This window comes from Carcharhinus amblyrhynchos, chromosome 16 (assembly GCF_965287045.1).
Source record: "Carcharhinus amblyrhynchos chromosome 16, sCarAmb.v2.hapA, whole genome shotgun sequence".
Taxonomy (NCBI): Eukaryota; Metazoa; Chordata; class Chondrichthyes; order Carcharhiniformes; family Carcharhinidae; genus Carcharhinus; species Carcharhinus amblyrhynchos.
Genome location: NC_137339.1, coordinates 3210281 through 3282369, shown reverse-complemented (window position 1 = coordinate 3282369; position 72089 = coordinate 3210281). Strand labels below are relative to the sequence as shown.

The following is a 72089-nucleotide window of genomic DNA, read 5'->3' as shown; positions in this document are numbered from 1 at the left end:
GTATCCTTTTGACCCGCTCTCATCACTGACAACCTGCAGACAGGAACATCATGGATTTTATAAATGAGAAAGCACGGTGTAGCTTTTGGTGACTCACCCCCGCCCCCCCCGGCTCCACATTTGTCCAGTACTGTCTGTGCCAACAACCTGCCCTCTGCCAACACCCAGACTCCAATGTGGCAGAATGTGGCAAACTTTTCAATCCCACCTACATCCCCAAAACCTGCAATACCACCCCCCAAAACACCAATCCCCCATTCTCTCCACAACCCCCCCCCCCCACCCCAACGAGAGTTTGGGCTCTTCTCTGGTGAGCGCTTTGCCCGGATTGGCTCAAATCAATTCCAGCGGAAGGTTTCCAATCACCAGTTCCAAGACTCGAGATTTACTGACCGTCAAAAGGTGAAAGGGTTAATCCCTCGGCCCCCATTTCCCCACCAGGTTAGTGACCGCACCCGGCTTCCCAGCTGAACCAGGTCGTACGTCCCAATCACTCTTCTCCTAATTGTCAGCTGATGAGGAAGTGACCAAGCAGCTAATTGCATGTCTGACCACAATGAAGTCATTCATTCACGAAAGCCTGTGATCGCAATACTCCGATTCAGAGGCTTTGTACTAGTATCGAAACAAGATTGAGCACAGAAAAAATTTACTAGGATGTTACCAGGACTTGATGGATTGAGTTATAAAAGGAGAGGCTGGAGAGATTGGGGCTTTTTCCTCTGGAGCGTAGGAGGCTGAGGGGTGATCTTATAGAGGTCTATAAAATAATGAGGGGCACAGATCAGCTAGATAGGTCATTACCTTTCCCAAAAGGAGGGGAGTCTAAAAATTAGACAGCATAGGTTTAAGATGAGGGGGAGAGATACGAAATGGCCCAGAGAGATAATTTTTCACCCAGGGTGGTGAGTGTCTGGAACAAGTTGCCAGAGGTAGTATTAGAGGTGAGTACAATTTTGTCTTTTAAAAATCATTTGCTCTGCCCAAGACCACAAAGAACTACAAAAGATTGTGAATGTAGCCCAATCCATCACACAAACCAGCCTCCCATCCATTGACTCTGTCTACACTTCCCACTGCCTCAGCAAAGCAACCAGCATAATTAAGGACCTCACACACCCCGGACATTCTCTCTTCCACCTTCTTCCTTTGGGAAAAAAATACAGAAGTCTGAGGTCACGTACCGACCGACTCAAGAACAGCTTCTTCCCTGCTGCTGTCAGACTTTTGAATGGACCTTCCTTGCATTAAGTTGATCTTTCTCTACACCCTAGCTATGACTGTAACACTACATTCTGCACTGTCTCCTTTTCTTCTCTATGAAGAGTATGCTTTGTCTGTATAGCACGCAAGAAACAATATTTTTCACTGTATGTTAACACGCAACAATAAATCAAAATTTAGACAGTTACATGGGTAAGAAGGGTACAGAGGGATATGGGCCAAATGTGGGCAATTGGTACTAGCTTAGTGTTAGATAAAGGGCAGCACGGACAAGCTGGGCTGAAGGGTCCGTTTCCATGCTGTAAACCTCTACAACTCTACTTAATGTTCGAGTGATCAGTGGGAAATGGCGAGCTGGTGTGTATGTGCGTGTGTTGATCATTGTAGTTGCTTTACCCTCCTTGTCACTGAACACTGTCACAAACAAATTACATTTACTTGTGTTAAACCGTTTTCTGCAAAATTTTGGATCACGTGTCACCATAGCTACATTTCTGGACAGTTTCTATTGACAAATGTGACCCTACGAGCTGTGACTCAGGAGGAGGGAGTGACCCCTCCCGAGTTAGCAGACTGCGGGCTTCAGTCCCTACTCCAGAGCCCTGAGCACACAATCCTGACAATGCCCCAGATTAACTGGGCATCGTAACGTTGACATCTGTGGGATCTTACTGTGCACAAACTGGTTACTGCATTTTCAAATTACAACTACACTCCAAATGTCCTTCACTGACTTGTAAAATACTGGGACATCCTAAGGGCACAAAAGGTGCTACAGAAATGCAAATCTCTATCATGGTGAAGAATCAATGTCCGAGGCTGGGAGGAACAGGGTAAACACCACCTGGGATTCCCGGAATACCGGCATTCTTACCTTACAGGACAGGATGTTTCCAAAAGCTGAGAATGTGTCGTACAAAGCTTTGTTATCAATAGATTCATCCAGGTTTTTGATGAAGATATTTCCCACTCCGGACTTGCGGAGAGACGGATCGCGCTGGGACCACATAATACGGACAGGACGTCCCTTAATCACCTCAAAATTCATCGTGTCCAAGGCACGCTCAGCTGCAGGAACAGGAGAGAATAGACCCTCACTACCGCCAAAACACCCTCTTCAGCCCCCCCGTGACTCAGCACCTTCACCAACCCCCCCCGCGACTCAGCACCCTTCCCTTATCTCCCCCGCCCCCTCATGTCCCCCCTCCACCTGGCGACTCAGCACCCCCATTCCCCTGCCCCCCCCACCCCATCCTTTCAGAGCGCTGCCCTCTCATCAGGTGAGTGGGAATTCTACTCACAAACATAAAGACACAAACTCAATTTACAAAATAATGGTTGGAATGCGAGTCTTTACAGGTAATCAAGTCTTAAAAGATACAGACAGAGTGAGTGGAGATAGCATTAAACACAGGTCAAAGAGATGTGTATTGTCTCCAGACAGAACAATTAGTGAGATTTTGCAAGTCCAGGCAAGTCATGGGAGTTACAGATAGTGTGACATGAACCCAAGGTCCTCACGTGTGCGGAACTTGGCTATCAGTCTCTGCTCAGCGACTCTGCGCTGTCGTGTGTCGTGAAGGCCGCCTTGGAGAACACTTACCCGAAGATCAGAGGCCGAATGCCCGTGATCGATGAGGTCACTCCCACTCAACTGATGGAGGAAGCACTCCGAATGCTAGTGGCTTTTGCAACCAAATCAACCTGTTGGACTTTAACCTGGTGTTTTGAGACTTCTTACTGTGTTTATCCCAGTCCAACGCCGGCATCTCCACATAGCATCTAAATCCACCAGCCAGAGGACACACCATTCCTGCTTCCAGTCCGTCCAACACTATCAGAATTTTACACGGTTTGAATGAAGTTCCCATTCTAAACCCACCAGTGAATGTAGGCCTGGTCAACCCAATCTCCCCTCATTGAACAATCCTGCCATCCCAGGAATCAAATCAGGTGAATCTTCACCACACTCCTTTTATGGCAAATATATCCTTAGATAAGTAGATCAAAACTACACACAGTACTCCAGGTGTGGTCTCACCAGGGCCTGTAGACATGCAGCAAGACATCCTTGGGCCTGAACACACATCCTCTTGCAGTGAATGCCAACATATCACTTATCTTCCTACCTGCTGGCTGTGCCTACAAGCTCACTTGCTTTCAGTGACTGGTGTACAAGGGCACCCAGATCCCTTTGTACATCAACATCTGCCAATCTATCATCATTTAAATAATACTTTGCTATTCTGTTTCAGTCCAATTTGGATAAATTCACACTCATCTACATTATATTGCATCTGTCATTTATTTGCCTACTCACTCAACTTGTCTAAATCACCCTGAAGCCTCTTGACATCTGCCTCACCATTTACAAATTTCATATTGTCAACAAACATGTAAACATTACGTTTAATTTATGCAGAAAGCCACTATCACTGCGTGCCATTTTATTCCTACCCTGTTTCAGATATGCTAAACGGTTCTCAATCCATGTAAACTGGCTGTTTATTAAAGCAAGTGAAAAAGAATCCTAAATCTCCCCCCACTGTACTCCCTACAGCCCCATATCTACTCAAAATGATGCTATAATCTTTAATTCAGATACTCCCCCAGACCAAAATATTCCACATGCCAAAAATCCTCTTCATAGGATGTTTTCTCTAACTTCACCACAGATTCATAACAATGTCCTTTGATTAATGAACTCTCTTCATTGAGCTTGTTAACCAGGACAAGATCTCTTCCCTTGTTTTCTCTCAATACTCTTTGTCCGTCATGTCAAAGCCTCTCTTTAAATCACCTCTTCACCACCATTCCTCGTCTCCAAAGGAGCTATTCAAAATCATCAGGGACCCAGGCAGAGCTGAAGAGAAACCGTTCCCATTGGCGGAAAGATTGAAAGTTAGAGCGCACTGCTTTAAGGTGATTGACAAATAAATAATGGTGACAGGAGGAAAACCCTTTCTTTAAACCCACACTGAGTGGTTAGGGTTGGAGTGCATTGTCTCATAGTCTTTCTTTGGTTATTAGTATACCTCAGATCCAATACCATTCCCACAGGAGGTTATATGTTGCAAGCTAAATGTGGAAGCATTGTTGCTAAATTCTCTCCAACAGAACTCCGGAAGTATCGTTCGCTCCTCTATAGGATAATAAAACAGTCCCAAGTGTTATATAAACGGCAAACCCGGAATCCCCCACTCACCATCAGCGGGCTGCTGGAAGTTGATGTAAGCGTAGCCCAGGGAGCGACGTGTAACCACATCCCGACACACTCGGATTGACATGATGGGACCAGCTGGGGAGAACTTCTCATAGAGCATTGCCTCAGTGACATCATGGTGCAGATCCCCAATGTACAGCGATGCAATCGGATAACCGGGGCCAGATGCATTCATTTTTGGTGCTTGCTCAAATCTACAAGATATTTTAAGAGTCATCTTTTGGAAGCTAAGCATTTGTAATCACTTAAAGTTGGAATCATCTTAAATTCCTTTTAACGTATTGCAGGCAGAGAGATTGGGCTGTTGGATATTATGCAACAAAGCAGCACAATCTTAAACTCCGATTTAGGTTCATATCCTACCTTGGAATGTTTTTCAGTGGAGGGACGGAGGGCGGAGTGGTGTGTGGTTAAAGAGGAGCCTCTCTCTCTCTCTCTCTCTAACTGCACATCAGCAAATTAATCTTAATGGAAGCTTCTGATTGCCAGCTGGTAATGGAGAACAAATCAATCGTAATGCCCCCCGCAGTTCAACAGCTACCAAAGACTCAACGATGACTGGATGGTTAAAAATGGTGCTCCTGCAACCCAGCAGGATAAAGAGAAGGGGGATTGGAATGTGGAAAATATTAATTTCTAATGGCCACAAAGACAATGGAGTGACACTGAAGGCTGAAAAATCCATGCTGTCCCTGTGGAAAAAATAACTACCATTCCAAATTAAAGAGCAAACACCTGTCAGCCATGGTTCAATGTACTGCACTCATCTCTGGAGGGCAAAATTCCAGGTTCAATTGTAGAAGAGGTCCTTTGGCCCATCAGGCTTGCACTGACATACTAGGAACACCTGAACTCCCACCTAATCCCACCCACCAGGCCCTTAGCCCTGAATGTTATGACATGCCTCATTCAGGTACTTTTTAAAGGATGAGGAGCAACTGGCCCTGAATTCCACATCATCTCCCTCATTCTCTTGGATAAAGACAGATGTGAAGTATTTGTTCAACACTCCAACATCCCCTAGGTCCCTACTCATTCCCTGGTTATCCTCTTCCCATTGATACACTTACAGAATAGCTTGGGATTTTCCCTATTTTTACCAGCCCAAGCTTTCTCTGTTTCCTGTTTGGATTCCTAATTGCTTTCTTAAAACTCCACCCTGCGCTTCCTATACTCCATTACTTTGCTCTCCTTTTACCTGCTGAAAGTCTCTCTTTTCATTTTCATTGTATCCCGAATATCTCTGGTTATTCATAGTTCTCTGGGCTTGTTACTCCTTCCCATCATCCCAGAGGGATCATGCTGAGCTTGCACCCTCCCCATTTCCTTTTTTGAATGCCCCACCCCCCCCGTGCTCTTCTGTAGCTTTTCCCCACTTGTTCCCAATCTACCTTGGTCAGATCCTGCCTAATTTTACTAAAATCCACTTCCCCAATATCACAACTTTTTTCAACTTGTTTATTTCCTTGTCCATAACAAGATTAAATTGCACAACGTTGTGATCGCTATCACTAAAATGCTCCCCCACCACCACCACCTGTCTGGTTTCATTCCCCAGAGTCAGGTCCAGCACGGTTCCCTCCCTTGTTGGATCCTCCACATATTGATTTAAAAAGTTCTCCTACATACACTCAAAAGAAACCTACTCCATTCAAGCCCTTAACACTGTGTATATCCCAATTAACGTTGGGAAAGTCGAAACCATATTGTTTTTACACACTTCTGCTCCTCGATATCTCACTGACTATCTGGGGCTCTGTAATAAACCCCTAACAACGTGGCTGCCTCTTTTCTATTCCTAAGCTCTACCCACAAAGCTTCAGTCAACACCCCCTCCGAGATATCATCTCTCCTTACTGCTGCAGCTGACTATCTAGTAATGCAACGCCTCCTCCTCTGTCTCGCCCAAAGATTCTATATCCTGGAAATGTTGAGTTGCCAATCTTGCCCCTTCCTCAACAAGTTCCTAGGCAGGGCACAAATCTCCAAACTGACGCTCATCCTGTGATATTCCGCAGTACTGCGCTATCACAGCTGCTGTCCCTCATTCTAAATGTTAAACTGAGGCCCTCTCAGGTGGATTTAAAGACTCCTCTACATGGTGTTCTGGTCAATATTCATCCCACACAGAAAAACAGGTGATCTGGTCACTCTCTCATCACTGATTCAAAAAAATACTTCACCGACTGGACGGTAGTTTGAGATGTGGTTGTGTAAAGTGCTATATTAATGCAAGTCCTTTTATTTGTAAGGGATTCTTCGGTATTCCCAATTGTCAGCACAGTAAAGGCAAACACATCCTTAACAATCTGTCCTCTACCAACATGAGACCTCCCCCTCTCCTCCCCACCCACACCAACACAAGACAGACCCTACATGCATCAATGTTGTCACTGGCAGGAGAGACAGGGCTGGTTTGACCTTATTCAGGTCCAAATGAATTACCCAGTTCATCCCCAGCCTCCCCATTCCCCTGATTTTCTGATAATTGGGATGGAAGCCTTGGGGTCAGATAACTCCAAATGAAGGAAGATGTTTGCAGATCTCCCATAACAGCATGAGCAGTCAAAGCATTAGTAGTCTTAAAACCATGGTTTTAAACAAAGAATGCATCAGTTAGTTAATCAAAGCCAGTTATCTCCAAAAACAAAAAGGAATCCTCATTCCTATTAAACCTCAAGATTGCAGTCCATCCTGCGGCCAACATTGAGCAGGTTATTCACATAACAAACCCCAAGCTGTTTCGTGATATCATCTGCTGGAATTAAATTTGAGCCGTTCCGGATGTCCAACGTGGACAGATTTCCAGGCAACAGCCTGTGCTGTCGACTAAGAAGCTGGTGGCAGCAGAAAGAACTCTGACCCTCATCAAACCTGCCAACCTCAGAACTCACCTTCAGACTGACTCAGACTTCTGCCACGTCAGCCTTGGAAAAAAAACAGGGGCATTTACAATCAGCCAACCTCCCCTCAGAAGGAACTTTGCCACGATTTCTGATTCCGGGTTTGTATGTTATTGCGGCTGAGCCACTATTCCTTTTCCCATTTATTGCGAGAGTGTAAAAGGTTTGGACATCGAGAATCCCCTCATGCCCATAAAAATAAACCAACCCTTTATTTTCAATTTACTTGCGAGTTTACTGTGCAAGTTAACAGTGGATCGAAACATTTCCAAATCTAAGGGTTGGGGAAAATACACCACCGTTACAAAGGGGGGGAAATCAGGATTTTATAGAGTGGGGAAATTGGGGTTTAATTTAACACCCCCCCCCCCCCACTTCCTGGAAGTGGTGGAGGCTGCCTCGCTAAATATTTTTAAGACACGGGTTGATGGGTTTTTGATAAGAGAGGGGATTAAGGGTTATGGGGAAAGGGTGGGAATGTGGAACTGAGCCACGACAGATCAGCCATGATCTTATTGAATGGCGGGGCAGGCTCGAAGGGCTAGATGGCCTACTCCTGCTCCTATTTCTCATGTTCTTATGTTGGTAGCAAACATAACCAAAATGAAACACTAAAATTAACCTGTTTGACAGAATGGCAAACTCAAACCCCGGGCAGATCAGTAGTAGCAGCATTTCTGAACTAATCCATCCTCCAAACTAGTATAACATACGGACCAACGGATAACTGCAGGTTACTGTAGCACACCAGGTACATTTCAAGTACATCGACTATTTGTTTTAAAAGTTTGTGTCACAAGTAGCCTTACATTGACACTGTGAAAATCCCCTAGTCAAAGAACATAGAAAACCACAGCACAAATAGGCCCTTCGGCCCACTAGTTGCACCAATCATATCCCTACCTACGAGGTCTACCTATAACCCTCAATCCCATTAAATCCCCTGTACTCATCCAGAAGTCTCTTAAAAGACCCCAGCGAGTTTGCCTCCACCACCACCGACAGCAACCGATTCCACTCACCCACCACCCTCAGTGTGCACCTGTTCGGGTACACAGAAAGTTTAACATGGTGAATCAACATGGACTGTGGGAGGAAACCCACATAGACACAGGGAGAATGTGCAGACTCTATATAGAGGGTGACCCAAAGCAGGAATTGAACCTGGGTCCCTAGTGCTGTGAGGCAGCAGTGCTAACCACTGTGCCTGGAATAAAACTGAAGAGATATTCCTGATTGATATCAAGATCAGTGTGTAACTCAGAGCCAGACTCACTCCAAACAGTAAATGATCACAAAACAGGACTGAATGAGTCAACAGTTAACACAACACGGGAATAACTCTGGGAATAACTGTTGGAACCTATTGCAGGGATGAAGAACGCTATTGTCAGACATTTGATCAACTCAAAACCTTGTGAGTTATTAAATAAAAGGCTAATCAAAGAGATATTGACTGAGTTTTGATGGCAGTCTTGTTAACGATTGTATTAAATTAGTGACGGTCTTAATGTGCAGTTAAACTGAATAGTGCTGTGGTGAGTATTAACTGCAAGGATTCACTGGACAGCAAACTCTACATTTTCAAAACCTACTGGAGTTGACGCAGTTAAACTTTGTCTCAATTTCCAGCCAGATTCTCAGCAGTGGCAAACCCAATGTGAGAGAAAGTTGATTAAAGTAACTGAGTCGGGAACTCATTCCAATTCCCAATCCTGGGATCCGTGGCCTCAAGACGTACAAACTTCCTGAACCAAGAGGGCTGCTGAAGGAAGAGATTCAGACAGACCGGGGAGAACGTTTGATGAAACTTTGACTCCAATTTCCCGGTCTAAGATTGGAGGAGATTCAGCTCCTTGTCACTTTGCTCCATGTTGAAGGAGAAGAGTCACTTGGACCCAGACAGAGGAACAGTCCCAGACCCAGACCCAGACCCAGACAGAGGAACAGTCCCAGATCCAGACCCAGACCCAGACAGAGGAACAGTCCCAACCCCAACCCCAGACCCAGACAAATCTTCCCCCCCAAAGCTTCTCACGGGCTCCCAGTTTGCCACAAACCCAAACTTGTACTTTCAATACTTCCTACAAACGTTACCAAAAAAAAAATTTCACTGACCGCGATTATCAAACGTTGGCTTGCTGCTGTTTCTCTTTAAAGACACTGTTTCTCTTTTTTAAAATGATTTTTATATTTTATATGGCCAATCCAACCAAGTCTTCACACCTCCGCCATGAAGACGGCTGCACTCCTTCCTGCGGTAATATAACGCCAGGTACAGAGTCTCAGCAAGTCAACCAGGGGGTGGGAAGGGGGAGATCAGCAGATATTTAAATAAACTGTCTAAATCAACCATCTACCGGGATTTCCCTGCCTTGATTAAGTTGTAGTTAATTATATAATTGCAATTAGAGGGAGTTGAAATGAGTTCGTCATCAATGGGAGCATTTGGAATTATTGTGTACATATGTAGGTACCAAGATATTTGAATGTAATCCTGAATTATTTCACAAGCTCAGGAAAGCTTCCTGGTACAGCCTCCATCTGGTTATCCTTCATTTATAAGCCCAGGTGTAGTGTTTGTTTGGGCTATGCAACTCGGAGAGCATCACAATTAGGGAGTGCTGTCCTGCATCTGTTATTTATTGCTTTTGGGGTATAATTTTCAATTTCAGCCATTTGTCTTCACTTCCTGTCAGGTGTCATCTCTGTTCTAAACTTCTATAAATGAGCATCAAGGTGTTTAAAAACCTCAACATCATTAATAGGGATCAATAACCACCCATCTCTTCAGTCCCCCCAGCCAATGAGATCATGGCTGCTCTGAATCTGAACTCCGTTCATATTCTTTCTTGTCCAAGTCAGTCGAAATTATCAATCTCATATCTTAAATTATTAATTGCAGTGACATTGACTGCTTTTGGAAATAAAAACAGAAAATGCCAGACAGATGTAAAAGATCTGGTAGTGTCTGCAGAGAGAGACAGAGAAACAGTTAATGTTTGAGATCAGTGATCTACATTGGGATGTGGGAGAGTTCTACACTTTTACCAAGTGAGCTGTGAAGCAATCGCTCCTAACTTCTGGAGTGAGTGACCTGATTCTGATTTTGAAGCTTAGGTCTCATTGTCCTGTACACTAGGAAGAAAAGGTTTCTCCTCAACTCCAGTTCAGTGGGTAGCCCTCTTACCTGAATGAGGTTGTTGGTTCAAGTTCAATTCCAGAGACCCAAACAGAAAAGTACTAAGCTGTTTATTTATTAATGTCACAGGTAAACTTACATTAACACTGCAATGAAGTTACTGCGAAAATCCCCCAGTCACCACATTCTGGTGCTTGTTCAGGTACACAAAGAGAATTTAGCACAGCCAATGCACCTAACCTGCACGTCATTCAGATTGGGAGCAAACCGGAGCATTCAGAGGAAGACTACGTAGACACAGGGAGAACATACAGACAGCAACCAAAGCCGGGAATCTACACCGAGAAGCCAGTCCAGAAACAGGGAACACACTGGCAGAGATGTTGCTTTTCAGATGTGTTAAACTCACTCAGATGGACATGTAAGACTCTGGACTAACATTCAGAAACCCAGAGGATTTATTCCCAGTGTCTTGGCCAATATTTCTTCCTCAATTAACATCTTTAAGAACAGATTATTTGTTTTAGCAGTTGCCTTTTTTTTTACAAATTTGCAGCGATATTTCCTACATAATAGTGGTTACATTTTGAAATGCATCATTGTTCTTGGGGTGTCCTGAGGTTATCAAAGAGGTCATAGAAATATAACTTTCTTATTCCTAGAATCATAGAACTCCTACACTGCAGAAGGAGGCCATTCAGCCCATCAGCTCTGCACCAATCCTCTTATGTGCTATTCCTGTAGCTCCATGCATTTACCCTGCTAATGTTCCTAACCTACACATCTTTGGACACTAAGGGGCAATTTAGCATAGCCAATCCACCTAACCTGCACATCTTTGGACTGTGGGTGGAAATCGGGAACACGAAGGAAATCCACACAGGCCGTGCAAATTCCAACATCATCCAAGGCTGGAATCAAACCCAGGTCCCTGGCGCTGAGAGGTAGCAGTGCTAACCACTGTGCCACCTAGATGGCACCTACTCTGTCAATTCCTAAAAAATCTCAATCAAATCACTGATCAATATCCAAAATGCCTGGGAATATAAGGCTACTTTACGTGAATGAAAGCAGAGATTGATGGGGCGAGCATTGCACTCAGTAAAGATGACATCGGCTGATACTCTCTGACTCAGTCTCTGCCCGTTGTCTCTGACATGGGCAGCTGAATTTAAATTGAATATAATCTGAAATTAAAAATGAGTCTCAGTATTGGTGCCAGGAAATTGTTGATTGTTGTAAAAGTCCATCTGGTTCACTGGCATCCTTTAGGGAAGGAAATCTGCTGTCCTTATTGGTCTGGCCTACATGTGACTCCAGATCCATAGCAACGTGGCTGACCACCCACTGAAATGACCTCACAGGCCACTCAATTCAAAGGCAATTAAGGATGGGCAATAAATGCTGTCCTGGCCAGGCCCAACATCCCATAATTGGCAGGATTTGACTAATGGCGTCCTGCAAGAAAGTGTTGGGTCCTCAGTGCATTTAGTGTATTTAATCAGTGACTTGGATCATAGGATATAAAGTCACATACCCAAATTCACTGATGACACTGCTGGTATTTTAGGCAATATGGATGGAATGCAAAATTAGAAGGACATTGATAGATTAAGTGAATGGGCAAAACGCTGGCAAATGCACTTTAATGGAGGCAAACGTGAGATCATCTACTCCAGATCTCAAAAGTCAAAACAGGAGACTTTACAAATTTTGAAAAAGACAGAAATAGCAGAAATGCAGAGAGGCTTGCAGGTCCTGGTGCAGAGATCATTAAAATAAGAACATAATAGGAGTAGGCCATCTCGCCCTTCGAGCCTGCCCCGCCATTCAATAAGATCATGGCTGATCTGAAGTGGATCAGTTCCACTTTCCCGCTTTCTCCCCATAACCCTCAATTCCCCTGTCTATCAAAAACCTATCTGTTGTGGTGGTTGGGTACAGAAACCAATCAAAAAGGTTAATGGAATGCTGATCTTTATAATCCAGAGGACCGCAATATGAGGGGATAGAGGTAGTATTTCAGCTCTGGTTAGACCACACCTTAGGAAGGATGCTTGATCTTGAAGGGACTGCAGGACAGATTTATTTAATGGTGTCACAAGTAGGTTTACATTCACACTGCAGTAAAATTAGTGAAAATCCCTTAGTCACCACACTCTGGCACCTGTTCAGGTACACTGAGGGACAAGTTAGCATGGTCGGGAAAGTGGAACTGAGCCACGACAGATCAGCCATGATCTTATTGAATGGCGGGACAGGCTCGAAGGGCCAGATGGCCTACTCCTGCTCCTATTTCTTATGTTCTTATGTAACCCGCACATCTTTGAACTGTGGGAGGAAACTGAAGCACCCAAGAGCAGCCCACACAGAGACAGGGAATCGAACCCAAGTCCCTGACACTGTGGGGCAGCAGTGTTATTAACCGCTGTCACCATGCCATTCAAGGCAACATGAACTACTAGAATGGTGCCTGAAGTCCAAGGGCTAAATTCCAAAGAGATGAAACAAATTAGAGTTTAGAAAGTTCAGGGGTGATTTGATCAAACTTAGAAGGGGGTACCATAGAATCCCTGCACACAGGAGACAGTTCGCCCATCGAGTCTGCATTAACTCTCCGAAACAGCATCTTACCTAGGCCCGCTCTATCCCATAACCCCATACATTTAGCATGGCTAATCCACCTAACCTACATACCTTGGGACATTAAGCAGCATTTTAGCATGACCAATCCACAAAACCTGCACATCTTTGGACTGTGGGAGGAAACCGGAGCACCCGGAGGAAACTCAAACAGACACAGGGAGAACGTGCAAACTCCACAGTCACCCAAGACTGGAATCCAACCAGAGTCCCTTGTGCTGTGAGGCAGCAGTGCTAACCACTGTGCTGCCCCTTGGTAGATTCAAAGCTATTTCCACTGGTGGGGAGTCTAGGATGAGTGGGCATAGTTTAAAAATTAGAGCCAAACTTTTGAGGAGTAATATTAGGAAACTTTGTTAAGAGTGTTACAAGTTTGGAACACTCTTCCACAGTGGAAATTGGTGCCAAATTGTTAATTTTAAATGAGGTTCTTATTTAGTTACCAAAAGTATTCTGGGACATTGGATAAAGCCAGGATATGGAGTTAGGTCACAGATCAGCCATGATCTCATTAGATGCCAAACAGGTTTGAGACACTAAAGGGCCTCCCCCATTCATAGAAAAGGCAACTTTACCCCAAAATATGTTTTTAAGTAGGATGAATAACAGGAATGTACAAGCAAAAAAAACCTTGGAAACATTAAAGAGATGGTCAACTCTGAGAAGATAAGTTTAGAAAAAATTCCATCTATGTTTAGGATGATAGAGCACAGAAACCCATTGGGTCTGTTTGAAAGAGCTGTCCAGTTAATCCCCATAGCCCTGCAAATCTGTAACTTGTTGAAATGTATACAATTTCCCTCTTGAACTCCTCCTTTCCCCACCCTTCACCACCGCCCCCCCCCCACAAACCTTTAAGTGGGACATCCCAGATCATAATAATTGCTGCATCAAGAAAATTCTCTGATTCTCTCCTGATTCCTATCAATTACCTCAAATATGTCTTGCCTAGTTACTGACTGACCCTATTGGTGTAAATAGTTTTTCCTCACCTATTCTTTAAAATCTTTCATAATTTTCACTACATAATTGTCAGTGCTTAAAGGAGGGCAGTCACTCCAGTCATAGAATCCCTACAGTGCAGGAGGCCATTGAATCTGCACCAACCACAATCCCACCCCCAAGGCGCTATTCCCCTAACCCCACACATTTACCCTGCTAATTCCCCAGCACTAGGGTCAATTTAGCATGGCCAATCAACCCAATCAGCGCCTCTTTCAGACTGTGGGAGGAAATTGGAGCACCTGGAGGAAATCTACGCACATAGGGGAGAACGTGCAAATTCCACACAGACAGTGACCCAAGTCTGGAATTGAACCCAGGTCCCTGGCGCTGTGGGGCAGCAGTGCTAACCACTGTGCCACCATGCCACCCCAGTCTTTCCAAATAACTGAAGTGCCCTATCCCTAGTAAATCTCCTCTGCACCATTAAGATTTATTTAGTGTTAAATGACACAACAGAATAATCCCCACCTAGGGAGCAACATTAAGTTCCCCAATGAGACATCAGATGACACAAGTTACTTGATAGAACCTTTATTTTCTGATTGCACTGTGGTGTACATGGTCTGAATTTATTTTCCCACAGTCCATTAAAAAGACTTACACAAATCTATTCGTACATCAAAAAAAGTTTCTTCTTAATATGTCGCACTACTGTTACACAATCACGTGCGTGCTACAACGGTCACAGAAGCGACTGGAGGCAGAATACTGGTCAGTAAAAAGAAAGCAGGAAGGCAGTGATGAGATATACAGACACGTGTTGAGAATCCACTCCACACTCACTATCAGAGGTCACCTAGAGTTCAATTGCATTTTTGTTCAGTCAAAAGTGATTTCAATTTATTATTTCAGTGCACAGTGAGTTCTCCAGTGGACAACAGACATCAAGGACAAACGGAGTTATATATCCGTGGAATGTAACTATAAAAGACAACAGGAAACTCATTAGGATACTGACCAATTTGTCCGTTTCCGCCCAGGACTTTTTCCCTCCCGCAGGATAGTGTCACCCTTTTCCCTACTGTGCACATCAGCAGCCATGTTAACCGAGAACTATCAGATCACTCAGTCCATGCACAGAACCTACTGTATTACATTGATAAACTGTGCAGTTTATCATTCAGAATACCAGTGGGAAAGATTAAGTCAATTGCAGTCTTTCTGTCAAAATTCACATTTGGACAGAGGTAGTATTTTAAACAGGCTGATTGGAGGTGAAATCAATTTGGACTGCACCAATAAAATCTGCGCACTTTTCCATGCCCATGGTTCTAATTTTAGGAAACCGTTAAAAGTAGCATTAGTCAGTGACTATGAATTGAAACGTGATCACCCAGCTTCCCCCACTTGCCCAGGATAGTCCATAGTATCGGGAACAGAAAGTTGAAAGGTAAGGTCTAAGTTTGTGAGATAAATCTGAAGAAACTTAAATAGTTTAGTATCAATATACCAAAAGCATTTATTCAAACAGTGATTAGAAAGCTGGACTGGAGGGGAGTGGGGGAGGGGGCTGTTGCTGAAGGTACCAGTTATTACACCACGTGATTGAGGTTTGTGCAAGTAAAAAAACAAGTCAAGATTCGAGGAAAAGCTGGCAGGGTGTGAATGAATAACAAGTGGCTGCAATGGTATATAAACTGTTACAGTCCGCATTCTGATCTGAGGATAGTGCAGGGTGGAGGAAAAGAGAGGAGGAGGGTGTAAGGGGAACCCAAAGCAGTGTGAACGGAGATAGCAGAGCTAATTGAGCACTGCAATCAATTTCCAGACGCTAGGAACAGAACATAAAACACAGTCAGAACTCGGAAAGTGATAAGTGTGCCCCAATGACTTGTGTGGAAGGAGAAAGTTTGGGGGGGGGGGGGGCATAGTGAGCCTGTTTTGACAGAACTTAACACCGGCAGGTCAAACACTGGCACGATTGGCAATCTGACGGTGTCAAAGACGGCTCTGATATCCAGGTTGCCTGAAATGAAGGAGGCCACCAGTATTTTCTTTGCTAGAGATTCCCATGATTACTGGAGAAGAACCCATGACTACAGCAAAACTGGGGCAGTCCCTCAGTCATCCCCAGATGCAACCCCAGAGAGCGCGTGCTCACTGAGTAGGGCAGGAGTGTGCCAGTCAGCACCTGGGAATAAAAACCTGGGAAACAAAGCAGGAACAATCACGGAAGCCCTCTGCCTTCCAGAATTGATTAATTTAACAAGCAGCGAGTCCCTCACCAAGCAGTGCTCATAGAATACAGTTCTAGCACATTCCACCCTCTTTCCTCCCCCTAATCTTCTCCCTGCTCCCCCCTTCCTCACACAATAGGATGAGGGGCCAGGCTCAGTGCCCAAAGCAATTCTGAGGCATTATTCAGTTGGTTTTACGCCATGACATCCAGCCAAATTAAGCCGACAATTGCAGGCAGGGCAGCTTAACACTACCCCTGGTGCCACATTCTTCCAGCCCAGTGTTGTGTCAGCACATCAGAATACAGCATGCTGGTGTGAAGCTCTGTGCAGGCAATCCTGGAGTCAAAGAAATGGTACGCATTGCTTTGAAAAAGAGGAATAAGGGGAGGAGAGGGGGAATGGTGGGGCAGTTTGGCCAGACAAGAGCAGGTGAAAATAAATCAATGGGTAAGTGTAACAGTTGGTTTAGTTCTGCCCATCACCAGCATCCCCTTCATCTCCCTGGCTGTCTGATGTCCATAACTGGAAAAGATACAAAGAGAAAAACTATATTAAAAACCGAGAAACAATCAAGCAGCAAGGAAAAGGTTTCCTATTTTAAAACAAGTGTTTGTAGCATCTCAATTAAATTAAGAAAGATTCAAATACAGATGGGTAGTTTCGGAGGGTAATACAGAAAATGAACATCACTGCACTGGAACACAGGAATAGGAATCAGTCATGGTTAACCATGACAGCTCGATCATCTTCATTCCGATTTACTGCCCTTGATGCTTTTATAAGTAAGCATCTCTGTCCCCACTAAAACACCACAAATTCATTTCCATCCTCAAAAGCTTTGAAGAATTCAATCCACATTTTCTTCATCGTGTACGGAGACTTTACCAATGTTGCTTAGGCTCCAAATTTGTAGCTTGTTCAGGAATCTCCTGCTAGTTCCATTCACCTCAATCAGAAATGCTCTTAAACCTGTTGGACTTTAACTTGGTGTTGTGAGACTTCTTACTGTGCCTACCCCAGTCCAACGCTGGAATCTCCACATCACAACTTTATTTCCAGGAGACGTAACCCATTACAAAGTGCATCATCATATTGTCCCTCTATCCCACTTACAGTCAGTAGATTACTAATCCAATGCCCTACAATACCACTGTAATATTTCATACAACATTCAAAATAAACTTTACCCAGCACTCAGTATATCTGCAATAGACGCTTGCTGTTTTTACATTTTAAACCTCCTAATCATTACTTACTGCCCATGACCAATGAACGTTTCTTTATCTGCTGCCTTTCTGCCTCCTCACTGAGTCTATCGTGAAGAGGAAATAGACAAGCAGGACAATGACAGCAGTTGAAGGTGAATGTAGCGTGATGTGAGGTATGTAGACCATCATGTCAACTAAAACGGGGAGGGTGATGTGTCGGTAAAATTGTGGCAGGTAGATAAGTTAAGAAAGTTGCGAGTGTAAAAGGTCCAAAGTCACTTTGTAATCTTCTGAATTCAATATTGAGTTCAACAACTTTAAACTGTGGGCAGCATCTATTGGTAACGATTCTATTGTTCTTTTGGTGCTGAATCTCTGATTTCTGGCTGGGCAGAATGACAGGCTCTGTAGGAAGCACCTGGGAAGTTTGGGCTTCTGGTGAGCAATTAGTTCCTCCATTCTCTGGCACCCTCAAAAAAAAAAGTTTCTGACTCTGAGCACCCCCCCCACCCCGCCCCCAAACACGTACACAAAAATGACTCCCTTGACTGCCCCTCAATCCGACAGCCTCTCAGCACCCACCTAGCCAGACTAGCCCCAACCACCTAATCCCCATTCAGCATCCCCAACATCCCTCGTCCTTACTACCATGACCTGAGCTCCCCACCCCAGCTAGCTGCTACCCTACCCACTTGCTTCCCATGTACACACTCACTCATACACTGTGCATTTAAACTTTCTGACCAGAGTACAGCAGCTTTGCCTTAAAGACAGGCATGGCTTCTGTGCAGATGCTCTGCACTACACTTTCTGAGATTTCCTGTGCTGAATGAGTTCTGCCTGATCCTCCATCCAGGATCAGAAGTAGGCATTTTGAGTCCAAAAGAAAGCCATTGTTTCTTTGTTTGCCCCATTACCATGCCCTCCTGGATTTTATCGTTTTTAAAAATCATTTGATCTTTCCCACCTTTAAGCCTGTCAGAAATCCTAGTAGGCCCTACCAGAACCTCTGTCAAAGAGTCATCGAGACTCGAAATGTTGGGTCTATTCTCGCTTCACAGATGCTGTCAGACTTGCTTGTGAGATTTTAGCATCTTCTGTCTTTGTTCCAGATTTTTTTTGGTTATTCATCCGTGGGACATGGATATCGCCGGCTGGCCAGCATTTATTGCCCATCCCTAGTTGTCCTCATTCAGAGGGCGGTTGAGAGTCAATCACATTGCTGTGGCTCTGAAGTCACCAGTAGGCCAGACCGGGTAAGGACGGCAGATTTCCTTCCCTAAAGTACATTAACGAACGAGATGGGTTTTTCCGACAATTGGCAGTGGTTTCAAGGTCGTCAGTAGATTCTTAATTCCACATTTTAAAAAAATTGAATTCAAACTCCACCATCTGCCGTGGCAGGATTTGAATCCGGTTCCCCAGAACATTAGCTGAGTTTCTGGATTAATAGTTTAGCGGTAATACCACTGAGCCATCGCCTCCCCGATAAGTTTCAGATTCCAGTATCAACAGTAACTTGCTTTTATCTGTCAGAAACGCTTCCTTTTGATGTTTCCTCCCCTCCTCCATGTGCTTTCCCTGCCTCTGGACTTGCTTAAAAATTGCTAAATCACTAACTTCTTCCAGTATTTCCAAAACTGCTTCAAAGCAGATTTTCTTTAAATATGCAGGGAAATGTTTGTGTGAAAGTGGTTAATGATTTAGTTCACTCTGTGTCAGTATGGTGAAAGGGAATTGATTTGAAACTTTCCTGTTCTCTCTAATATCCGCAGTGTTTGGCTCGGGGCATATTAAAGTAGGCTTTCTTTTAAAATAGGGAATCATTAGTAAGAAAGCAGGTAAAGATTCAGCATACTTTGCCAGTATTTTACACTAACCAAACTGAAACACAACTTGAATTGGACGTGCATTGAGATCATTTTAAAAAAAAAGTGACTTCAGTGTAATGATTGGGAGTTTTTTCCCTCTTGGTCATACTTACAGTTAAATTGTCCCGAAGTAACTGCATGATCAAGGTGCTGTCTTTGTATGAATCGTCAGCCAACTTGTCCAGCTCCGAAATTGCATCATCGAATGCCTGCAAACACAAGGTAAGAGTGAGATTCATTATCACTGCAAACAACTGGCTGCTCAGTACTCCTGCAGTCAGTTAAATGCTACAACCGTTGAACTGATGGTGCTTGGACCGTCAAATTGTGATCTAAACGAGTGGGGTGCTGAGCGACAGAGCGAAATTAGTGTACTGAGAGATACACAGTGCGGGAGATGGGCAGTAACGGCTCCGAGAAGTGGTGGAGAGGACAGCTCTAGCATGAGGCCAAGGCAGGGGGACTGGCACGTTGTGACTGACTCAGAGAGAGTGGTTATGTGAGTAAGGCAGAGTGTGAGGATCATTGACCGTGAGGAAGGGTCTGATGGTGTCACTACACACAGGCCCGGACCAGAATAGGCACCAGTGAATGGACTGACAGCCACAGACCAACAATGTTATGCGTGGGAGAAACTGTGTGTATGGGATGTGCGTGCAAAGGGATTGGCTTCAGGAATTAGTGTTCTCTTTGAAGTGTCGGCAAGCTGAATGATATTTTCATAGCTGATCAACCACTTTCCAGGGCTTTGAGGTGGAATATCCGGTCAGGATTCTCCGTGCCCGAGGGGGTCAGGATTTTCTGCTCTCGGTCGGGTTTGGGGCGGGAGCAGGAGCAGAAAATCTCACAGGAACAGCTGATCGTGTTTTACATGAACATGGGATGTGATTGACACCAGCCCTCCCCACTCCCCACCCTCACCCCCAGTGAGGGCACCTTTCTCAACGTTCGACGTCTATCATTATCAGGCCTACGTGCCCGAATCACACCCCCCCACCTCTGCCCCCCATCAGAAAAACCATCCAGCTTGGTGAGGACAGACTCAGAGACTTGTGACTGGCTGCCTGGGTAAATCAGAGGCCTCCCCTTCAGTGATACATCATGGGACGCAGCTCTTGTTGCTCTTCTTTCTAAGTGTGGGACCATACAGCTCCTACGTCACTTTCCCTGCCTGCTATCGGCCTTTGCCAATTTTTGGGGAAATCCAGCTCCCTTCTGTCCCCCTCTCAGCCCCTGCGTACAACAAGCCAGTATGAGTGAGAGCACTTGTCTACGTGCTTTCTCTTTGTCAGATACAGCCAGTCAGCACTACAGTTTTAGAATGTGACTCTAGGTTCCCGTGGGCAGAGATGAAACGACAAGTTTATCACAGCTGCCTTTGGCTCAGCCTTGCTCAGCTGTTCCGAACTTTGTAACCAATGTGGAAACAGAATCATAAACGTACAGCCTGCAATATTCCTTTAACTGAAACTGCACGCACCAGCTCGATTCAGTTGATAGCATATTTATCTCGCAGCCTTTGGGTTCAAAGCTGACTCCAGAATTGAGCAGAGTCTAGGCTGACACCAGTACTGCTGCAATTTCAGAACTCCCATGAATATACTACATGAGGGGCAGAGGACTTCTCTGGCGCTCTGTTATCATTCTCCCCAGATTCAGAACCTGCCTTAAAACAACTAAACTAGCCGCTTAACTTGATGCTGCTGTGGGATCCTGCTGTGTATAAACTGGCTGTGTTTACCTGCTAGATCATCTACCTGAGCACTAAACGGGAAAAGGGGACATAATGAGAGCGGGTTACGATCTTGGCACCACTACACATTCCCAGCCACACCGAGTACCTCCTTTGTTTTTACTTACGGACTTTGCCAGCTGGCAAGCCTGTTCGGGAGAGTTCAGGATCTCGTAGAAAAACACGGAGAAGTTGAGAGCCAGGCCAAGTCGGATGGGATGTGTTGGCTCCATTTCCTCCTTACTCATGTCAAAAGCCTCCTGATAGGCCTTCTGTGAGCTTTCCACCGTGGCTTTGAAAAGAAGGAGAGAGGTTGTTGCTGGGAGTTGGCACTTGTGCACACAAATCAGGAGTGACAATACGTGGGCTGGAATTACTGCCCACAAACAGGAATCCATCATTACAACATTGAGCTTACCAAAACAGGCCATTCACCTATGCTGCTGTTCATGATTCACATGCTACTTGCTCATACTATCAACCTTTCTCCTTTGTGTGTTAATCCAACTCCCCTGGCTAGAATCTCCAGCCCTCAAAGGACGCAGGTTAGCCAGAAAATTGGATGGGTTGGCATCAGGGCTGATACCACTGGAAGGAGGCCGTGGGCAGGAAGGCCTTCCTACCCCACATCCATTTAGAGTCCCTTAAGTGGCCAATTAACAACTACTCTGCCTGCCTCCACTGTAATCCTCCCAGCTTCAGGTGAGGACATGCAGCCCACACAACTGGTAAACCTCTACAGGCTGCATATCAGCTGAGGAAGTGGGTTGGTGGGGGGGTGGAATCCTCAATCTGCATAGATCTAAACATCACTGAACTCATGGCTTTGCTGCCAACCCCCATCAGCCCCCCCTTTCCCAAACCCTGTGAGACCCCCACTCCCTCAACCCCTGAGACCGTCCTTGAATGCACGGTATGGTGGCACAGTGGTTGGCACTGCTGCCTCACAGCAGCAGGGACCCAGGTTCAATTCCCAGCTTGGGTCACTGTCTGCGGCAGAGTCTGCACGTTCTCCCCGTGTCTGCGTGTTTTTCCTCCGGGTGCTCCAGTTTCCTCCCACAGTCCAAAAGACGCGCTGGTTAGGTGCATTGGCTATGCTGCCTCAGTGTACCCAAACAGGCACTGGATTGTGGTGACGAGGGGATTTTCACAGTAACTTCTTTGCAGTGTTAATGTCAGTCTACTTGCTGACACTAATAAATAAACTTCAAACCCGAATCAGCTGGCTGGCAGCTCTTGGCGAGTGGGATGTTTTCTGGGCTCCACAGGGAGGGCCACCAATGCCCACTTAACTGCCGAACAGAGTCAACACAGGCATCTCACCACTTTTCAGCCAGTGAGCAAGACACCATCTCAGAACAAAAGATTCTCCTCTTCTACACTAATCACCTTCAGCTACTCTTCTGCAGCAGCGATTTCGTTCTTGATAATACAATGATCAAGCAATTTGGGATTTCTAACTACACTGAAGACACACTATAAATATAGGCTGTTGTTATTCAAATAATGAGTAGAATTTCATACTTCCAAGAACTGGTGGGAGCTGCAAACATACTTAAGAACATAAGAAATAGGAGCAGGAGTAGGCCATCTAGCCCTTCGAGCCTGCCCCGCCATTCAATAAGATCATGGCTGATCTGTCGTGGCTCAGTTCCACTTTCCCGCCCTCTCCCCATAACCCTTAATCCCCTCTCTTATCAAGAACCCATCAACCCGCTTCTTAAAAATATTTAGTGAGGCAGCCTCCACCACTTCAACGGGCAGAGAATTCCAGAGATTCACCACCCTTTGAGTGAAGAAGTTCCTCCTCAACTCCGTTCTAAACCGCCTCCCCTTTATCTTGAGGCTGTGCCCCCTAGTCCTACTGTCTTTTTTGAGCGGGAAGAGTCTCTCCACCTCTACTTGATTGTCAACAAAAGACATCTTTCAGAAAATAATTTATCTGGGCCCTGCCAATGTTGCCCCAGTTCAATTTGAAGGTGGACAAGCCCCCATTGTGTCTGTGACTGTGTTTGTTGCAAGTACTGTAGAAAAACTGGATTTTAAAAATCATAAACAAATGCTTACAGGAAATAACAACAGCTTCTTCAGCTACAGCAAGTAATTCATATGTACATTTACAAAATATGCAAAGTAAGGGAGAATTGACAATAACAAAATGGAACATAAAAGATAGGAGGCCATTCGGCCCTGCACGCCTGCTCCACCATTCATCACGATCATGGCTAATCATCCAACTCAAGAGCCAAACCCTGCTTTTTCCCCATGATCCCATTCGCCCCAACTGTGATATCCAGCTGCCTCTTGAATGCATTCAATGTTTTGGCATCAACTATTTCAGGTTCACCAATCTGGGTGAAGAAATGTCTCCTCACCAGCACATAAACCCCTAACATTACCAGTGACAACTATAATTCTTCCCAAAAACACAAACATCAAGTTTTTCACGCATCCTTTGAGTTATTCTATCAGTTCCATTAGAAATAGTTGTAATCTTGTGGGTGATCCACAGATGGGTGACTCAGTGAAATTATTTGTTTGATTTAGAGGGGTGGGTAGGTGAGGATTTTGTTGGAGAAATCAAACTTCAATGATGTTTTTGGTTACAGTTGACACAGGGATCAGATCTCCAAACATACCTTTCTTTTTGTCCCCATTTGCAACCTCAGAGAGGTACCTGTAGTAATCTCCCTTCATTTTCAGATAGAAGACTTTGCTAGTAGCCTGGGTTGTTGTGGCAATTAGGTACTTATCCAGAAGATTCTGAGTGAGAAGGCAGTGAACAAAGACATAAGATACTGTATAAAATATCACACATTCACAGTGTTACTTAGACTAAAAGTAACAGAGCATTACTGCAATAAAAATTAAACAATTTTGATAAAAATTTAATGTTTAATAATTGTTTCTTGTTCATTTCTTGCATTACCAAAACTACTATACAATATACATATACAAGGGGTGGCATGGTGGCACAGTGATTAGCACTGCTGCCCCACAGCGCCAGGGACCCAGGTTCAATTCCGGCCTTGGATTACTGTCTATAGAGAGTTTGGACGTTCTCCCTATGTCTGCGTGGGTTTCCTCCTGGTGCTCTGCTTTCCTCCCACAGTCCAAAGATGTGCAGGTCAAGGGATCAGGCCATGCTGATTTGCCCCTAATGTCAGGGGCACTAGCTAGGGTAAATGCATGGGGTATGGGGATAGAACATGGGTGGGATTGTGGTCAGTACACATTCAATGGGCCAAATGGTCTCCTCCTGCATTGGAGAGATTCTATGATTCTAACAACTGCTCGAAGATATGGATAACGCTGCATTAATTGTCTGGCACCAGGATGATACTGGGATCAAAAAGGTTAAATTGAAGACAAGTTGCATAGACTGGACTTGTATTCTTGAGCAAGGGCTGATCTAATTGAGATGTTTAAGATGGTAAAGAAACTGACTGGCGGCATAGAATCCCTACAGTGCAGGAGGCCATTCATGCACCAACTCTCTGACAGGGCATTCCCACCTAGACCCGATCTCCATAACCCCACGTACTTACTCTGCTAATCCCCGTAATCTGCACATCTTGGGACACTTAGGGGCAATTTAGCCTGGCCAATCCACCTAACCATCTTTGGTCAGAGGGAAACCTTTTCCTCTGATTGGTTTGGTTTGGGGGTGAGGGAGGGGGTGGAGAGAAGGTGGTGAGGGTTACTGATTGAATTCATAGGAGATTTTAGATAGACAAAAAATATTTATTAAAATTAACTTTATTACGCCGGCAAAAAGATTAGTAAGATTTCAATACTTACACAAGGAAGTGATCCAACTCACACTATCCCTTCACCCCAGCTATATTTTTAACAGATACATACAAATTCAGAAAGATAAATCAATGCACAATATTTTTCTTCTATACCAACATTCAGGGTAAGCATGAGGTCCATGTGAACAAAGAGGCAGACTGTAGTCAGACACACCACATTTCAAAATAAATGAAAGAATCAGACTGCGTGGATTTCCGAACAACCCACTCAGACATTTGTGACATTGTAAGCCAACCAGCCTCATGGAAACATTGTCTTTCTCGTGAACATTACCGAACTCCACATCTGAATAGCTTGCTCTGGAACTTTCTCCAAATGTTGCTCATATTCAGACAGCCCCAGCAAGGATCCATCTCCAGGGTTTCAATCTTGCCTTTGGAGATTCCTTTCTCCACGTGAGCTTCACCTCGTAAGTGCAATTTCAGATCTTTCATCCTTATGGCGCACAGCACAGTCATCAACATTCAGCTATCTTCTTGAATCTTCTAGCCTTCTCCAAAGGTTGTTTCAAGTCTAAAGCTCTTTTGCTTTAGAACAAAGAAAATTACAGCACAGGAACAGGCCCTTTAGCCCTCAAAGCCTGCACCGACCATGCTGCCTGACTTAACTAAAACCCCTGCCCTTCTGGGGACCGTATTCCTCTATTCCCATCCTATTCATGTATTTGTCAAAATGCCCCTTAAAAGTCACTACAGTATCCACTTCCACTACCTCCCCCAGCAACGAGTTCCAGGCACCCACCACCCTGTGTAAAAAAACCTGCCTCATACATTTCCTTTCAACCTTGCCCCTCGCACCTGAAACCTCTGCTCCCTAGTAATTGACTTTTGAACCCTGGGAAAAAGCTTCTGACTATCCATTCTGTCCACGCCTCTCAATTCTGTAGACGTCTATCAGGCCTCTCAACCTCTGTTGCTCCAGTGAGAACAAACCAAGTTTCTCCAATCTCTCCTCATAGCTAATGCCCTCCATACCAGGCAACAACCTGGTAAATCTTTTCTGTATCCTCTCCAGAGCCTCCACATCCTTTTAGTAATGTGGCAACCAGAATTGAACACTATACCCAAGTGTGGCCTAACTAAGGTTCTATAAAGCTGCAACATGACTTGCCAGTTTTCAAACTCAATGCCCCGGCCAATGAAGGCAAACATGCCGTATGCCTTCTTGACTACCTTCTCCACCTGCATTGCCACTTTCAGTGACCTGTGTACCTGTACACCCAGATCCCTTTACCTATCAATATTCTTAAGAGTTCTGCCATTTACTGTATATTTCCTATCTGTATTAGACCTTCAAATGGGATCATATTTCTCTGCTTCTTTATTTTAACTTTATTTCTTTGTCTATGCCTGGGAATTTCTTTTCAGACCTCTCCCTGTCCTCTGCCACATATCCTGATTCCTGGGACTTCTCCTCTGGAATGGCGCTCCAGTTCCAGGTAACCTGACCTGCTTTGCATGCTGTTTGACTCCTGTCTTCTGCGCAGGCACGAGTTCCGCACACATGAGGACGGTCTCAACAGGGATCTTGGGTTCATGTCGCACTATCTGTAACCCCTGTGACTTGCCTGGGTTTGCAAAACCTCACTTACTGTACTGTCTGGAGACAATACACATCTCTTTAAACTGCGATCAGTGCTCCTTCCACTCACATTATCAGCCACTTCAGGTCTTGAACAGCAGGCTAGGTGTAAGGATTCGCATTCTAATCAGTAATCTCTAAACTGTCTGTGCTTTATATGCTCTGTCTGAGGCCAGAACTCTCCATTCACCTGACGAAGGGACTAACCCCGAAAGCTTGTGAGTATATTATCAAATAAATAGGTTGGACTAAAACCTGGTGTTGTCAGACTTTTTACAGGCACAAAGGGCCAGCTCTCGGGCTGAAGAATGGATGAAACACCTCACGTGTGTGGGCACTTCTTGGTCAACACATGCTCAGAGACCCAGAGGCCCACTGGGAAATGGAGCTTCCAACCTCTGAGGCAAGAATTCCCGTTTAGTAGTTCAGAAAAATATACGCCAGTATTATTGTGTTACATTTTAAAGCGGGTAATCAAATTAGGCAATCTTTCAATCACTGATTTTACATTCAAATGAATTAAACTCAATGTTAATTTATTCCCTTAGCTGTGCAGGGAGATAATGCCATTTTTGAGGATATCTAACTGCCATTTCAGGCTTTAGGGCAACAATGATCACAATCCAGTGATTTCTCCCTTGCTATTCCCTCTTCCAATCTGTAAATTGCATTGCGAATGAAATTGAATAGAATGAATGTACGATCAGCAAGACATTGCAACTTTATCTGATACACATTTACAATAGGGATCAGTAAAGTTTGAATAAAAAAGACATACAAATCATCAAAATTCTTTTTAACTATACTCCTTTAATAAAAGCAATCCTACATAACCACCACTGTGGAAAAAATGTCGTCAGACAAACGCAAGGACACAACACGTTTGCCTGGGTGAGTGCAGCTCTATCAACACTCAAGAAACTTGACATTATCCAGATCGGTACCTCATCCAGCACCTTAAATATTCACTCCCTCCACTACAAATGCAGCTGTGTGCACTAGCTACACGGTACGCTGCAGCAACTCAAGGCTCCTTCAAACAGCACATTGCAAACTCGGAAACTCTATCACCTCGAAGGACAAGGGCAGCAGATTTAGGGAAACTCCACCACCTGCAGTTTCCACTCCAAGCCACATGTCACCCTGGCCTGGAACTATAATCACCGTTGCTTCACTGTCGCTGATCAAATACCTGGAATTAGCTCCCTAACAGCAGTGTGTGTGTACCTACAACATATGGACAGCAGTGGTTCAAGAAGGTGGCTTACCACCACCACCTCCTCAAGGGCAATTCGGCAAGAGATGCCCACATTCCATAAATAAAAAATAGGTAGCAGGCCTTTATTGATCCCTGAATGTCGGCATTTGGAAATCAAGCTCTGGGGCTAGGAGTTCAAACTGCACCATGGCAGCTAATGGAATTTAACTTTGACTATTGGAACTGGAACTGAGAGCTAGTCTTAGTAATAGCGACCATAAAATTATCGATTGTTGTAAAAGCCCATCTGGTTCAGTAATGCCTTTTAGAACATAGAACATAACAGCGCAGTACAGGCCCTTCGGCTCTCAATGTTACGCTGACCAGTGGAACCAATCTAATGGCCCACTAACCTAAACTATTCCAATATTATCCAATGGATGGAAAACAATCCATCATCTTTACTCAATCTGACCTCTAGACCCACAGCAATATGGTTGGCTCTTAACTGCCCTCTGAAGTGGCTGAGCAAGCCACTCAATTCACGGGTAATTAGGGTTGGGCAACAAATGCTGACCCAGCCAGTGATGTCCATATCCCATGGGAGAATTAAAATCTTAAGGTAGTTTCTGTTTGTAACCTTTTTCCATTGCCACCCGTGGGATCTTGCTGTGTGCAAGTTGGCTGCTGTGCATTCTACAGTACTTTAATGGCTATCAACTGCTTTGGGACCTTGGGAGACTGTAAAGATGATGGCAGAAATGCAACCTCTGTTACTTGGAGTTTTTTTTTGCAATATAGACATCTTGTATTCATCTGATAAAGTAGCACCAACTGAGGAGGAAGATTCAAACCCGCTGCCAAAGAGATCTACTGGAAAAACAATCTCAGATGCAGAAGCATAGAAGGTCATTTGGCCCATTATGCTTGAACCAACTCTTCAAATAAGCATTATGACTAAGTGCCTTCATTATTGTCTTAAGGTCCCCATTCTGACTTTCCCACAATCACTTACACATAGATAAAATCATCATGTGCCCTCTTGAATGCCTTGTTTGAACCACCTCCACCACATCTCCAGGCTGTGCATTCCAGACTCAGACACTCGCTGTATGCAAATGTTTGTCTTCACATTACATTTGCTTCCTTTGCGAATCACTCTGAACTTATGTCCTCTCATTTTTGATCCTTTTACCAATAGGAACAGTTTCTCCCTATCTACTCTGTCCAGCCCCCTCATGATTTTGAGCATCTCTACCTAATCTCCTCTTAGCTTTCTTCTCTCCAAGGAGAACAGTCCCAACCTCTCCAATCTATCCTCAAGGCTGAAGTTTCTCATCCTTGGAATCATTCTTGTAAACCTCTTCTGCACTCTCTCCAATGCTTTCACATCCTTCCTATAGTGTGGCACCCAGAGCCAAATACAATACTCCAGCTGAGGTCTAACTAGTGTCTTGACTAAGTTCAGCATAACCTCCTTGCTCTTTCACCTCTGTGCCCCTATTAATAAAGACCAGGATACCATATATTTACTGCTCTTTCCACTTGTCCTGTCACCAATGGTCAATGCACCATTGGTGCATTTGACAAAGTAGGTTGGCTGGTAGAAAAGGTTAAGGCACATGGGATACAAGGACAGGTAGCTAGGTGGGTCGAAAACTGGCTGGGAAATAGGAGACAGAGAGTAGTTGTCGAGAGGACCTTTTCTGGCTGGAGGCCAGTCACCAGTGGTGTGCCGCTGGGCTCAGTACTGGGACCTCTCCTCTTTGTAGTATATATAAACGACTTGGAAGAGGGTGTACGCGGTGTGATCAGCAAATTTGCTGATGACACCAAGATGGTAGGATTGGCAGATACTGAGGACGACTGTCAGGTGACACAGCAGGATATAGATAGGTTGGTATATTGGGCAGATAGATGGCAGATGGAATTTAATCCTGACAAATGCGAGGTGATGCATTTTGGAAGGAATAATGCAGGGAGGAGTTATGTGATAAAAGGTAGACCGATTAAGAGTACAGAGATACAGAGGGACCTGGGAGTGCAGGTGCACAACTCTCTGAAGGTGTCGACACAGGTAGAGAAGGTTGTGAAGAAAGCTTATGGAATGCTAGCCTTTATAGGAAGGGGTATAGAGTATAAGAGCTGCCGTCTAATGCTTCAGTTGTACAGAACGTTGGTTAGACCGCATTTGGAGTACTGCGTCCAGTTCTGGTCACCTTACTACCGGAAGGACGTGGAGACCCTGGAGAGGGTGCAGAGGAGGTTTACCAGGATGTTGCCTGGCATGGAAGGACTGAGTTACGAGGGAAGGTTGGAGAAACTGGGACTCTTCTCCTTAGAAAGACGGAGATTAAGGGGGGGGATATGATAGAGGTACATAAAATACTGAAGGGAATAGATAGAGTAAACAGTGGTAGGCTTTTCCCTAGATTGGGGACAATTACGAGAGGTCACGATCTAAGGGTGAGGGGGGAGAAGTATAATTTGGATATGAGAGGAAGGTTTTTCACGCAGAGGGTCGTGGGGGTATGGAACGCGCTACCGAGTAGGGTGGTGGAGGCAGGCACGTTGGACTTGTTTAAGGTTTACTTAGACAGACACATGAGCGAAGCAAGGATGGAGGGTTATAGTAGAGGGTATTAAATAGGGTCAGAGCCTCAGGACGACACCGGAAATGTAGTTTTATATGTTAACGTATTGTCTTTTTATTCCACAGGGTCGGTCCACCTGCTTGTCAAACGAGGGGCGTGCACACGGTGGGTCGTGCGTGGGCTGCTCTTGGAGGTTCCGGGAGTGGCCTAGTACTTCGTGTCGTTGTGTGTGCTTAATCCTGGACCAGCAGATGGGCACCGCAACAGCTCAGTGACTATCACTGCTAGCTGTGCAGATACATGGATTTGGGCCTGTGTCTGTGGGAGTCTGCACATTCTCCCTGTGGTTGCGTGGGTTTCCTCCGGGCGCTCCGGTTTCCTCCCACACCCCAAAGATGTGCTCTTAGGCTGATTGGTGTACCAAATTGACACTATTCTCCCCTGAATCTGGCTACATTAGGGGTTCCACTCACATGCACACAAGGCGGGGGAGGTGTGGGAAGATGCGGCGGTGCGGGCTCGTTGGGCTGAAGGGCCTGTTTCCCGTGCTGGGATGTTCTTTGTTCACCTATACACCCAGCTCCCTCTGCTCCTGCACCCCTTAAGAATTGCACTCCTTATTTTAATTGTCTCTCCATTTTCTATCACGTCTTCATACTTCTGTGCACTGAACTTTATCTGCCACCTATCTGCCCATTCCTCCAACTTTTCCATGTCCCTCTGAAGTTCTACACTGTCCCTCTCACAGCTTACAAGTTTCATATCATCTACAAGCTTAAATTGTCCCCTGCGAACCAAAGTGTCCCAGTTCTTTAAACAACTACAAAAACTTGTAGTGTGTCCTTAACATAATAAAAATATTGCTTCATAGGAGCACATGACACCAGCCTACATTAGAGCTATTAGGATGGGTGACAAAAGTCTTGATCAAAGAGGTATGTTTTAAGAAGCACCTTAAAGGGAGGAATGGGGTGGAGAAACAGAGGTTTGGGAGAAACGTCTAGTGATTGGGACTTAGTTATTGAAGGCACAGTTGCTAATGATAGAAACTGAGGACTTACAGGGACCAGAGATCTTGGTGGTGTAAGGATGAATGAGTTGGAGATAGGGTGGGATTGAGAGATTGATGGAGAGGCGATGGGCAATCAAGACTTGTAGAAAATACGGAAAGTTCTCCTTGTAACTGCTCTGCACACAGTGCCAATGGAAAGCCAAGGAGACTAGGCAGTTACCAGTGAATGGGTAGACCAACCCCTAACAGGAATTCTTAGATGCTAAGTGCAGACTACTCTTCCTCAGTAGTTTCACTATACCCTATTCTGTTAATGAGATCCCCAAGGTCGTTTTCCTACGCGAACCAACCAACTGTAGGACTTCCTGCAACTTCCACTTTCATGACGAATGCAGAGTACTTTATTTGTGCCCATAAAGATGATGCATCTTCATGAGCACATAAATAAAATACTCTGCATTCAACGTGAAAACCGATCTGATCTGTATGAACATGGATAAAAAGGAGGGCACATTAATATCCTGACTGAAATAAAATTGCAAAAACAAAGAACTACTTTCTCTTCATATCTACAAATAGTGACAACAACCAAGGCTTGAGCTCATCAGCACACAGGACTGCTGATAATGCTAATTGTAATATCTCTCAATTAATGTATATATTCAGAGATTTAAACAGACGGTATATCATTTTACTTTGGATAATGTCCAGTTACGACCCAAGTAGGATATCTGTGGATGCAATCTACTTCACATAACTCACATGGGGAAATGCGCAGTGATGAGAATCTTGTGAGGTCTGAAGTGAAAGATTGTTGTAAGGGCATAACAACTGTTGGATGCACTCGAACCTCTGGCATTTTCTTAAATACTGTAACTACTCCAGATAGGGGTGGCACAGTGGTTAGCATTGCTGCCTCACAGCACTAGGGTTCAATTCCTGGCTTGGGTCACTGTTTGTGCAGAGTCTGCACCAGTTCTCCCCGTGCCTGCGTGGGTTTCTTCTGGGTGCTCCAGTTTCCTCTCACATTTCGAAAGATGTGCTGGTTAGGTGCATTGGCCATGCTAAATTCTCCCTCAGTGTATTTGAACAGGGACCAGAGTGTGGTGACTTGGGGATTTTCACAGTAACTTCACTGTAATCTAAGCCTACTTGAGACACTAATAAATAAACTTTAACTTGACTTCAGAATGACAGACTGAGCTACACACTATTGCAATTTGGCAGATGAGAGTACATTTACCAGAACTCACTGGTCTCCCATTCTTACTGTTCAGTGTAATGGGGTTGGATCATCATCTAGCAACTGAAAAAATATAGAACGAAAATAATATAATTGTTCCAATTCTACCTTACACTAACAGAAAAGCCAGGTTCCAACACAAAACCAGAGGGCTAAAGATGAAATTTTACACATTACAATTGGGTCCAAAAGGCTGAATCAAATCCCAAACTACCCCAACTGGAAGGCTAATTCCAAACCAGCAAGGCGAAATAGCTGAATAACACGTAACTAGTTAATAACTCTCATAGTTTACTACAACTGAGAGTGCATCAATTTGATTTGATTTTCAGCGAAATTGGAAAATGAGCAGATCCACACCTGGAATATAATTTATTACAAGAATTCTGATCACAACCGTTCCACTTCCAAAGAGCAGTCAATAGAATACCAAACAAGAGGTAAGCTATCTCACCGTAATAATTATTTACAGACCACAACAACATTTAAGGGAGTCAGTGAACCCATCATGCCCGAAATAACTCTTTGAAAGAGCTGATAAATCCCAATGCTCCCTCGAAACTGCATTGGTATGCACCAAAGCAACAATCAGGAATGGGTCAGGCAGGCAACAAAGATTGCCTCAGCAACACACACACAATGGTTCCTTTAAGAAGTGTGGCCGTGTATCAATCACTGGTGGTAATTTACCAAAATTCGCTGGAATCTAGCATGGTTCCTGCAGATTGGAAAACAGCAAATGTGACGTCACTGTTTAAAAAAGGACGTAGAAAAAAGGCGATAACTATAGGCCAGTTAGCTTAACTTCTGTAGTAGGGAAAACTCTTGAATCTATCATTAAGGAAGAAATAGCGAGATACCTGGATATAAACTGTCCCATTGGTAAGACGCAGAATGAGTTCATGAAGGGCCGGTCATGTCTGACTAATTTGGTGAAATTCTTTGAGAACATTACATGCGCAGTGGAAATGGTGAACCTGTGGATGTGGTGTATTTGGATTTCCAGAAGACATTTGACGAGGTGTTGCACCAAAGACTGCTGCATAAGATAAAGGTGCACGGTGTTACTGGTAATGTATTGGCATGGATAGAGGATTCGTTAACTAATAGAAAGCAAAGAGTGGGGGCAAATGGGTGTTTTTCTGGTTGGCCATCAGTGACTAGTGGTGTGCCTCAAGGATCAGTGTTGGGACTACAATTGTTTCCGATTTACATAGATGATTTGGAGTTGGGGACCAAATGTAGTGTGTCAAAATTTGCAGATGACACTAAGATGAATGGCAGAGTAAAGTGCGCAGAGGATGCTGAAAGTCTGCAAAGGGCTATCGATAGTCTAGCTGAATGGGCAAGGGTCTGGTAGATGGAGTGCAATGTTGATAAATGTGAGGTCATCCATTTTGGTAGGAATAACAGCAAAATGGACTATTATTTAAATGGTAAAAAATTGCAGCATGCTGCTGTGCATAGGCATCTGGATGTCCTTGTGTAAGAATTACAAGGAGTTGGTTTGCAGATGTAGCAGGTAACTAAAAAGGCAAATGGAACTTTGTCCTTCATTGTTTGAGGGATGGAGTTTAAAAACAGCAAGGTTATGTTGCAGCTGTATAAGGTGCTAGAGTAGTGTGTATACTGGCACTGGAGTGGGTGCAGAAGCGATTCACTAGGTTGATCCCAGAGTTGAGAGGGTTGGCTTATGAGGAAAGACTGAGGCTATACTCACTGGAATTCAGAAGAATGAGGGAGATCTTATAGAAACATAAGACTATGAAGGGAAGTTGTTTCCACTGGAAGGTGAAACTTGAACTAGGGGGCATAGCCTCAAAATAAGGGGAAGCAGATTTAGGAGTGAGCTGAGGAGGAACTTCTTCACACAAAGGGTTGTGAATCTGTGGAATTCCCTGCCCAGTGAAGCAGTTGAGGCTACCTCACTGAATGTTTTTAAGGCAAGGATAGATAAATTTTTAAACAGTAAAGGAATTAAGGGTTATGGTGAGCAGGCAGGTCAGTGGAGCTGAGTCCATGGAAAGGTCAGCCATGATCTTATTGAATGGCAGAGCAGGCTCGAGGGGCCAGATGGCCTACTCCTGCTCCTAGTTCTTAATGTTAAAGGGACTGCAAAAAAAAAGGCTGTGCATAAAAAAGTAAAATTAAAGGGTTCGTCAGTCCCACTCTCCTACTCTTACTCCTTGCCCTACAAATTTCCCCACCCTGAAGTGATTACCCAACTCCCCATTGAATTCCCATCAATTCCACAAGCAGTGCATGACCTTACCAACACATCATTGCAGATATCCTGCAACTCTTTCTCGATCTTCTCTCGATATGATTTTGCCATTTCCAGCTTTTTATCGTTGCTCTCGCTTTTCTGCTCTATGCTGGAGATAACCCGCCAGGATGACCGGCGGGCTCCAACTACGTTCTTGTAGGCGACGGACAGCAGGTTCCGTTCCTCGTTTGAGAGTTCATTGCCTTTCTCCGTGACAGCTTTCATTGCAGCTGCCATGTCGTCATAGCGTTCTGACTGCTCAGCGAGCTTCGCTCTCTCAACCAGGTCAGTGGTTTCCATCTTCAGGACTGCATGAATGCAAGAGATTATCTTTAATTTATGGTTAGGAGCACTGTGCATAGTTTTGGTCTCACATTACAATAAAGCTTTAGCGGGATTGGACAAGGTGTAAAGAAACAAATTTATATGGAGGATATTTGAACTGAGAGACCATAACAAATAGAAATGTTGAATATGTTGGGGCTTTTGTCAGTAAAATCAGTGCCAAGTCATTCAGGTGAGAAATTGGCAAACATCTCTGTACAAAAAAATCCTGGAGACATAAACTCAATTAATAATTTTATATCTGAGAGCAATAAGACTTTTGCTAGCCAAGGGTATAAGGGACACAGATTCAAGGCAAGTGGATGGAGTAAGGATACAGATCAGACCTGATGTCACTAAGTGGCAGAAGCGGCTCAAAGTGCTGAATGGCCAATCCCTATTCTCCACTTGTCAAAAACAGAAGGTTGAGAAGTGACCTAATATAGGACTTCAACATTCTGAAGGGGTTTGATAGGGAAGATGTTTCCACTTGTGGTGGAGATAGAACTAAGGAACATAAATATGTAGTGGAAGTGAATAAATCCAATAAGGTGTCAGGAGAAGCACTGTTACCCACAGTGTGGTGAGAATGTGGAACTTACTACAAAGGAGTGCAGTTGAAGTGAAAAGGGAGAGCTAGGTTAAAGCACGAGGAGGAATGGAATAGGAGGATATTTTGAGAAGATGAAATGAAGAGAAGTTGTGAAAGGCTCATATGAAACATTATGACCAGCTTAGAGCTGCTTCTGCGGAGCAAATTGTCTCTCTCTAAAATTATATGGGGACAGGCAGCTGAACTTGTCTGTGAAATAAATCCTATCAGTGAATTGGCCGCGATAAATTGTCCCTCAGTTTATTTGAGTGCGAGTGCAAGTGTGAGAGCCCTGTGACAGACTGGAGTGGAGTCCCTTTCTGGGTGTATTCTGCCTAGCACCTAATGTTTGTTAGGATAGGCTCCAACTCCCTATGACCCTGTGACTGTGTACAATCACTAAAGAAAGTACTAAATCAATGAAAGCATTGGATTTAAATACAAGGCTGATGAAAAATGTCAAAACTATTTTGAAGGTCAATTATCACACAACAGTAAAAAATTCCAGAAAACAGACAAATGTACAGTCGGGGCGCCGGCTCCCAATGGCTAGTGATTCAGGTTTGGGATCCTGTGTTAATTCTGTAAACGAAGAGAGAGTCCGGAAGACTATCAAATGGCTTCTGGCTAATGATGAGCAACATGAGTTTCATAATTCCATTATTCCCCCTCACCTTCTCAGACTGAAATATTATCTTGCCCAATTCCACCTGCCAATTTAAAACAATAGGACTGTTTTGAGAGTTTGGTATGCATATATGCTTACAGTTGCTCAGTAAATGGGATGAACTGTAACGTGTACCTGAAGGCAGTGCAAGGTCTGGAAGAAAGTTTTAAAAAAGCAAAAATTAATAGATGAAGGAGCTGCAAGTATTTAATCTGCCACGATGAAAGTTCTGTTGAGTCATATGAAGAGAAAGGAGAAATACGTGTGAAACAGGAAGTTTAGATGATCCCATGACTCTCCTTGAGGGCAATCCTCCTGGGCTACCAGCCAACTGTTTGCCCTTGATCAACTCCACCAGAAAACTGGTGATTCCTCTTAATGCTAGACAAGGATCTTACTTTGTACAAGTTGGCTATCCCATTTGCAAAAGCAGTAACCATAACTCTCAAATGTAGCTTGTCTGTTGTAAAGTACTATGGGACAGAGATGATATGTTCAATATAAAAATGCCAGCTCTTTCATTCTTTCTTTAAGGAATGTGGCAGGTTTGTGACTGCTCCAGTATTCATGCAGTATGCACATCTCCAAAGATGTGTGGGTTAGGTCAACTGGCCATGCTAAATTGCTTAGAGACTAGCAGAGTAAATACTTGGTGTTTTGGGGCCTGGATGGGATTGTTGTTGGTGCAGGCTTGAAGGGCTGAATGGCCTTATTCTGCACTTAAGGGATTCTATGATTGAGCTGGTGGATATCGTTCAGAGTTATTTTCTGATTGAGCTTGTAGTGAGTGCTGAAGGAAGGTAGAACCAAATCGTTAACTTGAAATGAAGGTACTAGCATACCTTAGATAGCACTGAATCCCACACCATTCAGCCACTGCAGGAAATAATCACACATACAACTTTGAAATAGACCAATTTCAACATTACACAGGAAGAGCTTGAGGAAGTAGATTGGGGTGATGTTTGTGCTCAATGAAACCTCAACACCTGCAGCACATGTAGGTTAAGTGCAGAGCAAGGACTTGGAGGTGCAGTTTAAAAGAAACAAGCTTAGGTGGTTAAAGCAGTAAAATTAGAAACCAAATCCTGCAACGTGATGAATTGAAAGTAACAGAGAATGCTGTAATGAATAAAGAAACCTCCTAGTAAGTATTTGTAAAATTATTTGTGGGGTAAAGAATCAAAGCAGCCAGGAGCTCACGCACTAAATGATTTAGTACATCCTGCAAATATTCACGAGTAGTAAACACTGGTAACACTGCCATCCATTGTCAGAGGTGCCATAACTAAACATAGGCCTGAATTCTGTCCCTGTTGGGTGCATGCACTTGGAAGTGGGCACAAAATGCAGTTCTGGCCACAATCAGCCCCAATTACCAGCCAGTCAGCAAGAAAGACAGGCTCTGAAAAGCTGAGTGCTGTCGGGCAGGGCGGGTGCTGAGAGAAGTGACAGTGCAGGTGGGCGTTTCCAACCAGCTCCCTGAAAGCTGACAGCTGCCTCAGGGAACTGCACTACTGCTCCAATGAGATCAAAAAGACTGAAGAATTTTCTCTATCACACAGAGTCAAGTCAGTGGCTGCACAGCACTGCAAGCCTTAAACACTTCACTTCATCCAGGGCATTTCATCCCGCCCCGAATCAGGAATAGTGAAAAGACATGAATGTGTGCCAAGAGCAAGAGCATACGGGCCACGTAGAATTCAGGCCAATCATACGTTTAATGGACTTAACTGCTTTAATTGTTGCCAGGTATATATCTGACTCTTGCGCCCACCGACTGACCAAAATATTGCACAAGACCGCGATTTCACACGAGTTCGGGTTGAGTGTATTCCCACTCAAAGTCCCTCTAAATTCTGGTTATAATGATTTTGAATCAACTATGCAGATACTAAACCAATAGATTCCCAGGTCAGTTTATATTTGAATAAGCAGCCAACTAATTAAAGTTCCACCATTTGGAGGGTGGGGGGGTTACATTCCTGAGAAAGCAAAGTTTATTTATTAGTCACAAGTAGGCTTACATTAACATTACAATGAAGTTACTGTGAAAATCTTCACGTCGCTACACTCCAGCGCATGTTCTGGTACAGAGATAATTTAGCATGGCCAATGCATCTAACCAGTACGTTTTGCGGACTGTGGGAAGTAACCCACGCAGACACGGGGAAAAAGTGCAACTCCATTCAGATAGAGACTCAAGCCGGGAATCAAACACGGGTCCTTGGTGCTGTGAGGCAGCAGTGCTAACCACTGTGCCATCGTGCTGCCTCAGCCAAACTGTGAATGACAAATGTACTTTACACTGGGGGTCAATTTGACATAAAGTGCTATGAATACAAAGGAACAAAGGAAATAGAAACTGCATTTTTAATAAATCTCAAGATAAATTTACTGGAGAAATTATTACATAAAACATGAATGGGAAGTTGCTCCATAAAACAATTTAAAATTTGTAGCATTTACAGTGCTTTACTTAAGCCTAGAGGTGGGCTATGGCCAGAAGTTAAATCACAGCAACAAGGAACACCCAACTGTTACAACAGCAGGTGATGCACACAGAGCACATATTTTCTATTATTGCAGCAAACATGTCACAGACATCGTCTTTATCACTTTACTTAGGTGGCTTTTTTGGCATTTTCTAAAGATGGCTTCTATTTTTTGTTTTTAGAACCATAGCTAAGTGGGCTTGCAATGGGTGAACTGGTGTACAAAGACTTTGTGCTAATAAGCAAATTCACAAAAGAGGAAGTCATGACGGGTGGGACTTTACTGTATCAAAAAAGCTGAACAATTTATACACACGGATAAAACTCTGGCAGATAAAACTCAATACAGATAAGGAACAGTGCATTTGAGAGAAAATTCAGAATATAGTTACTTCAACACTGAACTTTAGAAGACAATACTAGAAAGGGGAACACTGCAGATTTGCCAGAATGATATAAGGGTTTAAAGTTCGAAATTATTAGGGTAGATTGCATAAACCCAGCTTGTATTCCTTTCAGTTTAGAACACTGAGGCGTGATCTAATTGACGTATTTAAAATGTTAATAAGATAATTACTTCCTCTGGTGGGAATCAGAGGGTGAAATCTTGAAACTCAAATGAGACCAATCAGGAGTGATGTCAGGAGGTGTGACCAGGGCGGGCAAAGTATTGAACTTGTTGGCCGCAAGGGGCGGGGTGGCCCAGTTGCAATTTGTTGAGATTGATAGAATACTTTGTTAAAGGTTATCAGTGAAATAGGTGTTCAGTCAGATAACAGCTGATGTGAATATTAGCTCAATTTACTTGCTTCTGTTCCATATTCCCGGGTATCCCTTACCCTCTATCATTCTCGATCTTGGAAGTGCAGCCACAATTTTTTGGGAGTATATTCCAGGTATTTTGTGAAAACCTACTTCCTCATAACCCAGCAAACCTCTTTCTAACTACCACATTAAATTCATATTTACATTACTTTAGCAGTTTGTGGCCAAAATGATTTTCTATACGTAGCTATGGTGCAGCCACACATTTCTGTTTAAGAGGCACATGAACTTATTATGCTTCTGGCCAGTTTGTGGCATGGTACAGGGAAGTGAAGGTTAAGCTTGTAAGAAGTTACTGGACAACTGGGCTAAGGCAAGCATAAATAATTAAGTTCCCAGTTTGAAACTGGACATTCTGTCCTCACTTTTATTTTTCCTTTTTAGATTCTGATGATCACATTTATATTGGAAACTGCCATGTAAACCTGCCATGTTTTCCCGTTAATCTGGTTTCCAATGGGGGTACCATAAGCATAGACATGGGTCAAGGGTGGAGGAGGAAAAGCACATTGTTAAGATGGCGGTGCGGGCTCGTTGGGCCGAAGGGCCTGTTTCCCGTGCTGTGTTGTTCTTTGTGCACCAAGTCTAGCCTGGCACTCTGGTACAGTACTGAAGGAATGCTGCAGTCAGCAATACTGTCATTCAGGTGAAACAATTGCGCAATTTTACTGCCTCACCCGCCCTGATTCTGGGGCGGGCGAGGTTTGCAGAATGCATCCTCCGTTGGCTGGGTGAGCCAGTAAAATTCTGGCAAATAACCCAATGCACCCTCCCATCTCATTCTCTCAGGAGGATGTGAACAATCTGTTACACTACTTGAAGAGGAGCAGGGGAATTCTCCCCAGTGCTCTGACAAATAATTTATCCCTCAAACAGCTTCACCAAAGAATACAGATGATCTGTTGGTCTCTATCCTGTCGCTGCTTGTGTGAGCTTGCTACCCGCAATTTGGGGTCACATTTCCACAGTAGCTGCAATGACTACATTTCCAAAATACTTTGTTGGCTGCAATCTGCTCTAGGACGTCTTGCGGTTATGAAAGGCTCTGTAAAAATACAAGTCTGTTTTTTCCTCAGTCCTCATTTCCTGTTGATTTGCAAATTTGTTTTGTTTTGCCTCAGTTGAATAGTTTTTAAATTACATTCTTTCATAACTTAATGGCTAGGTTGACTGATCTCGAGTCTTTAACAGACCATTTCTGTTTGGGTGGGACAACTTATTCCGAAGGTGCTGTTGCACCGAGAGAGACTCATCGCTGTGATTCACCATCCGGAATGTGGCAGATGTTTGGGAGGTGTTGAAAGAAAGTGGAGTGTGCAGCAGAGAAAATCCAAGTTCAAATTCAGATTAAGGGGGAGAAGTGGTGAGGAAGCTACAAGATGGTGCAGTTAGTAGGCGATTGCTTTCATCTCTAGAACTTGGGTTTGACTCCTGATCAGATAGTTAGAAAACATAGAAATAGAAGAGTGGGCCATTCGGCTCTTCGAGCCTGCTCCACCAGTCAGTATGATTGTGGCTGATCCTCTATACAACACCATACTCCCATGGATGCCCCACATTCCTTGAAGCCTTCAAAGTCCAGAAATCTATCTATTTCTTAAATATATTCAGTGACTTGACCTCTATAGTCTTCTGTGGTAGAGAATTCCACAGTTCACCATCCTCAGTGCAGACTTTTCTCCTCATTTCAGTCCTAAATGGTCTACCCCATATCCTGAGCCTGTGACTCCTGGTATCTAAACCCACCAGCTAGAAGACAGATCATTTCTGCTTCCAGTCTGTCCAACACTGGCAGAATTTTGCACGTTTCAAATGAGTGTCCCTCTCTAAACTCTCCATAAATACAGGCCAAGTCAACCCAATCTTCCCTTGTACAACAATCCTGCCATCCCAGGAATCAGTCTGGTGAGCCTTCACTACATTTCCTTTACGGTAAGTACATCTTTTAGGTAAGGAGAGCAAAACACACAATATTTCAGGTATGGCCCACCAAGTTACAGTAAGACATCTAATGCCTCTGCGCTAGACTCCTCTTGCAATGTAGGCTAACATACCATTTGCCTTCTTAACCACTTTCTGTACCTTTTTATATCAACATTTCCCAATATATTACCATGTAAATAATACTCTGCCATTCTGTTTTTCCTTCTGAAGTGGATAACTTCACACTTACCAACAGTATTCTGCATCTGCCATGCGCTGATCCACTTATTCAACTTGTCTACATTGCCCTGAAGCTTCTTTACTTCCTCGTCACCACTCAATTCCACATAGTTTTGTGTCGTCAGCAAATATGGAAATATAATTTTGATTTCCTCATCCAAATCACTGAAACAAGTTTCTCTTCATAGAATCATAAAGCAGAAAAGGCCATTCAGCCCATCGTATCTGTGTTAGCGCTTTGAAAAAGCTATCTAATTTCCCATTCTTTTCCATTGCAAGAATTGATCCAATTCTCCACTGATGCACAAATTCACAAAGAACAAGTTTGTAAAGTAAACAAAACTGACAATCACTCTGAAGTGTTCAAACACCACTCCCTAGAACAGAATAAGAGCAGTGTGATAATACTGTACAATCTCATTGGAGTCACATAGCTGCTCACAGTATTGTGACTAGTATAGCAGCAGCATAGCCTGGCTCTCAAGATCAGAAGAATTAGGAATATTGGGCCATTTGGCCCCCTATGCCTGTTCCATCATTTAATAAGATCATGGCTGATCAAATCTTGGCCCCAATTCCCCTTTCCTGCCTGTTCCTCCCCGCCTGCAACAATCACACCCCAATTGCTTTAAAATCTGTGCCACAGCCATGAACTTATGCAATGATTCAAATTCCATGGTTCTCTGTGGTAAAGAATTCTCAAGTGTAATGACTCTCTGATAGAAGAAATCTCTCAATGGGTGACTCTATATTCTGAAACAGTTTGGTTCCTCAAGAGAGAAAGACCCTCTCAGGATTCACCCTGGGTACAGGCCTTGCGGCACAGTGATACCACCCTCCATCACTGGACCAGAAATTCTTGGGTTCAAGTCCAACGCTAGAACTTGTTGGCCGTGGAAGAAGCATTCAATGTGGTTCAACAGGCTGATAATCAGTTCAGAAATCCTTCCAACTACTCTCCAAAGGGTAAAAAAATCCTTCCCACTACTCTCCAAAGGGTAAAAAAACAGATACGCAAGAGAAAATGCATCTATCCTGTCAAGCCCCCTCAGAATCTTAGTCAGTTCACTTCCTATTCTTCTCAATTCTAAAGACTACAGCTACAACCTGTTCAAGCTTTCCTTATTTGCCAACCATTCATTCCAGGAATCAATCCAGTGAATCTTCTCTGAACTCTCTCCGATGTAAGTATATCTGTCTTTAAATAAGATATGTACAAAAATTATGTTTGGTTGTATCAATTCCCTGCACAGCTGTAGCAAGATTTTACCATTGCACTCCATCCTCATTGCAATAATGCTCAATCTTCCATTTGCCTTCGTAATTAATTGCTGTACTCCATGCAAACGTGTCTCATATGGCAACACCTTGTATGTACAATCACTAATGCACAATTTCGTTGTCTCTCCATTTAAATAATGCTCTGCTTTACTATTCTTCCACATTTTCCCACATTGCATCCATCTGCTATTTTTTCCCCAGTTCTGATCCCTGCGGCAGTCCATTGGTTTTTAAAATTTTCCCAATCTTCTGGCCTACCACTGCTCTTTGCGGCATTATTTGATGTCATTTTCTGATAATTTGATACCATCTTTAATTTCCTTGGTTTAGCACAGATGGTACATCTTTCTTGATGGAATACAACTTTGAGAATGATTAAATATCTCCTTAAATGTCAACCATTGCTTTTCTAGAGTCTTGCCTTTGAATTCATTTTCCCAGTTCACTTTAGCCAACTCTGCATTCATACTTCTGTAATTGCCTTTATTTAAGTTTAAAACACTAGTTTCAGATCCAAAATTCTCACCCTTGAACTAACTGTGAAATTCTATCTTATGGTCACTCTTCCTTAGAGGATTCTTTACTAAGAGATCACTAATTAATCCTCTCTCAATGCATATTATAACTGTCTATGAAACAGCCTGTTCTCAGGTTGGTTCCGCAGCATTTTCTTCTAAAAAACTTGCTCAAATACACGATGAATTTGTGCCCTACGATACCTTTGCCAATTTGACTTGTCCAATCTAAATAAGATTGAATTCACCCATGATTATTTTGGTGTCTTCCTTACAAGTCTCTATAATTCATGATTATTCCATCCTACAGTGAAGCTGGTAGGGCATCAAAAAACTACTCACACAGTCCACTGCTATGTCCAAGTTCCCTTGCCATTCCCTATCTTGACCAAATTGATTCTACACCTTGACCTTATATGGATCTATATGAATCATCTATGGCTTGTTCTTGGTTACCCTCAACTTAAGAACATAAGAAATAGGAGCAGGAGTAGGCCATCTAGCCCTTCGAGCCTGCCCCGCCATTCAGTAAGATCATGGCTGATCTGTCGTGGCTCAGTTCCACATTCCTGCCCTCTCCCCATAACCTTTAATCCCCTCTCTTATCAAAAACCTATCAACCCGCATCTTAAAAATATTTAGCGAGGTAGCCTCCACCACTTCAACGGGCAGAGAATTCCAGAGATTCACCACCCTTTGAGTGAAGAAGTTCTTCCTCAACTCCGTTCTAAACCGCCCCCCCCTTTATCTTGAGGCTGTGCCCCCTAGTCCTACTGTCCTTTCTGAGCGGGAAGAGTCTCTCCACCTCTATCCTATCCATCCCATTCATCATCTTATACGTCTCAATGAGATCTCCCCTCATTCTTCTAAACTCTAACGAGTACAAGCCTAGTTTATTCAGCCTCTCCTCATATATTCAGCCTTTCCCAAGGTCATTTCTCATCACTACTGATCTAATTCTTTTATCAACTGAGCATTTATTTCCTGTGTGTCATCAATTCTTCTGTAAGGTTACAAATTCTGTGTTTCTTTTTACCACCTTTCCTTTCTCATCCTATTCGTTTGTGTGCTTTTATGTTTGCGCACTTTGCCACTTCCTGTCACTGGTTGTTATCTATATTACTATCCTGTGCTACTGTTTTCCCCTTTCTCTTCAGCTTTTTAAGTTTCCCCTGATATGAACTCTCCCCCCCAACTATTTGATTTAAAGTCCTATTGGTAGATCTGGGGCAGAATCTAGTGAAACAAGATAGATGGGGTACTTAATAGTGCAGGAGGTGAAAGTTTCCTGACAAGTTGGTGGTGGATAAAAGGCAGATCCTGATGGCAGGAAGTAGAAACCCATTTTAAATGAGTGCTACACACACTCAGAGACATTGTCACAAGATTAAATCATACTTTTGCAATTAAGTTGGCAGCAAACAAGAAACATGTACCTTTAGATTCATGACTTGTTAAAAGGAGGCTTGCAGCAGGCAAGGTAGTTTTTCTGGTAGATTTGCAGTAGGAGCTGACTGGAGAACTTTACTGGACCAGGGCACAGCAGGCTGAGTTTGCATGGAGCTCAGGTGGTGGCTGTCCAGGGAGACTGAGGGATTGTTGGCCAAGGGAGGGAGGTCAGGTCATGGGGGACAGAGGGAGAGAGCTGGACAATAGAGACACGGTCAAACATGTTGGAGGAGAAATCAAAGGTGATTGGGGACAGGTGAACAGCGAGGCTGGGAGAGTTGAGGGTAACTGAGAACAAGCCATAGATGATTCATATAGATCCACATGGGACGTTAGTTAGGAAGGTTCAGTCGCTAGGTAAAGATGGGGAGGTTGTAAATTGGATTAGACACTGGCTCAACAGAAGAAGCCAGAGAGTCGTTGTGGAGGATTGCTTCTCTGAGTGGAGGCCTGTGACTAGTGGAGTGCCGCAGGGATCGGTGTTGGGTCCATTGTTGTTTGTCATCTATATCAATGATCTGGATGATAATGTGGTAAATTGGATCAGCAAATTTGCTGATGATACAAAGATTGGAGGTGTAGTGGACAGCGAGGAAGGTTTTCAAAGCTTGCAGAGGGACTTGGACCAACTAGAAAAATGGGCTGAAAAATGGCAAATGGAGTTTAATGCAGACAAGTGTGAGGTAGTGCACTTTGGAAGGACAAACCAAAGAATGTACAGGCTAAATGGTAGATCTCTGAAGAATGCAGTTGAACAGAAGGATCTGGGAATACAGGTACAGAATTCCCTAAAAGTGACGTCACAGGTGGATAGGGTTGTAAAGAGTGCTTTTGGTACATTGGCCTTTATAATCGGAGCATCGAGTATAAAAGTTGGAGTGTTACGGTAAAGTTATATAAGGCATTGGTGAGGCCGAATTTAGACTATTGTGTACAGTTTTGGTCACCTAGTTACAGGAAGGATGTAAATAAGGTTGAAAGAGTGCAGAGAAGGCTCACAAAGATGTTGCCGGGACTTGAGAAGCTGAGCTACAGAGAGAGATTGAATAGGTTAGGACTTTATTCCCTGGAGCATGGAAGAATGAGGGGAGATCTGACAGAGGTGTATAAGATTTTGATGGGTATACATAGAGTGAATGCAAGCAGGCTTTTTCCACTGAGGCTAGGGGAGAAAAAAACCAAAGGGTATGGGTTAAGGGTGAAAGGAGAAAAGTTTAAAGGGAATATTAGAGGGAGCTCTTCACACAGTGGTGGGAGTGTGGAATGAGCTGCCAATAAAGTGGTAAATGCGGGGTCACTTTTAACATTTAAGAAAAACTTGGACGGGTTCATGGATGAGAGGGGTGTGGAGGGATACGGTCCAAGTGCAGGTCAGTGAGACTAGGCAAAAAAATGGTTCGGCACAGACAAGAAGGGCCAAAGGGACTGTTTCTGAGCTGTAATTTTCTATGGTTCTATGATGGAGAGTTAAAGATGACAGTTGGCAGATCCAGGGTGCCCAGGGGTTTGGCTCAATGGTGACAATAGGGCATGATGTGGGTGCCAATTAAATATGACATGTGGAATTTTGACCAGAGATGGATAATGGTGAGGCCCTTAACTTCCTGTCTGATCCCATTTTGCAACTGACCAGGTCCCTCCATTGTGCGTAGCTAATCGGCTGGTTGCTGCGTGATTCCACATGGCCAGCCATCCTACCGCAGACTTCTGGTGACTTAGGACTTTATTCCCTGGAGCATGGAAGAATGAGGGGAGATCTGACAGAGGTGTATAAGATTTTGATGGGTATACATAGTGTGAATGCAAGCAGGCTTTTTCCACTGAGGCTAGGGGAGAAAAAAACCAAAGGGTATGGGTTAAGGGTGAAAGGAGAAAAGTTTAAAGGGAATATTAGAGGGAGCTCTTCACACAGTGGTGGGAGTGTGGAATGAGCTGCCAATAAAGTGGTAAATGCGGGGTCACTTTTAACATTTAAGAAAAACTTGGACGGGTTCATGGATGAGAAGCCCTCACCGCTGCAACAAGATTCCGCCCGACATATTCAACTCATCAGGATAGTGGGTCACGCGAAGCCCATCCCAAAGGAATAGCTCCCTCTTTCCCCCTATAGTGCTGCCATTGGCCAGTGAACAGGAAAGGTTTGTCCCACGTCAACCTTTTAGTCACCACTTCCAGCACTCTGCAGCAAAGAGACGGAGCATCAACACCTCTTCCCCAAACACAACACATTTTCAATCTTAGTGAAGGGGAAGTGGTGAAGAAAAACCTCAGGAGACACAGCAACTTGCATTCATATTGTGCTTTTAAACTGAAAATATCCCAATGTGTTTCCCATGGGTGTGTCATGACTCACAATTTAACACTGAGCCATAAGAGCTGTTAGTACAGGTAACTAAAATGCCTGGTCAAAGAAGCAGGTTTTATCAAGTGTTTTACAAGAAGTGAGCTGAAAGCTACAGACCAAAGCTTCAAGAGGAACTTGGATGTTTTGCCCCTAGACATGCAGTATGCAGACCCACCAGCATGTGGGCATATACTGGCACTCAATGAGCCAAATTCCCAGTCTTGGGCAAACTCTGCCTTCTGGAGACTGTAAGAGAACTGAAGGCTAAATCCTGACAACAAATCTGGACTGGAGACCAAAGTCAGACTGATGTTAAAAACATCAACTCCCACAACCAAGCTGGTGCCAGAGTGTGCTCTTCTGCATCTCTTTAGACTCAACTGGACGAGTCAAGAGGGAGGTTTGGGAAGCCCCAGGGTCTGTGTGTGTCTTGGAGAGGACACTCCAGTTGTGCTGAATGTAAGGGTTGAGCACAAGGCGCAAACCATCATCTCATGGGTTAGATTGCTGCCAGAGAAAGGAGAGGTTTTGGGAGGAAATTCCAGAGTTTAGCACCAAGGTAGCTGAAGGCACTTCCACCAACGATGAAGAAATGAGAAAAAACAGGGGTGCACAAGAATCCAGAACTGGAGAAACACATGGACCTCAGAGGATCACAAAGCTGGAGGTGGTTACAGAGGTGCAGGGTGGGGCTGAGACCATGGGCGGATGTGAAAACATGAAAGAGAATTTTAAAACTGAGATGCAGCCAATTTTCTTCAGAAAGCGTAAGGGCAATGGATGAAAGGAACTGGAAAATAGAATATGAATAGCAGAATTTTGGATGAGATCAAAACGTTTATGACAAGATAGCACCTGAGGTACTGAGGAGGAAGTTTCTCATTAAAAGAAAGACACATGACTGTGAGAAATATACAAACTAAGGTCTTATTACAAAACTCAAAATAGTTAATAACATTGATCAATTCAAATTCTGCCAATTTACCAGATTCTAACACCACTCAGTAACTGCTTCTTACAATTATATTCTCTCCATAAACTAGAAACTTAGACAGAAGGGAAAAAAAAAACAAACTTGCTGATGTTGAAGAGCTTCCAAAAGTTGAAGATCCAACACTGTACCTCCAAATATCACTTGAAGATCACTAACACCACATTACCAAGCCATTTCGACCCACCAACAAATCTCTCACCTACTCATTAACTTACAATGATGTCTATGCAGGTAAAACTTCAGCTCTCACTCGATCAGCAACCTGTTCATTGGGCGAATTGAAACTGGAGATACTACTCCCACAAGCAGAAACCCAAAAGGACGTGGCTTATGATGCAACTTGTTTCGTTAAACTGGTTTAACCAGTACTCCTCCCACTGGGACCAAACAAGCTGCTACATATGTTCGGTTTAGAATTGCAAAATGAGCAGCCCAGAACCAAAAGCACCCAAAGTGCAGTTAAAATTTTATAGACTCAAAAGCAAAGCTTCTGCTTGGTCACTGCTGCACTGTGCAATCAGGGGCTCCACTTAGTTGGACTTCTGCCCACCGACGTCAACTTAACAACTGAACAAACAAACTGCTGCTGGTTATGCAACGTCTCAATTTTAGAAATCTCATTGTTGTTTTCAAATCCCTCCATGGCTTTGCCCGTCCTATCTCTGTAAACTCCTCCCACTCCACAACCCTCTGAGATATCAGTGCTTCTCTGTCTGGCCTGCCGAGCATCCCAGATGTTAGTCACTCCCTCAGCAATGGAGTGCCTTCCACCACCAGGATACTAAGCTCTGAAATTCCCTCCCTCATGACTCACTTTCCTTTTTTAAAGATGCTCCAGAACACCTTCTACTTTGACCAAGTTTCAGGTTGTCTGTCTTAAGATCTCTTTGTGGTCAGTCAAATTTTGCCGCACAATGCTCCTGTGAAGCTCCTTGGGGTTTTATTTACGTTAAAGATGCCATATAAATGCAAGTTGGTTGTTGATTAAAAAGTTCAAACTAATCTGTTCTGTCATTGGTGTGGGTAATGGTATGAATCAGAGGCAGTTTTAATTGGACTCGAAGCATGAAGTCTTTCTCCCTCCACAGATGCTGCCAGATCGGCTGAGATTTTCCAGCATTTTCTGTTCGTATTTCAGATTTCTAGGGCCAGTGGTATTTTCTTTTTGGTTTTAGAGATAATTTTATACTGCTGGACTAGTCACTTGGTCCTGAAGCACTGGAGAACATGCAAAGATTTACAAGAAGCTTACCAAAATTGAGAATTCACTTAACACAAGTATTTGATCAATGAGGGGCTCTTTGATAAAAGCAAACTACTGCTGAGGCTGGAGTCTGAAACAAAAACAGAAAATGCTGGATAAACTCAGCAGGTCTGACAGCATCTGTCGAGAGAAAACAGAGCCAACGTTTTCGTCACAGCTCTTAAAAGTCATCCAAACCTGAAAAGTTAACTCGGTAATCTCTCCAGAAATGCTGTCTGGGCTGCTAAGATTCGCCAGCATTTGCTGTTTTGGTTCTTTGAAGAAACTGCTGTCACTTGTGGGTGAGCTCAGACAGTGGAGAATAGAAAATAGTCATTAAAAGATGAACTAGGGAATTTAGGATGAATCTCTAAGTGGCAAAATGAGGAACTCGCAGTCACATGGAGTGGTTGAGGCAGAAAACATTGATGTGATAGGGCGAACCATGCATTCACGAGGAAGGAAAGAGAGATTCTAGCCAGTGGGAAGAGCTCATTATAATAGGAGGCTGGAGTGTAGCACAAACCGTAGCACAGAGCAATTGACAGAATGGCCTGTTTCTATACAAGTGATTGACTCTTATCTGACTCTCTGAATGGGTCCTAGAAAGGGTCTATATGAATGCAAAAAAAAACCACACAAAGCTTAACACCATCCAGGACAAAGTAGCCAGCTTGAACAATGCCCCTTTAAACATTCATTCAACCCTTCTTCTTCCACCACCAGCACACAGTGGCAGCAGCGTATACCATATTCATGATGAACTGCAGCAATAATTGCAGAATAATGGTAGGAAGGACTATTACTTACGTGGCGAAAAACTGCAGCATGCGACGGTGCAGAGGGACCTCGGGGTCCTTGTGCATGAGTCGCAAAAACCCAGCTTGCAGGTGGTCAGGAAGGTGAATGGGAAGCTGGCCTTCATAGCGAGGGGGATTGAATATAAAAGTAGGGAGGTCTTGCTGCAGCTGTATAGGGCACTGGTGAGGCCGCAGCTGGAGTACCGTGTGCAGTTTTGGTTGCCGCACTTACGCAAGGATGTTTTGGCCTTGGAGGGAGTGCAGAGGAGGTTTACTAGGCTGATTCTGGAGTTGAGGGGGTTGAACTATGAGGAGAGGCTGAATAAACTAGGCTTGTACTTGTTAGAATTTAGAAGAATGAGGGGAGATCTCATTGAGACGTATAAGATGTTGAATGGGATGGATAGGATAGAGGTGGAGAGGCTCTTCCCGCTCAGAAAGGACAGTAGGACTAGAGGGCACAGCCTCTGGATAAAGGGGGGGAGTTTAGAACAGAGTTGAGGAGGAACTTCTTCACTCAAAGGGTGGTGAATCTCTGGAATTCTCTGCCCGTTGAAGTGGTGGAGGCTGCCTCGCTAAATATTTTTAAGACACGGGTTGATAGGTTTTTGATAGGCAAGGGGATTAAGGGTTATGGGGAGAGGGCGGGAACGTGGAACTGAGCCACGACAGATCAGCCATGATCTTATTGAATGGCGGGGCAGGCTCGAGGGGCTAGATGGCCTACTCCTGCTCCTATTTCTGATGTTCTTATGTTCTAACTCAGGTTTCTTTGACAGTACCTTTCAAACTTGCAACCTCTATCACCCAAAAGGCCAAGGACCAATAGATACATGGGAACACCACCACTTGCAAGTTCCCCTCCAATCCACACACCATCCTGACCTGAAAAGGTATCACTTTTCCTTCATCATCACTGGGTCAAAATCCTCAAACATCCCATCAACATCACAGAGGCTGCAATGGTTCGAGGTGATGGCTCATCACCAGCACAACCAGGGATTGATATTAAATGTTGACCTCTAGATCAATGCCCACATCCAGTGAATGAAGAAAACAGAGCGGCATCACTCTGGTCTCAACCTTTGCTGCTGTGTCACTTCTGCAGACTCTCCTCATTGCTGCCCTTACTTATAGTCTCCCCAGTTTTTTTTATACGTTTAGTGCATTCCTGTCCCACTGTACCACTCTTTCTAGTATTTATTATTCTATCCAGAATTTTATTGCAATCCTGCTGTTCCCACATGATTATTCCTATGTGAACACAGTGCTTTACTTACCCTGCATTATTCCAAACCCTCCTTGTAGAGTGACACTGTTATTGTAGTCTTCCTGCACTGTTATTGTTCTGGTCTCTGCATTACTGCCTGATTATCAAATATTTTCATACACTCCAGTCTATTGCTGCTTTGAGACATCGTGCTCATTGGAATTTCAAATTTCTTATTTAATTTTTTCCAACATTTGCTGATGACTGCAGATTCTGTCAGTTACTTGTGCATTACTCCTGTCTCCTGCAGCTAACCCAGTTACTGCCCTGTTACATTGGCCTCACCCACTTAGCCCTCTGTAGCACCAGACTGTTACTCTCATTTACTCCAATCTCATCTATTACTCACCGATCTTTGTTAGTGATTTATTTGTTAATCTGAACTCTCTCTCACTACGCTAGAGTGATTTGTTATTCCAATCTATGTTACCCTCCCTCAGTAACTGGGATGTCTCTGTTACTGTGTCTTCTGTTACTCTGATTTTGCGCCTTCTCCAAACTCCGTTGCTCAGATTTCGCTCTATTACACCAATTTCCGTTTGGCTACTCTGAGCTCCTGCTCTGCTGTTACCTCCCTCCTTCTGCTGTTTCCCCCATGCCACTACTTCCATCTTCTTCTGTTACTTGAATTTCTTTGCTACTCTGATCTTATTCTGCAACTTGGATCTGTCATACCACAGTCACTCTGACCCTCCTCTGTTACTCTGACCTACATATTACTCTGGTTGTCCCGTGTGACTGGGATTTATCTTGTTGCTCTGATCTGCTACCGTTGCTGGAGAGGAGGCGATTGCGTGGTGGTATCGTCACTGAACCAAGAGCTCAGAGACCTAGGTTAATGCTCCAGAGGCCTGGTTTGAATCTCATTATCGTAAGGGGTGTAATTTGAATTCAATTTAAATAAAAATCTGGAATTAAAAATGATCCATCTGGGTCACTAATGACCTTTAAGGAAGGAAATCTGTCCAAGTGACCAGATCCACACTGATGGATTGGCCATGCTGAATTGCCCCTTAGTATCCAAAGATTTGTAGGTTAGGGGGATGAGCAGGACAAATGTGTGAGGGTACAAGGATAAGTAAAATGCTCTGTCAGAGGGTTGGTGCAGACTCAGTGGGCCAAATGGCCTCCCTCTGCACTATAGAGATTCTATGAACACTGTTGGGGGTCTCCAGGGAGCCCATCAAATCCCACGCTGCCGATGACCTCATACACACATGCAGAAATGCACTAAACGACATTATGTAAATGTATTACCAGACAGATGCTATTATAACACTAACACACATCAATGATTTTTAAATGCCCCCTGAAATGGCCTATAAAGTATAAGTTCAACTGTCTCTCCTTTATACAGTAATCAAGTCCATCCTTCTGCTTCTCTTGCCCACTCTTGCTCTGAGATTTGGATGAAGCAAATCTAGATGAGACTTCAGTCCGCTACCCTGCAATAATTCAGCTGGAGAGAGCCTTGTTGTTGATCATGGCATACGATACTGGAACAAGAACCTTGACAACCTGGTCCCCAAGCTATTACCTGCCATTTTCTTTAATCCTTCCGTGAAGGTCTGAACAGCAGCTAAACTATTTGAAACTGAAAGAAACAGCGCTGTATGCATATGGCGTATACCATTCTTATACATAAATTCTTGAAACAACTCACTTGTAAACGTTTGATTTAATATTGCCATATGTATTGGCGTACAGTGAAAAGTATTGTTTCTTGCGTGATATATAGACGAAAACATTCTGTTCATAGGAGTACATAGCGGAGAAGGAAAGGAGTAGGTACAGAATTACAGTCATATCTAGGGTGTAGAAAAAGATCAACTTAATGTAAGATAGGTCCATTCAAAAAGTCTGATGGCAGCAGGGAAGAAACTATTCTTGAGTCGGTTGGTATGTGACCTCAGACTTCTGTATCTTTTTCCCAACAGAAGGTGGTGGAGGAGGGTATGTCCTGTGTGTGTGGGGTCCTTAATTATGTTGGCTGCTTTCCCTAGGCAGTGGGAAGTTTAGACAGAGTTGATGGATAGGAGGCTGGTTTGCATGATGGACTGGGCTTCATTCACAGGTCTTTGTAGTTTCTTGCAGTCTTGGTCAGAGCAGGAGCCATACCAAGCTGTGATACATCCAGAAAGGATGCTTTCTATCTGTAAAAATTGCACAGTGGACATGCTGAATTTCCTTAGCTTCCTGAGAAAGTAGAGGCATGGTGCCATTATTGAAAACGAGAGAATCTGGTAACACATGGGTTGCAAAAAACTAACGTAGCTTTTCTACTGAGGAGCTTTAATATTACTCATGACACGTATTTCTAACCACTTCAAAACCACACGATGACGACCAAAAACACGTGATTCGTGGAAGGGTCCACAAAGGCCACATGCAGTGTGGACCTCGGCTGATCACACCACTCCCAAGGATGAGGTGCTGTTGGTGGCGACAGGCTTTCACTTTGTTCTCCAAATCCTCTCTGCTCTCAACCCCACTGCATGCAATCATCCTGTACACTTAACTCATCTTCGTGCTTCATTTAAGGTCTCAGTCCCTCTGCCTACAACAATCACCATCCCCGCATCAATATCTCTTCGAGATAGAGTAGCATCCTCTGCCCGTTTACTGCTTAATCTGCTTAGCATTCACCGGAGAACGTGCAAGTCTCTCGAGTAAGAAAATCATCTCAGGAGGAAACACTACCTTGGTTGTCATATCCGGTAAAGGGAGGTGACTCAATGCGTCTGCATTCACATTATTCTTGCCTGCCCTCTACACAATATTGTACTGGTAATCTGACAATTGTAAAGGCCAAATGCTATATTCTCACTGAGGCCATGGAAGAATACATACATAGAAAATAGAAGCAGCTCTTCGAATCTGCTCCACCATTCACTATGATCATAGTTGATCATCAAGTTTAATACCCTGGTACCACCTCCACCTCCCCGCACCCCCCCAAATCCCTTGATCCCTTTAGCTCCAAGAGCTATATCTAATTTCTTCTTGAAGTCACAATGTTTTGGCATCAACTACTTTCTGTGTTAGTGATTTCCACACATTCACCATCCTCTGGGTTCTCCTCACCTCAGTTCTAAAAGGTTTACCCCTTAGCCACAAACTATCACCTCTAATTCTGGATTCCCCCACCAGTGGGAACATTCTTTCTGAATCTACTCTGTCTAATCCTGTTAGAATTTAATAAGTCTCTGAGATCCCTTCTCAATCTTCTGAACTCCAGTGAATATAATCCTAACGACTTAGTCTCCCTTGTCTGTTAGTTCCGCTATTCCAGGAATCAGCCTGATAAACCTTTGCCGCACTCCCTCTCGCAAGGAAGGGCAGTAAGACTGGACACAATACTCCAGGTGTGGCCTCACCAACACCCTGTACAATTGCAGTAAAACATCCCTATTTCTATACTCAAATCCACGCTCCTTGAAGGCCAACACATCATTTACTGCCTGCTGTACCTGCACACTTACTTTCCGCACGAGGACAGCAAAGTCTCGCTGAGTATCATCTCCCTCAACTTACACCCATTCAAGTAATAATCTGTCTTCCTATTTTTGTTACTGAAGTGGATAACCTCACATTTATCCACATTATACTGCATCTGCCACGCACATGCCCAAACACTCAGTTTGACGCACTGAAAAGACTCATCAGCCGCATCCAGTCGGTACACAAGGCGATTGAACGACCATAGGAGTACTGATGGAAACGCTTTACAGCAAAAACGACAGCTAGACATTTTACTTGTGAATATCCTCCTTCAGCTTTTGTCAGCGTGCGAGATGTAAAATTGATGGGTTTTTCTGGCCTGTTCTCCATTAAATGTGAGAGTACTGTTCACGCCACCATAGGGCGAGGCATCAGCAGACAGAATGAGTTCTCTGTCTTGATCAAAATGAACCAGCAGATTAGCTGATTGTAACAGTGCTTTCACGTCCTTGAAAGCTTTCTTTTGTGTTGACTCCCACTTTCGTTTGGTTTCTTTGTGAAGTAGCACATACAGGGTGCCAACACTGTTGAAAGGTCTGGCAAAAACTTTCCATACCAGTTCACCAGACCCAAAATTGACATGAGCTCTGACACATTCCTTGGACCTGTAATCTCCTTAACTAACTTCAACTTTCCCTTCCACCGGAGATAAGCCATGCGCTGTGATTTTATGACCCAAAAACCCCTGGAAAATGCACTTGCTCCTATTCAGTTGTAGTTCTGCTTCTGAACATCTTTTTAAGCACCTGGTCCAGTTTTCTGAGGTGTTCCTCCTCAGTCTGCCCCAGATGAGATCTGCAATCATTGTTATTTGAAAATAACTTTGGACTGGAGGGTCCCTCAAAAATCAAACGATGGTAACTAAAGGACCTTTATGCGTGTTAATAGTAATGCAGTGCTTAGAGTCCTCCTCTAGCAAGAGTTGTTGATAGGCAAGGCTTGTATCAAGTTTTTAGAACGTCATGTCTCCTGCAAGATCTGAAACCAGACCTTCCACCCTAGGTAATGGATAAGTATTTAACGTGGAAACCTGGATCATGTTGCGCTTATAATTTCCACATATACAGATTGTATTTTTAAAGGACAAGAACAATCAGCACTGCTGGAGAAAACTGAATAGTTTCAATGGTCCCAAGCCTTTGCATCCATTCCAACTCCTTCTCCTCTACTTTTTGTGGCATAGGGCACTGTTCTGGGCTTGAAAAAGCAAGGAGTAATCAGAGAATCTATAAATAACTTCACTGTAGTACTACCCAGTTCATCCATGAAGACGTCACGGTAATTAACAACATCCTCGGTCACTCTCGTGTGCTTGATCTCATCCCACTTCAATGGGATTTTACTCAGCCAGTCACGCTCTAGCAAATTAGGCCCCTTCCCTTTCACCCCAAGGAGGCGTGCCCTTGCGTCTTGTCCACTGTATGCATGCACCTCCAAAGCCCCAAGTAATAACATGGACTCTCCAGTGCATATTATAAATTTGATCTCTGCTGGAGTACGGGCTGGTGCTTGGTTAGAGTCCCAAGTCGACTTGTAGGTCTCTTCACTAATTATGGATGCAGAGGCTCCTGTGTCCACCTCCATCTTGCTTTGCTTACCAATCAGCACCGCAGTAATGCCTCAATCATGTTAAACGTGTCATAAGTTTGCTCCTCTGTGTGCTCTGAGTTGACCTAGTGATGTGTAGCTGATTAAGGTTTCTCTGAATTTAAAATTTTCTTGCTCAGCCTTTACCTTGCGTTGCACACCCCTGCATTTTTTTTGCTAAGTGAACCCTCTTGTGACAAAGAGCATTCACAACTAAAACACTCCACCATCTTTACATTTTTGCTTGCAACCTCCTCATTTACTTGGTGCAGTTTCCCTATCTAGGCACCAACATTAGCTCTCTAAATATCTTTAGCATTACTGGAAATCATTTTCATACCCTGCAAAATTTCTAGAGCCTTCTTAAAAATCAGTATGGTTTTAGCCAATGCTGAATGCTGTCTTGGTTAATACCGCAAACTAATCGATTGCTGAACATATCTTCCAATACTGCTCCAAACTTGCAATTTTCCAAGAGCTGGCATAATTCTGCCACAAAGTTAGCTACCGACCAGCCTGCCTTCTGAAAATGACCATGAAGCTTAACCTTTGGACAATCACTGAAGGGTTTGGATGGTGGTGATCTTGCACAAGTGCAGTTATATCTGCAAATCAAATGTCCCCTGGCTTCTGAGATGTGGTCAGATTCCTTATCCATTTGTAGGGCTTTGCCCCACACAGATAGAAGAATTGCGCCTTCTTTGCCTTATCTGCTATTCCATTTGCTAAAAAGTATTGTAACCTCTACACATTCAAGCCCAGTCCTCAATTTCCTCATCCAACAGGCTGATGGCCCTGGACATAGCTATGGTGATGCTAACTTGATATTCTATCAAATAAAATGCGCAATCCTGCTGATCCTGACCTGCTGCAAACTAGCTACTGACGGTGCACACTGAACATCAAAAAACTGTTTTCTTCTTCACTGTTTCTTCCCCATCGCCAGAAAAGTAGGAACTTGAAACCACAATAAAGATGGTTGAACACGTTGTAAAAAGAACCATCTTTTTTACACAATAAAGTAACAAAATTTACAAATGGCAGTAACACAGCACCAGTAAGAATTACGAGAACAGCAGCAACTGGAACAAAGGTTGACTCCCATGCAGCCCGCCAAAAGCCACGATGTCAATGATGTCTCTTGCACAAACCACTATATGACATTGGTAATACACTTAGATAGACAGATGTGATAACAACACATTAACCATACCAATGGCTTTTAAATGCCCTCTGATATAGCCTATAAAATCTAAAGGGAATGAAACCAAATGGACCACCCAGTATTGATTACGGCACAGGAAATGGCAAACTCAGCCCTGTCGATCCTGTGAAGTCTTCATCAGTGCCAAAACATTGAACCTGTATAGCACTGTGCCATCACCTCTTTTAGGTCTGTCCTGCGGGATGGTGATGTAACTCTACTGTACGATTCCAAGAGGCAGCTAGATACAGTATTCAGAGCAAATGGGATCAGAGGTTATGGGGAGAAAGCAGGATTAGGCTATTCAGTTGGACGATCAGCCATGATTATGATGAATGGCGGAGCAGGCTTGAAGGGCCAAATGGCTTCCTCTGTTCCTATCTCCGATAACACCTTAAGTTGGGAGAACTGCCACAGAGGCTAGTCAAGCAAAAGTCTGACATAATCATACAGTAGAAATACACCACCATTATCATGCCACAGGACAGACCTAGAAGAGGTGATGGCACAGTGCTACACATTCGGGAGTAGGGGGAGGTTATCCTGGGAGTCCTCAACAATGCTTTCAGACATCAGATTGAACATAGGCAAGGAAACTACCTACCACGCTCCTTAGAGGAAGCACCGAGGGTGGCAAGGTTGCTGAATGTACTCTGGGTGGGGAACCATCGCCAAGGATGGCCCAGTAATAATATGCTAAAATTAGACCGAATAGAGGCCTTGCTTAAAAACAAAAAAAACCCGGTAATTCTGAGGTGGTAAGAGTTTTGAAGGACTCTAACTGCTAGACTGGGTCCGTGGCAGGTTGTGATGGAATCACCAAGAGGGAAAAACATCCTCAGGAACCTGCCTGCCCCAGATGCATGTTCATGACAGCATCGGTAAGAGTGACCACCAGACTCCCCTCACAAAGACCCTCTATCGTGATGTGTGGCATTACCAGCGTTCAAAATGAGACACTCTTGGAACAGATCTAGCAACTCTAGACTGGACATCCATGAGGTGTGGAACTGTACTCAACCACAATCTGTAATCTCACGGCCCAGCATATACCCCTTTTTCCATTACTACCAATGTAGGGGACGAACTCTGGTTCAACGGAGAGTGCAGGAGGGTATGCCAGGACAACATCAAGCATACCTAAAAATGTCAAACTGGTGAAGCTACAACACAGGACTAATAGCATTCGAAATAAGCAGCAAATGTCAAACTATTACATTTTCACACACTCTCTGTTCCTGGCTCTCCCAGTTATTCCCTCCCTATGATACTCCCTCTGTGCTACTCTCCTTCCTTCACCATTACTCACCCCCCTCACTGTTACTACTCTCCGCCCCCCCCCTCACTGTTACTACTCTCCGCCCCCCCCCTCACTGTTACTACTCTCCGCCCCCCCCTCACTGTTACTACTCTCCGCCCCCCCCCTCACTGTTACTACTCTCCGCCCCCCCTCACTGTTACTACTCTCCGCACCCCCCCAGTTACTACTCTCCGCACCCCCCCTCACTGTTACTACTCTCCGACCCCCCTCACTGTTACTACTCTCCGCCCCCCCCTCACTGTTACTACTCTCCGCCCCCCCCTCACTGTTACTACTCTCCGCCCCCCCCTCACTGTTACTACTCTCCGCCCCCCCTCACTGTTAATACTCTCCGCCCCCCCCTCACTGTTACTACTCTCCGCACCCCCCCCTCACTGTTACTACTCTCCGCCCCCCCCCCCACTGTTAATACTCTCCACCCCCCTCATTGTTACTACTCTCCCCCTCCCTGGCACTCCCTCCCCACGGTCCCTGTGACTCTTCCCTCCCCCTTCACCGTTACTCTCCCTATCCCTGCTCCCTCTCATTCACCGTGCCGATCTCTCTGTCCACCCGCGCCCCCTCTCCGGTGTGTGCGGCCCCGGCCCCTCTCTCTCACTCTCCCCCGGGCTCCGGCTCTGCCCGCTCTCCCTCACTCACCGTGCCGTTCCCGGTCTCTCTCTCTCACTCTCTCTCCCGCCGCTTTCCGTTTCCGCCCCCCGGGTTTCCGGGGCAACCGCTCCGCACGGGGTTTCCCAGAGACCACCACAAGGGCCCTGACGTCACAGTTTCCACGGCAACCAGAGGCGGCGCGCTTGCGCAAGAAGGGGCTGAAGGAGGGAACCTCCTGTGGTGGGTGAGCCGGAGAGAGAAAAACAATAGATTCAGAATCAGATAAACCCAACCCAGTACAGCACTGAGGGAGTGCCGCACTGTCAGAGGGTCAGCGCTGAGGGAGTGCCGCACTGTCAGAGGGTCTGGACTGAGGGAGTGCCGCACTGTCAGAGGGTCTGGACTGAGGGAGTGCCGCACTGTCAGAGGGTCAGTGCTGAGGGAGCGCCGCACTGTCAGAGGGTCAGTGCTGAGGGAGCGCCGCGCTGTCAGAGGGTCAGTGCTGAGGGAGTGCCGCGCTGTCAGAGGGTCAGTGCTGAGGGAGTGCCGCGCTGTCAGAGGGTCAGTGCTGAGGGAGTGCCGCACTGTCAGAGGGTCAGTGCTGAGGGAGTGCCGCACTGTCAGAGGGTCAGTGCTGAGGGAGTGCCGCACTGTCAGAGGGTCAGTGCTGAGGGAGTGCCGCACTGTCAGAGGGTCAGTGCTGAGGGAGTGCCGCACTGTCGGAGGGTCAGTGCTGAGGGAGCGCCGCACTGTCGGAGGGTCAGTGCTGAGGGAGCGCCGCACTGTCGGAGGGTCAGTGCTGAGGGAGTGCCGCACTGTCAGAGGTAGTGTCTCTCGGATGATCCATACCTGGGGATGATTGCCATGATGCCATTTTGAAGTAGAGCAATGATATTATCCCTCATGCCCTGGCCACTCTTTATCTCTCAGTGAACATCACTACAACAGCTTAATGGTGTAGTGCGACATAATAAGAACATAAGAAATAGGAGCAGGAGTAGGCCATCTAGCCCCTCGAGCCTGCCCCGCCATTCAATAAGATCATGGCTGATCTGTCGTGTCTCAGTTTCACATTCCCGCCCTCTCCCCATAACCTTTAGTCCCCTTGCCTATCAAAAACCTATCAACCCGCGTCTTAAATATATCTAGCGAGGCAGCCTCCACCACTTCAACGGGCAGAGAATTCCAGAGATTCACCACCTTTTGAGTGAAGAAGTTCCTCCTCAACTCCGTTCTAAACCGTCCCCCCTTTATCTTGAGGCTGTGCCCCCTAGTCCTACTGTCCTTTCTGAGCGGGAAGAGCCTCTCCATCTCTATCCTATCCATCCCATTCATCATATGTCTCAATGAGATCTCCCCTCATTCTTCTAAACTCTAACGAGTACAAGCCTAGTTTATTCAGCCTCTCCTCATAGTTCAACCCCCTCAACTCCGGTATCAGCCTAGTAAACCTCCTCTGCACTCCCTCCAAGGCCAAAATATCCTTGCGTAAGTGCGGTGACCAAAACTGCACACAGTACTCCAGCTGCGGCCTCACCGGTGCCCTATACAGCTGCAGCAAGACCTCCCTACTTTCATATTCAATCCCCCTCGCTATGAAGGCCAGCATCCCATTTGCCTTCCTGACCATCTGCTGCACCTGCAGGCTGGGTTTTTGCGACTCATGCACAAGGACCCCGAGGTCCCTCTGCACCGTCGCATGCTGCAGTTTTTCGCCATGTAAGTAATAGTCCTTCCTACCATTATTCCTACCAAAGTGGACAACCTCACATTTGCCAACATTAAATTCCATTTGCCATTTCCTGGCCCATTCGCCCAGCCTATCTAGATCCTTCTGCAGACTCTCCACACCCTCCGCACAATTTGCCGTTCCACCAATCTTGGTGTCATCAGCAAATTTCGACACCCTACACTCGGTTCCCTCCTCCAGATCATCTATATAAATGGTAAATATCTGAGGTTCCAGCACCGACCCCTGGGGCACTCCACTAGTCACCAACCGCCAATCTGAATAGCACCCATTGACCCCCACTCTCTGCCTCCTATTTGACAGCCAATCCTCTATCCACGCTAACACCCTACCCCCAAGTCCATGCCCCCTGACCTCCTGTAATAACCTCTTGTGAGGCACCTTGTCAAATGCCTTCTGAAAATCAAGAAACACCACATCCACCGGCTCTCCTCCATCCACTGCCCTAGACACATCTTCATAGAACTCCAATAAGTTCGTCAGACAGGACTTCCCCTTAACGAAACCGTGCTGCGTCTGCTCTATCAAACAATTCTCCTCAAGATGCCTCGCTATTTTCTCCTTGATCACAGATTCTAACATTTTACCTACAACAGATGTTAAACTAACCAGCCTATAATTCCCTGCCTTTTGCCTGCCACCCTTCTTAAATAACGGCGTAACATTAGCCGTTTTCCAATCTTCCGGCACTTCACCGGAATCCAGCGAGGTTTGGAAAATAATCACCAAGGCATCCACTATCACCTCCGCCATTTCTTTCAGAACCCTTGGATGCATTCCATCCGGTCCTGGGGACTTGTCCACAATCAGTCCTTCCAGCCTGTCGAGCACATTTAGCAGGGAGAATGGTGGAGAAAGATTTCTGCTCCATCAGCTGATCTGACAAATAGGAACGGTCCTTTCAGCCTTGCAGCAACAGCAGCATGGACACACTTTGTGTCTGCTGACCTGCAACTCAAGAAACTTATTGAGCCACAACAATGCATCATTATGTAAAATAGGAAGAGGAGGAGGTGATTTAACCCCTTGTGCCCATTCCACCATTCAGTGGGTTCACAGTTTCTCTGTGATCTAAGTCCATATGCTTACCTTGCTATATCCCTAAATGTCCTTTTTTTGCAAAAGTATATTAATCTCAGATTTACAGAAAACCCTTTGTTTTACATCAATATGTGTGGAAGAGAGTTGAAAACCTCTGCCCTTTGTGTGTAGCTGTGTTCCCTAATTGCACTTCTCTGAAAAGGTCTGCTTTGTGTGCACACTCCCCAAACAGCTGAAATACTTTCTCTTTATCTGTTCCCCTTCATGTCTGGAAAACTTTGATCAAATCACCACTTGACTTTATAAACTCCAGGGAGCACAAAGTAAGTTTGTGTGTTATCTTAAGATGTTTCAACAAAACACAATCAAAAAACAAGTTGGCACCAAGCCACGAATGGTGATATTAGGGGCTGGTGACCAAACTTGGTCAAAGATGTTGATCCCTGAGGAGTGAGGCTTGCTTGGTTCCTGGTGAAGCAATGTGTAGCTTTTAAAATTCTCAGCTTAGTTTTTAAATCCCTACATGGCCCACCCCCTCCCTGCTTCTGCAATGTTCACCAGCCCCACAAGCTTCCAAGACGTCTTCAGTCGTTTAATTCTGGTTCCTTGAGCCTCCTCAATTTTAATCCCTCCACCATTGGTGGCCATGCTTCCAGTTCCCTTGGTCCCAAACTCTGGGATTCCCTCCAATGATCCTTTCCGCCTCTCTTCCTCACTTTCCTCTTTTAAGGCACTTCTTCAGCGACACCACTTTGATTATGTTTTTGGTAATTGCTCTAATATATACAGTAAAATTGGAATCTCAAATGACTTGTGTTTTTTTTTGCTGAAGGCTTTAAGCTGATGTATGATATTTTAAATGTAGCAGGGAGGAGGAATGTAGGATATTGGTGGGACATTTAGCAGGGAGAATGGTGGAGAAAGATTTCTGCTCTATCAGCTGATCTGACAAATAGGAACGGTCCTTTCAGCCTTGCAGCAACAGCAGTACGGACACACTTTTCTTTGTGTCTGCTGACCTGCGACCCGAGAAGCAGACTCTGCCCAGAGAAACTTATTGAGCCACTGTTGTGGCTCAGTTCCTGTGTGCGTCTTGGGGCGTTTTATTATATTGAAGAAGCTGTATTAATATAAATTGGTGTTGTTAAACGAGGAAGAGCGGTGCAGTGGTTTAAGGAGGGAATTCCAAATTTTAGAATCATCAAATCCCAACAGTGCAGAGGGAGGCCATTCAGCCCATCACATCTTCACCGACCACAATCTCACCCAGGCCCTTTTCCTGTAACCCCACGTATTTAGCCTGCTAGTCCCCTGACACCAGGGTCAATTTATCATGCCAGTCAGCCTAACCCGCACATCTTTGGACTATGGGAGGAAACCGGAGCACCCAGAGGAAACCCACACGACATGGGGAGAATGTGCAGACATCTCACAGGTAGTCACACAAGGCTGGAACTGAACCCGGGTCCCAGGCGCTGTGAAAAAGCAGTGTTAATCACAGTGCCGCTCCAAGCAGCTGATGGAGTGGCCATCAGTAGGAAGCCAGGGATGCTCAAGACGCCAGAATTGGAGGAGTGCAGAGATGTCAGCCGCTTCTGAATATGTTACACCCTTTCCTGCATTAGGGGAAGTGTCAGAGATCTTGTATCCTGCTGTCTTATTTGCTGCTTCTATATTTAATCCTCTACTTATTACCACAGTGCAGCATGAAAGTGTAAAACATGCCTCGGTTACTTTTGAAAGTTAAATTGCAGAGGCGTTCTGCTTCAACCTGATGTAGTTCTGAGTTCCTGAGCAACTCAAATGAAGGCCAGCCTTTGGGAGGTTCTGAAACACATGTTCATACAAGTCAAAAATGAAGGGAATGCAGCAGAGTCTGCCACAGTGAGTCAGAACACTGCTGCTTGAACTGGTGGATTGGAATTGAACTCCACTGCTAATGAGGCAAAAAGCTCCTGTCTCTGCAAATTTATAAAATATTTGCATTTACATAGCATCCTTTGCGACCTTGGAGTTCCAAAGTGCTTTGAAGGACTTTATTTACAGGGCAGTCATTGTTGTAACATGGTAAATGCATCAACCAATTTGTGCACAGAAGATCCCACAAACAGCAATGGGATAAAGACCAGATAATCTGCTTCAGTGATAATTATTGATTTGATTTATTATTGTCAGATATATTGGGATAATATGAAAATATTGTTTCTTGCGCACCATTCAGACAAAACATACCTTTTACAGAGTACACTGGGAGAAAAAAAGGAGAGTGCAGCATATAGTGTTCCAGTCATTGCTAGGGTGTAGAGAAAGATCAGCTTAATATAAGGTAAGTCCATTCAATAGTCTGATGGCAGCAGGAAAGATCAGGGCCACTGGAATGAAGTCCCCTACTCTTTGAAATAGAGCCGTGGGGGTCTTGTACATCTATAGCCTCGAGATGCCTCAATGCATTTTCCAGTCAATGGTGGAATAGTTACAAAGTGCAGTCTCTGTTACAATGTGGGATTCCCATGGTGTCAAATCACTTTCGAATGAATGAGAAAGATCTGAGGGCTGGAGGATCACTCTCAGCATCAGCGTCCTTGAAGGTAAACATCCCTTGATCGCTGACCATTTCGGATGGTATGTAAAGAGAGTGAGCATAGAGAATGACAAATGCCCTATGGCACCTTACTGCCACTCAGGCATAGAGGTTTAGTGTGGAAACAGGCCTTTTGGCCCAACTTGTCCACGTCGTCTCTTTTTTTAACCCCTAAGCAAGTCCCAATTGCCCGCACTTGGCCCATATCCCTCTATACCCATCTTACCTATGTAACTGTCTAAACGCTTTTTAAAAGACAAAATTGTACTCTCCTCTACTACTACCTCTGGCAGCTTGTTTCAGACACTCACCATCCTCCGTGTAAAAAATTGTTCCTTTGGACCCTTTTGTATCTCTTCCCTCTCACCTTAAACCTATGCCGTCTAGTTTTAGACTTCCCTACCTTTGGGAAAAGATATTGAATATCTAGCTGATCTGTGCCCCTCATTATTTTATAGACCTTTATAAGATCACCTTTAAGCTTCCTACGCTGCAGAGAAAAAAGTCCCAGTCTATTCAACCTCTCCTTATAACTCAAATCATCAAGTCCCAGTAGTATCCTAGTAAATCTTTTTTGCACTCTTTCTAGTTTAATAATATCCTTTCTATAATAGGGTGACCAGAATTCCTAGTGTGGCCTTACCAATGCCTTGTACAACTTCATCAAGAGGTCCCAACTTCTCTATTCAATGCTCTGACCAATGAAACCAAGCTTGCCGAATGCGTCCTTCACCACTCTGTCTACTTGTAACTCTACTTTCAAGGGGCTATGAACCTGTACCCCTAGATTTCTTTGTTCTACAACTCTCCCCAATGCCCTATCATTAACTAAGTAAGTCCTGCCCTGGTTCAATCTACCAAAATGCATCATCTTGCATTTATCTAAATTAAACTCCATCTGCCATTTGTCAGCCCATTGGCCCAATTGATCAAGACCCATTGCAATCCTAGATAACCTTCTTCACTGTCCACTATGCCACCAACCTTGCTGTCATCTGCAAACTTACTAACCATGCCTCCTAAATTCTCATCCAAATCATTAATATAAATGACAAATAACAGCGGACCCAGGACCAAACCCTGGGGCACACTGCTGGTCACAGGCCTCCAGTTTGAAAAACAACCCTCTCCAACCATCCTTTGTCTTCTGTAATCAAGCCAATTTGATGACAGAGTATCCCAACAGGCTTTAAAATCATTGAAGTATTTTTGAAGTAGAGTCACTGTTATGATGTAGGAAACACAGCATCCAATCTGCACATGGCAAGATCCCACAAACAAGATCACCCGTATTTTTGTGATCCCACAAACAAGATCACCTGTCAGTGATCAAGGGATGTTTACCCACAAGAATGCTGATGCTGAGAGTGATCCTCCAGCCCTCTGATCTTTCTCATTCATTCGAAAATGATTTGACACCATGGGAATCCCACATTGTAACAGAGACTCCACTTTGTAACTATTCCACCATTGACTGGAAAATGCATTGAGGCATCTCGAGGCTATAGATGTACAAGACCCCCACGGCTCTATTTCAAAGAGTAGGGGACTTCATTCCAGTGGCCCTGATCTTCCCTGCTGCCATCAGACTATTGAATGGACTTACCTTATATTAAGTTGATCTTTCTCTACACCCCAGCCATGACTGTAAAACTGTCCAATGTTACAGTCATGTAACATTTGTGATGTTAACTGAGGGATAAGTATTGACCAGGACACCAAAGAGATTCCCCCCTGGATCTCAACCTGGATCTGGTGAGATTTAACCTTATGCAACAACCTACCATGTGGTACCTTGTCAAAGGCCTTGCTAAAGTCTATATTGACAACATCAACTGCACTGCCCTCATCTACCCTCTTGGTTACCCCTTCAAAAAACTCAATCAAATTTGTGAGACACTTGTCAGGGAATCATACCATACTGAGTTATACTAAAGGAACAAAAAGGAGAATTGGAGTGGGGAAGGTAGTTCATTAAAAACACTGCAAAAAAAGCATAATAGTCTGCTCTGAATAATTCATAGTTGGTGGCCTGCTAAAAATTTAGGTGATCAGGTAATGTAAATTGAGAGATCAGCCTTGGCTCACCTTTGGGTCAGGAGGATGTGGGACCTGGTGCCACCCCTGAAACATGAGCACAAAATCCATGCTGACATTCCCAATGCAGTATTGAGGGAGTGCTGCACTGTCAGAGATGCTGTCTTTCTGATGGGACCCAAGGCTCCCTGATAGAGCCTTGGACACTATGTTGCAGAAGAGCAGTGGGAAGATCTATTTGGTGTCTGGTCAATACTTGTTCCTCAGTTAACATCACAAAAATACAGGCGATCTTGTTTGTGGGATCTTGCCATGTGCAGATCGGATGCTGTGTTTCCTACATCGTAACAGTGACTCCAAAAACGCTTCAATGATTTTAAAGCCCTTTTGGGATGTTCTGAAGTTACAAACGGAGCTTTGGGAATGTAGGATGGGATTTTGTGGTCACTCTTGCCCCAGAACCAGAAAATCCTGAGGCCAACAGACCTTTGCATGGCCTCCCCCCCATCCTCTACAATTCCCATGATGGGATGGGAAAATTCCCCCTGTAAGATTTTTCCTTAATTTTGTAGGTACAATGAAACGAGGAACAAGCCACTTGCAATGGGAACACATAAACTGGCACAAAATGTTGGAGCTGCTTTTACTTTTGGAATAGGTCCTGTGCTCACTGTTTCCTTTAAAATCTGACTTTCTTGTTTATGGGCATGGGCCACCTGGATCCATGTACCTGGGGACTGAGTTTGAAGGAGAACCCCTCACCAATGTTCACTGAATACATGGGACCCTCTCACCAACCTTTGACCCAACCCTGATTGCCACATCACGAATGTTCTAGAAAGCAGTTTTGAGGTGGGGACGCAGTGCTTTTGTTAGCCGAGAGTTTCAAGATAAATCAGATCCCTTCCATTACTTTATGACAACACCCACATTCCTGCTCCTTCCCTGGAGGGTTTAACTGTCGGCTTGCACGTTGTCAGCAGTTCTGACGCCTTACACACACTAACAACCTGCCTTGCTTACTTTTGAATGATTTAGTGATGAGTGACTTCATGGGGAAGTTCTTTGATCCTAACCTTTGCCCTGTTCTTTTGCAGACAACAACTGTTGCTAATGATTCCACTTTTACCTTCACCCATCTCCTCAATCATACAGAACTTGTCCTGTTACAGAAATATTGCCCAGAATAATGATTGGTTGGCAGCACTTTCCAAAGGGTGAGTAAGGATGAACAACAACTGCGGGGTTTTCCAGCATTGCCCACAATCCAAATTAAATGCTGTATGAAAAAAATGAACCAAAGAAGTGTCTGGTTAGTCAATATGTACAGTTTTAATTTTTACTCTGACAAAGGCAAATAAACATTATTATCCCTTTGTGACATGAAGGGGAACACTGATTGCAGGTTACAGCACAGAAACAACTTGAGAACAAACTTATCAAACAACTGACAAACATATAGGAGAAATGCAAATTAAATATTAATGACTACTGTTAGACTTTAAACAAGCTGATCCATTCTTTTTCCTTCATACGCCTGAGGTTTTAAACCCCCGATAAAGCAGATGAGAAAATCTACAATGGGACAAGCATTTTATTCTCATGGAAATTGGTTGAACAAAATAAGTTCAGAATTACTCCCTTTACTCAGGACTATCTCTAGGCTGGACTACCTTCCAGAATATTCACAGTCATTATGGAGCAGAAGGAGGCCATTTGGCCCACTGAGTCTATGCTGGCACTGAGAAGTAATCCAATCAGTATCTCCCCTGCTCTTTCCTGTAACCCTCTGGGTTTATTTCTCTCAAATGTCCATCCAATTTCCCTCTCAAAGTTTAGGCAGCGAGTTCCAGGTCATTAGCACCCGCTGAGTAAAACAGGTTCTTCCTCACACTCCCTCTGGCTCTCTTGCCCAAAACCATTTATCTGTGAATGGGAACGGCTTTTCTCTGTCGACCTGGCTTCACCTCTATCAAATCTCCCCTCGATCTCCTTTACTCCAAGGAGTACAGCCCCAGCTTCTTCCACCAAACTTTGTGGCTGAAGTTCCTCATCCCTGGAATCACTCAGATAAATCTCCCCTGCACCCTCTCAAGGAGCCTTGCAACCTTTGAGCATCTGTCCACCAGCGCACCTTTGTGGCTCGGAGAGGAGTGGTTTAGTTAGGTGTGACGTGATGTGTGGCGCAGTGTGGAAACTGCAGTTACACTGTGATGGAACTTCACTTGTTTGAACAGGTTGTGCGTACAGGCTGCACACATCTCTCATCATGTTACGGTAATGGTGGTGGAACCCCAGGCAGCCTGGAACTGCAGGAAGCCTGGGAGTTTAACATAACCAGCGCTGCCATAAAGTTTATGAAAGATACCATACTGCACCCAATTGCCTTCTCTCCTGCCACCCTTCAGTGCTCTGGGATGTGGCAACATAGTTAACTCTGTAGAGCATTATGAACAAGGTTTTCCCTTGTTCAGTGCTCACACACAGCGTTCTTGCAGAACATTCTAGATTTCGATCAGGGGTGCAGACCAATGTTCATAGAATCATAGAATCCCTACAGTGCAGAAGGAGGCCACTCGGCCCATCGAGCCTGCACCAACAAGAATCCTGCCCAGGCCCTATCCCTGTAACCCCACTTATTTACTCTGCTGATTTCCCCTGATACGAATGAACAATTTAGCATGGGCAATCCAACTAACCCGCACATCTTTGGACTGTGGAAGGAAACCGGAGCCACCGGAGGAAACCTGAGCAGACACGGTGGGGATGTGCAAACCCCACGCAGACAGTGATCCAAGCCGGGAATCGAACCCGGGTCCCTGGCTCTGTGAGGCAGCAGTGCTAACCACTGTGCCTCTGTTCCCTTCCATGTTTTGTTAGTTTTTATATGGTGTAGCCCCTTCAAATTTGTTTGCAGGCTTGCATATTTACAGTATTTATCATGGCGCCAGGTTCTGTGCTGCATCCATGCAGCTTAGCAGGGCTGCAGGTTAGCAGGGGCATTGCTGCGGGCGATGGCTGGTCTTTCAGATAATGTGTGAGATCTGGGCTTCTGACAAACGGTCATTAAGCCCTATCTTCCTGTTCTCCCAGACTCTGCCTGACCTACTCAGCATTTTCCCTCAATCTCAGTTTTCCAACAGTTGCTTTTCTGTTGGGTGAAGACTGGCCTTTGCATACCTAGATAGATTTTTGAACAATGAAGGAATTAAGGGTTATAGTGAGCAGACGCTAGTAAGTGGAGCTCAGTCCATGAAAAGATCAGAATGGCGGAGCAGGCTCGAGCGACCAAATGCCTTCTCCTGCTCCTAGTTAGTTTAGTTTATTTTTTAGTGTCAGAAGTAGGCTTATGTTAACACTGCAATGAAGTTATTGTGAAAATCCTCTTATGTTCCTATTCCATTATCAACACTTTACTTCCTCATCTCTCATGCAAAACCCTAATGAGTTTCTCATCCTGATTGTAATGCCAGATCAGGCAAATGCACAGAACATTTCTTAATTAAAACACAGAATTAAACTTTAAAACAATGACTATATAGCCAGGAACCTGTTTGAGAATGCCAATCCTCTAGGATCGGCCTGGAGTCCCCAGCAATTAAATATCGATCTCCAGGATGCTGCGGTGAGCAAAAAATCCAGAAGAAAAATCATTGAGGTATTTAAAAAAAACATGTTTTAAACTTTTCTTTGAACAGGTTGGTTCCTACTGGGTCCAAAAATCTGTCTGACTGGGAATGAAGAGTTATCCAATAAGAGAATGAAGAATCTAGCCACTTTCCGATTGGCAGGGATGGGTGACCAATGGCAGGAGAGTTGGTGGGCGGGTGGAGAGGAAGAGCAGTCAGAGACAGGAGATCACATGGTGACCACCACCACCACTATTGTCCAACTGGATTTGACAACCGGTAGGAGCAGTGAATGAAGTGTATGAGCTGAATCCCTTTTTCTGGTAAACCAGTGGAAAAAAACATCAATAATTCATGTGATTAAACTAAAACTAACCTTTGGCTTCAGCCCTGTGGTTGGCATCTCCAAGACCTGATGAAACGTGATTCCCCCCACTGCCCCCCCACCCCCTCCACTGCGTGTGTCGGCTGGACCGCATGTGTACAGTTTGGATTTTTTATGTTGGTCAGGCCCCATTCACATTGACCAATGGGACTTGGAGCTGAAGAGAAAGGGATCCATGTGCATTGACCAATGGGACTTGGAGCTGAAGAGAAAGGGATCCATGTGTATTGACCAATGGGACTTGGAGCTGAAGAGAAAGGGATCCATGTGCATTGACCAATGGGACTTGGAGCTGAAGAGAAAGGGATCCATGTGCATTGACCAATGGGACTTGGAGCTGAAGAGAAAGGGATCCATGTGCATTGACCAATGGGACTTGGAGCTGAAGAGAAAGGGATCCATGTGCATTGACCAATGGGACTTGGAGCTGATGCCCGCACAAAAAAAAACTCAAAAAGAGCACAAAAACCCCTGAAGAAACCAAAGAGACAGAGAGAGAGATTAAAAAATACACAGGTGAAAGGACAGGGAGAGGTTAAAAATAAAATTCCCAATAAGGCAAGAAGTTAGAGAAAATAGGAAGTGTGTCATGACACGTACAAGGTTGGGAACCACTGAGGCTGGACAACTCTTGCAGGACAGAATGAACCGAGTCTCAG

General features: G+C 44.4%; 2 protein-coding genes across 5 annotated transcripts in view; both read right to left on the bottom strand.

The window, feature by feature from the left end:
• Positions 1-4622, bottom strand: part of LOC145353597 (embryonic polyadenylate-binding protein-like) — a 26827-nt gene extending 22205 nt beyond the window's left edge. The window contains exons 1-3 of the mRNA XM_080204350.1: positions 4430-4622; positions 2099-2292; positions 1-33 (exon numbers count right to left, since the gene is read on the bottom strand). The exon at positions 1-33 is cut by the window's left edge and continues 83 nt beyond it. Of these exons, the coding sequence (XP_080060476.1) occupies positions 1-33; positions 2099-2292; positions 4430-4622 (420 nt within the window). The remainder of the gene's footprint in view (positions 34-2098; positions 2293-4429) is intronic.
• A 10033-nt stretch (positions 4623-14655) lies between these two features.
• On the bottom strand, positions 14656-60137 carry LOC145353784 (14-3-3 protein beta/alpha-1-like). Of its 4 annotated transcripts, none has more exons than XM_080204586.1 (6): positions 60056-60137; positions 34848-35149; positions 23771-23894; positions 21260-21423; positions 19513-19608; positions 14656-16842 (listed from the first exon to the last, which is right to left on the bottom strand). In XM_080204586.1, exons 2-6 carry the CDS (start codon positions 35139-35141, stop codon positions 16786-16788), a joined length of 735 nt encoding a protein of 244 aa, XP_080060712.1. In that variant the 5' UTR covers positions 35142-35149; positions 60056-60137; the 3' UTR covers positions 14656-16785. The 4 variants fall into 4 exon arrangements, with proteins under 4 accessions (XP_080060712.1, XP_080060711.1, XP_080060713.1 ...); XM_080204585.1 differs by lacking the exon at positions 60056-60137 and adding an exon at positions 48706-48811; XM_080204587.1 differs by lacking the exon at positions 60056-60137 and adding an exon at positions 48619-48706.
• Positions 60138-72089: the final 11952 nt, after the last annotated feature.

Coding starts and splice junctions, on each gene's coding strand:
- LOC145353784 (XM_080204586.1), bottom strand. CDS start 35,141: ATGGAAACCACTGACCTGGTTGAGAGAGCGAAGCTCGCTGAGCAGTCA. Junction 23,895..34,847: donor ATATCTGCAATGATGTGTTG/GTAAGGTCATGC, acceptor CTTCTCACTCAG/AATCTTCTGGATAAGTACCT. Junction 16,843..19,512: donor TACTTCGGGACAATTTAACT/GTAAGTATGACC, acceptor TATCTTTTCCAG/TTATGGACATCAGACAGCCA.